Source organism: Petaurus breviceps, unplaced genomic scaffold (genome assembly GCF_028583685.1).
Source record: "Petaurus breviceps papuanus isolate PSGF00001 unplaced genomic scaffold, PetGlider_PUasm1.0 138, whole genome shotgun sequence".
Taxonomy (NCBI): Eukaryota; Metazoa; Chordata; class Mammalia; order Diprotodontia; family Petauridae; genus Petaurus; species Petaurus breviceps.
The window spans coordinates 23,781,157-23,846,963 of NW_027185694.1; the positions used below are offsets into that span (position 1 = coordinate 23,781,157).

At 45.4% G+C, this 65,807-nt stretch overlaps 2 protein-coding genes and 1 pseudogene across 2 annotated transcripts in view; 1 reads left to right on the forward strand and 2 right to left on the reverse strand.

The window, feature by feature from the left end:
* The window catches only part of LOC138144220 (mesothelin-like protein), a 36,380-nt gene extending 31,109 nt beyond the window's left edge, over window positions 1–5,271 (reverse strand). The window contains exons 1-3 of the mRNA XM_069065571.1: window positions 5,230–5,271; window positions 4,985–5,134; window positions 332–500 (exon numbers count right to left, since the gene is read on the reverse strand). Of these exons, the coding sequence (XP_068921672.1) occupies window positions 332–500; window positions 4,985–5,134; window positions 5,230–5,271 (361 nt within the window). The remainder of the gene's footprint in view (window positions 1–331; window positions 501–4,984; window positions 5,135–5,229) is intronic.
* Window positions 5,272–23,272: 18,001 nt separating this feature from the next.
* Window positions 23,273–43,534, reverse strand: LOC138144233 (glutactin-like). Its single transcript, XM_069065593.1, has 6 exons — window positions 43,473–43,534; window positions 30,321–31,444; window positions 29,196–29,217; window positions 29,060–29,087; window positions 24,417–24,468; window positions 23,273–23,323 (listed from the first exon to the last, which is right to left on the reverse strand). Coding segments are annotated over exons 1-4 (1,209 nt in total). The 3' UTR covers window positions 23,273–23,323; window positions 24,417–24,468; window positions 29,060–29,086.
* On the forward strand, window positions 43,533–44,003 carry LOC138144238 (serine/arginine-rich splicing factor 10 pseudogene; annotated as a pseudogene).
* The last annotated feature ends 21,804 nt before the right edge of the window (window positions 44,004–65,807 follow it).

A 65,807-nucleotide genomic window follows, 5' to 3' on the forward strand; every position in this document is an offset into this window, starting at 1 on the left:
TCCTTCGTCCATGAACAATCCTCAATGAGGGAGAGTGAGCTGGACCTTTTCTATGTGGATTGCTCCTTGATCCTTCTCCATAAGGGGGATTCACCAACCCTCCATGAAGGGTCTCCACGCCTCAGTGTCTACATGGAGGGCAAGGATCAAGGAATTCTCCCCCACGGAGAAGGGTCTCAAGCCATCACGCCTACTGATCCCATGGTGGCCTAGACTTGGAGAAATGATGGTTTGGGAGTCTCGTATGAATCCTGGCCCTTCACTTATTACCTGTGTGAAAATTGGGTAAGTCTGAGAGGCCTCATCTTACTCCAGCTCTAAATCCTCTGACGCTGCATCTCTGCTCCAGGAATCCTCCAGGAAGCCCCTTCCTCCCCTTTAGCTTCAGTAATGCTACTGCAACTCAGGTTGTGGAACAAGGCCAAGGCCAGGCCTCTTCTGTAGGCTTGTGCAAGCATTGGCTCAGGCAGCACTGTGGCCGGGCCCCAGGCCCACATGACCTGCCATAGAAACCCCGCTGCGTCAGCCGGGAGCCATCAGCCTTTAGGGAGCTCCCTTATCTCGTTGGGGCCCCTCAGGGACCATTTAGTAAATCACTTCTTCAGCACTCCTGGGGTCCCTGAGGACCCAGTGCCTCAACAAGACCCAGGGCCAGGAGGAGAGAAGGATAAGGATTAGAAAGAAAGCACACCTGTTACCTTCTCCCTTCACGGACTCCCCACTCCCCAGTCAGTCGAGGACAACACGCAGAGGGTAGTCCCATCATAGGTCCACAGAGAACATCACTCTTATCTTTACTGAGGCATTATTGGGAGTATGGGAGCATAAGGGATATTCTAGGGCAGTGGTGTCCAACTCATATGGAAATGGGAGCCATACCCATATACAAGGATCCCAGCGGGACACCTATTAGCTTAGAAAATCACCTATTAACATTATCTATGTTTTTTGTCTTTTTATTCATTTTGTTAAATATTTCACAATTTCATTTTAATGTGGTTCTCAGAGTGGTTGGGGCAGCAGTCCTCTGTCTTAGCGAATTCCTGGGGCAGAGATGACAGATCCTAGAACTTAGAGCTGGGTCTCAGAGGCCATTTAATCTAACCTCCTCATCTTACAAAGGAGGAGAAGGTCCCATATAGTTTCTTTTTTTTTTTTTAAAGCAATCGGGGTTAAGTAACTTGCTCAAGGTTACACTGCCAGTTATTATTTCTGGGTGTGGTGCTGAGTATCTGAGCCCGGATTTGCTCCAGGTCATCCCGACACTGGAGCCGGTGCTCTTACTCGCTGAGCCACCTGGCCGCCCCTAAGCAATTGGGGTTAAGTAGCTTGCTCAAGGTTACACGGCCAGGTGTTTCTGGGTGGGTGCTAAGTGTCTGAGCCCGGGATTCGATCTCCAGGTCTTCTCAACACTGGAGCCGGTGCTCTTACTCGCTGTGCTACCTGGCCGTCCCGGTCCCATATAGTTTCAATTCCAAGGTCACTGATAGATGGAACTCTGGGTCTTCATTCCCTCACTGGACTATCTACCTTCCCCTCAAAATTGGTTGGGTCATAACCAGTCTGTGGTTCATCATCCTGGTTCTACATCTGTGAGAAATGGACCCCACAGGAAGGGGATCCGGCCTAAGGGGTAGACCTAGGGTCACACACCCTGAGCTTGGGGTCAGAAGCATTGGATTTGGGTCTGAACTCTGGTGCCTTGTATCTATGTGACTCTGGGCAATTCACTGGCCCTCTCTCAGGCAGCTTTCTGCTCTGTAAAGTAGGAATAAATGCACTCCAACCAGGAAGGTGCTTTGTAAACTTTAAATCAACATAGAAGTGTGAGCTAGGGTTTTACTGTAGCTATCAATTTTATTTTATTAGATCTTTATTGAGAGTTGGCTTGGTTTAGTGGAGAGAGACCTGGAAAGGGAAATAAAAGACTTAGGTTCTAATCCCAGTTCTGCTACCAACTCATGGTGATGTTAAGCCAGACCCTTACTCTCCCTGTGACTCAGTTTCTTCCCATGTAAAAAGAGGGAGGAGTTGACGAGAATAATATAAGTAGAAAGCACACTGAGGCCTTGATTCAAATCCAGCCACTGATATTTACTACCAGCGTGACCTTAGGCAAATCACTTAGCCCCGGTAGGCTGAACTTCCTTACCTATAAACTACAGGAGTTCAACCAAATGGTCCCCGAGGCCCCCTTCCAGATCTAAACCTAAAGTCTCTTCCACCATTAATTCCAATGACTTTATATTGGCTGCTTCCTCATGCCCTCGGTCATATCTGTACAGGACACATAGGAAATCCTTAAAAGATATATACATATACACAGGCTTGCTTTATATATATATATTTGTTTGCATGTTGTCTCCCCCATTAGACTATAAGTTCCTTTGAGGTCAGGGACTATCTTTTGCCTCTTTTTATATCCCCAGTACTAAATACAGTGCCTGGCACATAGTAGGAATTTAATAAATGTTTATCAAATTGAATTTTGTAAAGAACTTTACCACTGAAAAAGAATTCTGGTCAGGAACCAAGAAGCAGTCCAAACTCTGCCACTGCCTTGCTGAGTGACTTTGGACAAATCATTTCCCCTCTCTAAAACGGAGGGCTTGGGAAGTCCTTTCTAGCTCTGACTGATTGTTTGAGTGGATGGTCTTGAAAGGTCCCTGGATCTTTAAAATTCTAGGAGACTTCTAAGAGAAATACACTAAGAGAGCCTAGAATCATTGAGTTCCAGAGCCTAAGAATCTTAACCTTGAGATTAGAGACCCATGTGGATTTTTGTATTCACTAGACCTGTTCCCTTCTAACTAGGTTCTGGACCTGACTCGTAATGCCACAGACACTCCCCATGACTGGATTTCTCTCTGGAAGGGAAGGGCCCATAGCATCTCACAGACCAATATGGCCCAGTCTATAGGTTCCCTGAGGGCAAGGTCTGTTTCTGGAGCCTAGCTTCATAGCCCATAACCTGAAGGCTTTGATTTCGATGAAGAGTCCCAACAAAAGAGTTTGGTGTTGGACGAATCCCATCAGACCTTTCCTTCTCCTATCCTCAGCATGGTTCTTCTACACCTCCTCCCCTCCTCCTGACCCTTAAGCCAGGCTTATTCCTGACTCTGCACCTTTGCTGAAGCAGGCCTCCCACCAGGAATGCCCTTCCATGCCTGACTTGCCGGTACAAACCCTACCTGTCCTTCAAGACCCAGCTCATTTCAACTCCTAGAGAAATCCTCCTTCAATGATCTCTCTCCTTCACAATGATCTATTCTCCTTCAACTCTTCATCTCACAATGATCTCTCTCTCCTATCTTATCACTCCTTTTTGCCCTTAGAATCTAGACCCCAGAGAATTCCTCTCTCACTTTCCTCTGGATGTGAGTCCTGCCTCCCAAGACTGTGAGCTCCCCAAGGATAGCAGCCCAGTCTGTTTTCCTTCTGTCTGCCCCCAACTGTGAACACCCTGAGGGCAGGGCCTAGGTCTGTTCCTCCTCTGTCTCCTCCAGACTTCAAGTTTCATGAGGGAAAGACCTGGATCTGCTCTTTTTCTGCTTTCCCCAGACCCGGAGCTCCCCCAGAAGAAGGTCTAGCCCTGCTTTTCTGCTACAGCCTCTTTTAGACTACAAACTCCCTTGCCTCTTCTGCTTTCTTTTCTTTTTCTTTGTCTGCTGTTTCTGTCTCCCCTGTGACCTCTCTGAAAACAGGGTCTGGGTCTGTTCTTCCTGTCTCTTCTCTCCCTCAGGCTACAGGCTCCTAACGGGCAAAGGTTACATTTTTACCTTCCCTATCTCTCCTACAGTGTCCAGCACTGAGCTGGACATGTTGGAGTGCTAAGTGAAGACTGGACAATTGACCTATGTATAGTGAAGATAGTGATCGGGATGAATTGGCCCCAATTATGATCTTTTCTGATGTACCTCGTCAACCCATCTGTAGGAGAGCCCAAACAACACCCAAGCCTTGGTGGGAGGGTGCGTGCTGCATCAGACCAGCAATCTAGCCTGACTTTAGTGTCCAAAGGAGAGAAGAATGACGTGTCTGCTTCTATTCCCATGCCCATCTCCATTCCTTTTTAAAGTAACCACTGAAGAGGGACAGAGTGTCTAGAAGGAGTGGCACTTTGGGAGAAGGGACATATTGGGGAGAGGGATTATCTAAAAGGAGGCATGCCCCAAGAGATGAGGTAGACTAGGAGAAGGGATAACCTGGGAGAAGCAATGGACTGGGAGACTGGCACCCTGGTAAGGGGGATTACCTAGGAGGAGGGATAGCTTGGGCACAGGACAATCTGGGAAGAGGAATAATCTAGAAGAAAGTGAAATGGACTCACAGAAAAGAGGGATATATTTAGAGGAAGGATAACCTGAGAGAAGGGCCACCTAGGGATATCCCGAGAAGAGGAAAAACCTGGAAGAAGGAGTAATCTGGGGAAAAGAACCAGGAAGGGGGAGCAACCTAGAAGAAGAGATGCCCTAACAGGAAACACTCTAGAAGAAATCAAATGGACCATCCTAACTCCATTTTGAATTATCCCTCTGGAGTAGTTGGTTTCCCTGGGATCTGGAATGAGCTTGGGTTTGTCCCTGGTCTATTTTTTCCATCATCATCATCATCACCACCATCCAAGGTTCTACTGTAGAGGTCAGTCCCTGCCCTCAGAGAGTTTAGGGCCCCATTGCACAAGGCCCGATGGATAGCACTACCACCCATCATCTGTTCTGGATGAGAAAAGTTGTGGGGCCAGAGGGCCCAATGCCGATAACCCAAAATTCATGTCCTACACCTCACTACTAATATGGGCAAGAGAAAAGAGATACTTCCTTTGCTTGAAAGCCCATTCTTTTGGAAGAATAGGAGACAAGGTATTCTAGAAAGATAGGCCAAGGAAGAAAGGCGGTAGGATAGTCTGAGGATCAAGCTATGGCTCACCGCAGTGTGATTTTCCCCACCCATATTCTCTTTAATATAAGCATCCAGACCTCACCTGTTCTGGTTCCCATGGTTGCTCACTGATGATTGAAAAGTTGGCTGTAGTGAGATTGTCCCACAGCAGGAAGAAGCTGGGGATTTGGGTCACCAGCTCAGGGGGCACAATCTCCACGATTCTGGTGACGGGCAGTGGGTGAAGGACAATCTAGGAGATGGGAGGAGACAAATTCAGTGGCTATGAATGTTTCCTGTCGCCCTGACACTGCTGTCATCTCGCTACTCCAATGACCTTGCATCTACCCAGTGTGGCTCCTCTGAGAGCTCACAGCCCATTCCCTCCATGGCCTCATCCTGCCCCAGTGGGGCGTGTGAGACACAGAGGATGAGGGACTTGTCTAAGGTCACAAAGCAAGTCAGATGTTAGAGCCAAGACTAGAAGCTGGGTCTCCTGACTCCCTGTCCCTCAGCTCCTACTCCTGCACTCACCAACCATCCTCAATGTCTCTGGGGAGGAAAAAAAGTCCCACAAACAAATGCCAACATTTCAGAAAAAAGGAATGAGGGAGGGAGAGACAAGTGGGGTGAGAACAGGCACCTTTCTCAATCACCAATTAAATTTTGGAGGCCTCAAAGATACAATTTGTTTCTAGTCATTTAATCAGTTGGCCAACAAATACCGATTGAGGTATTATGCAGTACTATGTCAGGTAATGAGGAAAATAGTAATTAATGAAGGTAGGCTTCCTAGAAGAAGCAGCCTTAAGATATCCACTCAAAGTAGAGTCTAGTGGAAGGAACATTGGAATAAGCATCAGAAAACGTGTGCTCTAGTCCTGAATCTGCTCCCAATTTACTACGTGACCTAGGACTAACCACCTCCCCTTTTTGAGGGGAAAACAAGGAGACTGGACAGGGCTCTCTTTAAAGTTCCTCCTATCTCTCTGATCCTCCATGTTCTATACTGAACTTAATCAACGAATCAATCAATGTGTGTTTAATATGCATTCACTGTGTGCTGAGCACAAGACAAAACGGAAACTTCAGTCACTGCTCATGGGCAGTTTATGCCCATCTCAGGAGATGGCATGCACCAATAAAGCGTATATGGAATAAAGATATCCAGAAGAACTACGAGGCAGGTAGGGAAAGAGAGTATTCAGGGGGAGGCACATAAATCAGGAAAGGTTTCATATAAAAAGTGGTGTTTGAGATGAGACTCAAAGGAAGTGAGAGATTCTATGAGCCCTCTCCTAAGGTCCCTTCAAACTAAAGAGTGTGCGGTTTGGAGTCGGAGGAGCTGGGTTTGAATCCTGGCTCCTTCTGTGACTCTGGGAATCACCACCCCTTTTGGCCTCAGTTTCCTTATCTGTAAAATGAAGAGGTTCAATTAGGTGGTCTCCAAAGTCCCTTCCGACTTCAAATCTATGACCCCAGGACCTACTGTCTTATGTTCTAAGGTTCTTTCTAAGGCTCTGGCATTTTCTGTCCTCAGCCAAAGGGCTCAAAAACTCCTTTATGATTCTGTCCACAAGACAAGAGAGAGAAGCTTGGGATATCACAGATTGGATTGCAGGACTCCAGAATTAAAACTGGAAGACATCTTGGTGGCCATTAGTCTGATTCCTTTATTTTACAAAGGAGGAAACTGAGGCCAAGAGAAGCTATTTGTCCAAGGACACACCTGGACCAAATCACTTAGTAATATTCACTCTCAGTCTTCTGATTTCCTAACCCAGTGCTTTTCCCATTACAACACAGATAACATCCTCCATGGGGGAGATCACTGGAACCATATTATAACCCAACTGGGGGCAGAGTGAAGGAAAAATTAAACAGTCTGGTCCTCTATTATATTAAGTATAATGCCATTTAATCTCTCATTGTTTCCAGGTAACTCTGACAATTCAACCCAGAGTGAATCCAGGTGAAATCAAAGGGAGATAGCTGAACAGACAGCGACGGAGATAGAAATAGAGATAGGGTGGAAACAGAGAGAGAGAGATGAAATAGTGAAGGGGATAGAGATAGATTAAGACAGAGACAGAGATGTGGAATTCCCTATCATTCTATCCACAAGGCAGGAAAAGAGGCTTCCTCTGTTACTGGATACTAGACACTGGAAGAGAGCTCAGGAGTCATTTAGCATACTCCTCTCTTTTGGCAGATGAAGAAACCCTACAGAAAGGTTAGATGATGAGCTTTTTAAAGCCGCACAGGAAGCAGAGCCTGGATCCAAGCATACATTTTACACATTGTTTCTCTCATATCTCTAAACTCAAACTTACTCAGCTCTTTCTTGTACCCTCCCCAGTACTCTTGGTCCTCTGGGTAAAGCCAGGCTAGACTAGACTGGGAAAATGCTCTGTGCCGGGTCTTCTGCCCTCGTCTGGGCAAGTGCTAATAAGGATGGGGGGCAGCTGATTCCAGCTAGTTCTAAGTCCCTCAGACACGCCCTGCTGGAGAAAAGTCAGCTGAGTGAATTCTCCCTCCCAAATTCATCCTGCCAAGAAGCATTCCACCAAGATAGTCACCCCCAGACTCACTCTTCTAGGGCACACTGAGCTGGAATGTCACCCCAGTATTAATCCCACACCTAGCCTCCCCATCCCAGACTTACCCTGTCAGTAAAGACCCTCTTCAGATAGGTGGAAGCATCTTGGAGGCCACGGAGGAAGGTGGGAACTCTGGCAAGGTGAGTGGCAGTCTCAGGGGAAAGAGCACGGAGGGCAGCAGTGGGTAAGCCAGGTACCAGGGATCCCAATGTCTCCAGTTTGTCGGCCTGTGGGGGCAGAGATATGGGGGCAAGAGGAGGGCACTGCCTTCAACAGGGGCACAGGCTGACCCTCTTTGGCTCGTGCCCCACCAAGTACCCCCTTCACTCATGCTGGGGCTGGCAACAAGGCATGGTATAGCTTCTGCCTATAGCCTCAGAAGCCAGCAGGGAGCCAGGGGCAAGCAGGATTCCTAGAGGGGGGCAGGAAAGGGAGTGGATGGGGTGGTTCTATGAGCCAGATGATACGGTAACACTAGACTCTCCCCAGGGCCCCCATGATACAATCCCACACCTGCTCCTCCCGCCTGGCTCCCGTGAGGGTACACCAGGGAAGCTGAGCTCACTGTTTTCCTTAGGTCACACTCCTCTGCTCAAAGATTCACCCATCTGCAATCTTCCCCTCCTTTCAGAAAAAGTGCAAAATCTGCTTCCTCCTCCAGGCAGTCCTCCATGATTTCTCCCCATCCCAAGGCTCCCTGCTAACATTTTCTCAAAGCTTATATCATCTATGATTTAGACCCACAGGTCCCAAGTTTCTGCACATATATACACACAACACTCATGTACACAATTAATAGTAACCTTAGCAGATGGGGGCCTTCTGCTGAAGGTGATGCTTGAGCCATTTTAACAATAATGATAAGTGATCAGAGGTTTGCAAAGTGTTGTGCAGCTGTTATCTCATTTGACCCTTAGAATAACCCTGTGAAGGAGGTGCTATATCCTTTCTTGGGGGATGAGGAAACTGAGTCTGAGAGAGATTGACTCGCCCAGGGCAAGTGAGGGCTAGTAAGTCTCTGAGGCAGGATCTGATATCAGCTTCTCCTGATTCCTGGAGCTAAAGAAATGGGGCTGTAATTCTTTCAGGGACACCTATGCTACCCACCTGCTCTGAAGGCAGAGACTCCACGTGGAAGGCCAGCCTCTGAGAAGAAGCCCTCCAATGTAAACCAGCCTCCAAAGAATGGAGCCTACAGTCACACTCGCACTCGTGGCTCAGTGTTTTCTCTCAAATAAAAACTCCCTTGAATTCTTAGTCTAGAGAAAGGCAGGGATCATGTTTCTTTCTTCCTCAGTTTCCCTGGGAGGAATACAGGCCTGGGAATAAGGCTAGAGCTGAAGGCTTAGTAATAATTGGTTTCATTTATAGTGATGATAGCATTTTTATAGCACTTACAGGTTTACAAAGTGCTTTGCGAATATTATCTCATCCTCACCACAGTCACAGGAGAAATATGTTCTTTTTTTTTGGAGGGGGGAAGGCAGGGCAATTGGGGCTAAGTGACTTGCCCAAGGTCACACAGCTAGTAAATGTCAAGTGTCTGAGGCCGGATTTGCACTCAGGTCCTCCAAACTCCAGGGCTGGTGCTCTATTCACTTCGCCACCCAGCTGCCCCCAAATGTCTTCGTTTTACAGATGAGGAAACTGCGGGAGATGGAGGTTAAGTGACTTGCCCAGGGTGATACAACTACATAAGTGTCTAAGGTTGGATTTGAACTCAGCTCTTCTTGATTCCAAGTCTAACACTCTATCCACGGTGCCACCTAGCCAAGCCATGGTGCCACCTAGCCAAGCCACGAATGCAAATGGTTGAAATAGAATAATGTGGAACAGAAATGGGACAGAGGGAAGATAATGGAACAGAATTAAATGGAATGTTTTAAGTTGAAGGGAATATGAAATGAGATGGGATAATGTGGGATGGTATAGTGTGGAATGGAATGAGATGGGATGAAGATGGTGTGGGATGGGATGGGGTAGGATAGAATTGTTCCTTCCTGGAGATGACTGACATCTGTAAGGTCTTGGTCTTTTCCCACGGTGTGGAGGGGCGGGGGAGAGAGGGGAGGGGAGAGAGAGAGAGAAAGAGGGAGAAATAGAGGGAGAGGGAAAGAGAGAGAGGGAGAGGAAGTATGTGTTTGTGTGTGTGAGAGAGACAGAGAGAGAACAGAAACAGAGAGAGAGACAGAGAGAGAGTGGAGACAAGGAGACAGGAGAAAGACACCTAGGAAGCAGTTAAACAGCCTCTTACCAGCAGCTGCTTAGCCGTAAGCTTGGACACCAGTTCATTGGCCTGGCCCTGGTCCCATCCAATGACTCTTCCAAGGGCCTGCACAGATGCAGCGACATCATCCTCTGAAAGCACAGCGATCTGTCCCTTAGTCAGGCCCACTGCCTGCTGGCCCAGGGCAGCAAGGATGCTCTGGTTAAATTCTGGGATCTGGCCCACAAGCAGAGTGGCCAGCTAGGAGAAAGGAGATTATAGTTACTGCCTGAACAAAGCATTCTGGCATGGGCTACAGAACAAAGAAAGAAGATGAGATTAAAGTAGAGATTTCTAGGCCAAGAGAGCTAGGAGACTGGGGAGAGCCTAATGAAAAATTATAATCTCTCACTTTGGTATATTCCAGAAGCATGTTCTGCAATGTGGCCAGTGAATTCAAGGCTTAGGATACAGCATTAACATGGACAAGGTCACGGTTTTGATCTTACTAAAGGACCCCAACAAAGAAACACAATTTCCCTGCCACAGACTATCCCTGTCCCTTACCCCTCATACCCCAAACCCTGGCCATAGACTAATTCTCTAATCCCAGTCTAGGAAAAAGGAGCCCTCTACCTGCCGGGCAGGGGGCAAAGGGGCCCTTAGGTCCCACGAATCCATGTCAGTCCAATTGGAAGGTCCACAGTTGTCATTCAGTTTTCTTATAACCTTCCACAGGTCCTCTTCTCTGAGGGAATGGAGGGCAGAGGCCTCAGGTGCGAAACACAGGAACTTGTCTGGGAGCCTGTGGCAGAGATGAGTGTCAGGTGAGGGCAGTGATGGGGAGAATTTGGTCTCTCTCAGGGCTAAGGAGTCTGGTCTCCCAGGGGGCCCAGAAGCCCTTTAACCCTTTTTTTGTGTCCTGGATCCCTCCTGGTAAATTCTGTGGATCCCCTTCTTAGAATAATACATTTAAATGAACAGACTAAAATACACAGAATTGCAAAGGAAACCAATGAGAATGAAATGAAGCTGCAATTTCTCTTTCTCACTCAAGTTTACAAACCTCTTGCAATCTGCTCACGGGGCACTGAAGTTAAGAATCCAAACTGCCCTTGGTTGAGGCTCATGATTTAGAGCAGGGGTGGGGAGCTGCGGCTTTGAGGCCACACACAGCCCTCTAGGTCCTCAAGTACAGCCCTTGGACTGAACCCAAACTTCACAGAACAAATCTCTTTAATAAAAGAATTTGCTCTATAAGCTTGGACTCAGTCAAAAGACCGCACCCAAGGACCTAGAAGGCCCCAGATGGCCTTGAGGCTGTAGGTTCCCCACCCCTAGTTTAGAGGAAAGAACCTTAGCCTAGAGCCTGACCAAAGTTCAAACACCAGCTGTGGCCCATGTGATTCTGGGTAAATCACCAGCCTTTCTATGCCTCAATAAAATGAGAGGGCTCATCAATGATCTCTAAGGCCTCTTCTAGCCCTTAATCCTATGATCCAAGCAATGAAGTGAGTTCTTGGTTAGCCATATCAATGGATACACCTGTTTCATAGGGCCAGGCTACCTGGTGCCATAGTGCAGTTGGGCCTGACGTCAGGAAGACCTGAGTTCAAATCCAGGTTCAGGTACTTCCTAATTGTGTGACCCTGGGTAAGTCACTCTCTGCCTCAGTTTCCTTATCCATAAAATGATAATAAAAGCACTTCCCTCCTAGGGTTGTTGTGAGACTCAAATGAGATTCTAATTGTAAAGCCTGGCACATAGTAATTGTGCCATTTAATAGATCCAGTGCCTGGCACATCGTAATTGCTATATAAATGTTAGCTGTTGTTATTACATACAAACAGGGGGCCAGATATACTTATTTACCTTCCATGTTATGTGTTATTGTGGTTGATACCAAAATGGATCTGCTTTCCCCAGCCTGGGGAAAAGAACCAAATTTGTTTTCACGGGGAGAAAGAACCTAACCCAGAACTCAGTATTTGCTATTTTTTTTTGTTTGTTCTTTTGCTTTTTGGAGGGGGGAAGGCAGGGCGATTGGGTTAAGTGACTTGCCCAAGGTCACACGGCTAGTGTGTAAAGTGTCTGAGGCTGGATTTGAATTCAGGTCCTTCTGACTTCAGGGCCGGTGCTCTATTCACTGTGCCACCTAGCTGCCCCCTTCTATGTTTGTTTTTCAAGTTACTCACTAAAAATAGCCTGATGCAAGATAAAGAGCTCAGGACTTAAAGTCAGAAGAGCTAGGTTCTAGTAATGGCTCCAGTCCTGACTTCTTATGTGGCCTTGAAGGTTGCTTCTCTCTTTTTTGTCTCAGTTTCCTTCTCTGTAAAGTAGGGGCAATCATAGCATAAAACACCCCCGACCCCCACTGTTTCCCCCTTACTCAGAGATGGTGAAGTTAGGGGTCTCGGCCAGAACAGCAGAGGTGAATAACCACCTCACACTCCTGGGGATATCCTGCCGACTGAAGAGTTGAAGACTATCCTGTTGAGAGGCCAGTGTCTGCAGCTGGAGAAGAATGAATGAGGCCCAGAGAACAAAATCAGAATAACTTTCTGGAAGCCAGGAAGCCTGTCTGGTAAAAGCCAGGCTCAGTTCTAATGTAAACCAGATGGCAAGTCCACCAGAAAGCTGGTAGTAGGGCCAGGAGACTCTGAAACTCCTCAGTCTCCCTTCTGATCTGGGAGGTAGAGAGCAGGCGAAGGAAGCAAGAGAAAGGCCCTTGGGAGAGGAAAGGGTGAAAGACAGTGGGAGGAGGAAGGAAAAGAAACACTACCAGTGTGACCTGGTTAGCCTGGGTCAGCTACAAGTGAGGAAAGGATCCCCAGAAAGAGGCCTTTGGTTTCTGCTCTGTGCCTAAGGTTAGTTCAGACCAACATCCCAGCTAAAGGGAGACTGTCTGTCTGTGTATCTGATCCCCCAAGGGGTTGGGCCCATACCTCTTGGCTCTGAGAAGACACTCACCAATTGCTGGTCATAGCCCAAGAAGTCACGAATATCATCAACACTGGTCAGGCGGATATAGTAACCCAAGTAGGCTGTGAACCAGCCAGGGGTGCGGGGATCACTGAGACTGTAACACCGGGGTCTGCACTGAGTACCTGGGGGATTGGCCATAGGAAATGATCAAAATGGGGACACAGGTTCAGACTTAAGTGGAGTACATGGGACTGGAGACTTTTAAACAGGGGAATTCTGGAGCCAGGAGAGCCAAGTGTTAAATTTTCAGTGAGAAATCGGCAAATGCCTGGTTTATTGTTTTCTTGATTGTCTAGACTGAAGAAAATGATCAACAAAATGTAAATAATGCAGATTAAATTTTAAAATGTGTCATGCTTACATCCCCCACGTCTACCCCATAACCAGCTGTTAAACATTTACCATTATACCACTGCCTTCAAATATGGCCTGAAACTCCAACCTTTGGGCTAAGACATTGAAGACCACTGTTAAAATGCAAATGGGAGGTATCTCATTAACCTACATCAAATTTATCAGTTCCAAATCTTATAGAGCTATGATGTGATACAGAGGGAAGGGGAGAGAGGAGTAAGCACCTATGTTCCAGGCATTGTGACAAACACTCACTTGATTATCTCATTTTGATACATCATTTAACCTCCGTAGGCCTCAGTTTCCTCATCTGTAAAATGAGTAGTCTAAGTGAATTGATCTTCAAGGTCCCTCTGAGCACTAAATCTTATGTTTCTATCACTTGGCAAAGACCAGATGTCATAACACACAAGCAATTTAGAGTAGATGGGAGGAAGCAGAAAGAGTGGAGGTCAGGCAGTGGTTGGGGAGCTTGGGGGCATGAGGAGAGGAGGTCACTTCTGCCTTTCTCACAGTTTTGTCTGGCATTAGCCCAGCTCCTCTCTTCTTCCTCCAGGAAGGCCTCACCTAGGCCTCCTAGGCCCACTGGCTCACATCCCACTCTAGGGCCTTACCAGTCAGGTAGGAGTAGATATGACCATATGCCTCTTCCTCCCGACCCTTCAGGATAGATGGACCATCGCTCACACTGAGAGAGGCAAAGAACAAAGAAAAGAGTGGGAAGGGGCCTCACAGGTGGTCTAGTCCAACCCATACCTGAAAAAGCAATCCTCTTTATGGCGTCTGACAACTGGTCCCCTAACCTTTGCTCGAACACTTCACATGATGTAGAACTCACCACCTTCCAAAGCAGTCTATTCTCCTGAGTGAGCCAGCCTCATCTCCTATTTGAGGTGGTGGTCAGAGCACTGGATTTGGAACCAGAGAACTTGAATTCAGATCTTGCCTCTGTTACTGCCTGTGTGAGATCAGTCTCTACAAAGGAGCTGGATAAGGTGACCTCTAAGGTCCTTTATGACTCTAGAGATATGATCCTCTAGTTGTTGAACAGTTTGCATTTTTAGGAAGCTTCTCTTCATATTTCAACCAACCAATCCACCACAAGTGTTTAGTAAACACCTGCTGTATGCTCAGTTCTAAAGGCACAAAGAAAATGGAAACCATCCCTGTCCTCAAGGAGCTTACATTCCTGAGTACTGTAACTCCCACCCATTAGTCTTAGTTATTCCCTCGGGGGCCAGATCAGATGATCCCAGGCCTTTTTCCACATACTAGGCCTTCAGATATTTGAAAATAGCGGTCATGTCCCCACTGGGGTCTTCTTTTCTCTAAACACTTCTACTTCCTTCAACTGCCATAAGCAGGGCTTCAAGCCCCCTAAATCTTAAAGCTTCAATGGTCATCCTGATGACTGACCTCTGGATCAGCACCAGTTTGTTCATTTCTGTCCAGCTAGAAGAAAGTGGACATTGCATTCCAGATGTGCTCTGTCCCCATCCCTGACACTCCCCTCCTCCCCTTCACTCCCACCCTGCCCGAGTGGCGGAGCTCACTCACACAGCTTGAAAGACTGTGCAACTGGTGTTCTCCATAGGGAGAAGTTCACTTTGAAGGAAATAGAAATAGAATGAAGTCCGCACATCTGTCCACGTGGCCACAGAGATACTGCCGTTGGTCAGCAAAGAGAGATGAGTCTCAATGAGCTCCTTGGTCCTGTTTGGTAAAGACTCCTGAGAAGAAGGAGGCAGATGGGCAGGATGGGCGTGGGTATCCCACCCCAGACCATGGAGGAGGATACTCTGACTCCTCCTCACACCCCATCCCCAGGACTGGTCTGTCTGCCGGGACAACAGCCAGGGTACCTGAAGGATTGGCTCTACACTTCCAGGCTCCCATCTCAGACTATAAGGATGAGATTTCAGATAGTACCTGAAGGCATCCCAGGGCCTCAAAGGCCTCAGACTTTGCCTTAGAGAAGTAACATGGTACAGTGAGAAGAGCACTGAATTTGAAGGCAGAGGGTATGGATTCAGGTACACCACTCACTATCTGTGTGACCTTTGGATTGTTGCTTTCCCTCTCTGAGCCTCAATTTCCTTACCTGTAGAATGAAGAGGTGGCACTAGGTTACCTCCAAGGTCCCTTCTGTTCAATTATTTTTCAGGTATATCTCACTCTTCGTGACCCCATTTGGGATTGTCTTGGCAGAGATACTGGAGTGGTTTGCCATTTCTGTCTTCAGCTTATTTTACAGATGAGGAAACTGAGGCAGACAGGGTTAAGTGACTTGCCCAGGGTCACACAGCTAGTAAGTGTCTGAGACCAGATTTGAACTCAGGAAAATTAGTTTTCTTGACTCCAGGTCTGGCACTCTATGCCACCTACCTGTCCCCAACATCCCTTATCTTCCCTAAATTTATAGTCCAATTACCTTCACTTGAGTAATTTGCCCAAGGGCTCATAGGTAGTAAGTATGTAAGAGCTGGATTTGAATGTAGATTAACTCCAAAGCCTATGTTCCTTCCTCTTCCATCTTCCTGAGTCAACTCAGCTCAGCTCAGCTCACTCCCAGGATCCTTCTGTAGACCCTCAGGTCCCTGCTTTGAGTCTATATCATTGTGAAGAATGGAGAGCAGAAGGAGACATAGCCCCTGCTCTCATTGATCAGGGTCTTGGCTGATATAGATTGGAGATTGCTTCTAGTCTCCAGTCAGGGAGACCTGGGTTCAAATCCAGCATCAGACACTTACTAGCCAAATGACCCTGGGCAAATCACTTAACCTCTCTGCCTCAATTTCATCAATTGTAAAATGGGGGTGATGATAACAAGGTTGTTTAAGTGCAAGTGAGACAGTATTTATTAAGTGCTTTCCCAAACCTAAAAGTACTATATAAATGTTAGTTATTGATATACTCACTTTATCTTTTCTTTTTTGGTTATTTGTGCATATCTTCAGCTTCTTTTGTTTCAGAAGTGTTAGTTTTAAGTAGTCATTGCAGCCACAAATGATTTCAAGTTCTGAGGCCCAGCCTCTTCCCAACTCACCTCCTCTAGGAAGCCCTCCCTAGCACGGGGCTAGGCACACATGATCAGGACCCAATCAACATGATTAGAGAGAGTGGTTGGGGGTAGGTGCTCCAGGCCTCCTTCCCCATGAAGTAAGTCACCTGCCGTCTCCCCTCACCTCTAGAGAAGCACACTGGACCAAAAAACCTGGGTTTTATTTCTTACTCTCATACTGGCCCCACTGTGTGACTGACCCTGGGCAAATATATTCCCTTCTCTAGGCCTCAGTTTCCCCAGGTCAGAAGGAAAGAGGACCTCTAGCTCTAGACAATGGTGGGAGGGGGCCTGCCAGGGATGGGAGGTGGAGGGTGTGGAAAATCATGGAGATAAGGAGACTCTAGTCCCCTCACCCTGGAGCTAAACTGCTTACAAGGCAGGGCAGGAGCTCAGGGAGCTTAATTCCCTGCCCAATGCTCCCCAGGGGGCCCATTTTCCCAATACCAGCTGCTAGGTGATAAATGGGCCCTTGGGGGTAGCCGAGGGTTGGTGATGAGCCTCTCTCCCTCCTGTGTGTTTCCCCTTCTACAAGGAAAGGAGCTGACTCTACATAGATGGGAGTGGGGGGAGTGCAGGAGGGATGGGGAGACCTTGCCTTAAGAAACCCAAGGTAGAAGAATGGGTTTTAGAGAAGAGTAGTGAGGTATGTGGACAGAAAAGTCCTTTCACTTATGATTGGTAGGAGTTGTGTGTACTTGTGTTGTGACCAAAATTGTCAGCTTTTGAGGTGATTCCTCTGACATGCCCTACATCCCAGGGTATAGGGTTTAAGGCCTGGATCAGGCCCTTGCAATGGAAGTTGGCAGGTGAAATCCATGGCCCTGAGCTAGCAAAAGGCCCCTAGAAGGAAAGAGGGTCCTTTTGAGCGTGACTTGTACTTTCCTGTGAGTTGGGCTTGTTTTGGAGACAATCAGGATTAAGTGACTTGCTCAGGGTCACACAGTTCAGTATGTATCTGAGGTCAGATTCAAGTTCATCCTCGTCTCTTTATAGATGAGGGAAAGGAGATCTGGAGATGTTAAGCAGCTTGAGCAAAATTACACAGGTAACAGAGGTAGGTTTTGAACCCACAGAGAGCATTCTCTTCTCACTATACCACATTGCCCCAATAACAAGGCTTGAGAAAGTCAAGAAATGCAAGTCTTGGAACCAGGAGAAAGTATATATATGTATGTGTGTGTGTGTGTGTGTGTGTGTGTGTGTGTATATAGTATCATATATATAATATAGTATCGTAGATCGAGGGCTGGAAGATAACTAAGAAACCATCTGACCCAGACTGCCCATTTCCCCCATTCACTGCTTGCCCAAAGTCAGTGCCAGGCTGATCACAGACAGGTGCTTGGATTTCACTTGTCGTGTCCCACAGTCAGCCTGAGCTGCCTACGATTCCCAGAAAGTGGGAAGAGGATGGAGAGTCCAGCCCAAGGCCTGTGAGAGGTGGAAGTCAGTCCTTACCTGATTAGTGAAGTTGTTTGGAAATTCTTCCAATGTGGTCTCATTTAAGGCACCTTTAGTGGCTGCAAGCTGAGCCAGCTGCCTCAAAGTGAGACGGTCCAGGGCTTGGAGCTGGGGACAAGCAAAGGGGGAAGGTGGATAAGGGGACTAAGGGCAGAGCTAAGCCACCTTGGGCCATCCACCAGTACTGGATAGCAGTGATTGATGAGGAGCTCTGATTCACAGGAAAGAGCCACTAGGTGGCACCAAGTCATAGGCATTAGCCAAAACTCTGGGAAAGAGTGTGTTTAATTGCCTTAGTCAAGGTCAAGGTGAATCCCCTTAACTGATCAGTTATTTTTTCCACTGGGGAAAAACTTGGTACCATAATGACTCCTAAACCCAGCCCTAGATTGACCCCTATCTCTAGTTATATACTAAGCCTTTTTGGGGGGGCAGGGGGGACACACAATTTAACTGAAGCAGGGAACTCCCTCCATCAACGCAGACTGCAACTCATCTGTAGCTTACGCGCTTAGCTAGTTGTCTGGGGGCAGCTGGAGGTTAAGCGGTCATTCATGACTCCAAAGCTAGTCTCCAAGGTCTTCCTGACCCCAAGGCCTGCCCTCCATCCACTATACACTTGCCCTCCATCCTCTCATTTTGAGACCTTATCCCAGGCAAAGACTGGTACAAACTCTGGTGTAAGTCAAAGCCCTAAGGTTGGGCACAGACTGCCCTCTAAACCTGATCAGAGTGCTAACCCTGGCCCTGGGCTTAGCCCTATTTCTGGCCACAGACTGACTTTAATCAACCAAGAGACTGAATCTCATCCCAGGCTGTAATCCAACCCCTGAAATTACATCTAGCCTGGCCATAGATAGAATGGTGAAAAGAACAGTCTCTGTAATCAGAGAACCTGGGTCCAGTTTCTGGTTCTGTCCCCTGTGACCTTGGGTGGATCATTTCACACCCCTGGGCCACAGTTTCATCTTCTGTAAAATGAGGGTGTTGGACCATATGGCCTTTGAGATTCTTATTCTAGATGTGATCTCATGATCCCAGTCCCCAGCTGATCTCCAGACCTGGCCTTAAACTGACTCCTATCTTTACATACAGATCCCAGTCCTGAAACACCTCAGGCCTTAGGCTCTAACAGGAAACTGGCCTCCAACTGTGGCTACAGGGTGACCAACTCCATCTCCAGGTCAACTCTAGCCTTGGCACCCAACTAAGCCTTAGCCCAAGAGAGACCCCTAATCCAAGCCACAGACTGATCTTAACTAACTTCTTATCCTGGTCCTAAACCAACCCCAGTTCCAAACTAACTCAGAATGGTCCCTAACCCCAGACACCAACTGATCCCTAATTCTGGAACTCATAAGGAGATCTAAATCTGACCCAAGAACCTCCACATTCATTCTACTCCCCCACTTCACCCCCAGCAATGTGATGGAACAAAAACATCTTGGGATTTGGAAACAGAGGATCCTCACGGGACTGTGGGGCCCTTCCTGAAACATTCACCCTTATTCCACGGACCAAAATTGTCTGTTAAGTCCCAGGATGAGGGTAAGTAAGCACTAAGAAATCTTAGGTCCTAGGAACACACTCAGCCTTAAACTCCAGAGTCCCTCAATTACCCTGTTCATTCCTCGTACTGGGACTTACCCCATCAAACTGAGTGTTGAAAGCAACCAGATCCCCATATGTGGCATACTGGCTAAATCGGCCAAGGTTGGCAATCAACCAGGCTGTGCTGCTGTTCGTCTCTGGAACACAGGTTAGCCCTGGTAGAGATACGGCACGTCAGCAGGGATCCCTCCCCTTCACTGCTTCAGAGAGGAGCCAGGCATCCACTCCAGCATGGGATACATCCATGGTAGAAGATGTGGGGTGGGATACTGGCAATCAGGGGGCAGAAGCAGAAGGGAGGCCAAGCAAGGAGGACTGATAAGTATCCATCTAGATCATCTCTGTCCATTTCTACTAGGCTATTCCATACACTTTGATTTCCTTCTCTCGTCTATTTTCCACTCCCAACTTTCGTTTTGTCTTTCTCCACTTTCTATATCTTCTCTTTTCTATCCTCTCTTCCCACAAACCCCCAACCTCTACTGTATTTCTCTTGCTATGTTTCTCCCTCTGCTTTGTATCCCTTTTTGCTGTCCCACCCCAACCCACTCATTTCTTTCTCTTTCCAATTGCCCACCACTGACATTTCCCCCCCCCTTCACCCTCTATTCCTTCCCAACTCAGTTTTTCCTCTCCCTTTTTCCTTCCTCTATACAGCAGAGAGAGCCAAGAGGAGGAGGAAAGCAGGGGAAGTGTCCTCACCACTGGTTTTCAGGTGTGTCAGGACAGGCCACTGGAAAGTTGTGTAGACAGCTTCTTGGGTTTCTTGGCTCATTCCCTCGAATTTCATATCCAGCCCTTGAACACTGGGACACAACCCCAGGGGCTTCTCAGAAAAGCAGATACTCAAATGGCCCTCCTCCAGGACCCCAGTGTCCCCTACCTGACCCTCTGATGACCCCTGCCCTACTGTTCCCTACAGGAAGGACAATGACAGCATGCCATAAGGGTTGGGCATGACCGCTGGGATTGGCAGTCTGTAAAAGTGTGCAGTGTCTGTACGTGTTGGGGGGGGGGGGGCACCCTCCCTTGCTGGAGGTTACAGGAGAATGGGACAGGTAGCCTGCAGAAGGAAAGCTATAGGCATGAGGCTAGTGACAGAGAAAGGGGGAAGCAGCATCAGAAACATGATCATTAGGTAGTCAGGCTCCCCTGATCTAGGCCGGGTAGAACCTCTCCCCACAGAAGACCTTTGACCATATGCCTGAGGATCTCTTTAAAGAAAAGGAAGCAATAAAGCCCCAAGCCCCAAGATATTCTACAGGTCTAAGCATGGGAAGTACAAGGTGAGGGGTGAGAGACAACAGAATTTTGGAGTTAGAAGGGCTCTGGACTCCCCAAGCTCAGTCTCAAGACAGAAAGGAATCCTCACTGTAACATCCCAATGATTGGTTATCTAGGCTTTGCCTGATGATCTCCCATGACGGAGAGTTTGATACCTTATGAGGCAGTCCATTTTATTGCCGGACGAGTCTGATTGTTACCAAGGTCTTCATTATGCTACATTCCTGCCCTTGCTGTTCCTACTTCTGTCCTTGGGAGCCAATTGGAGCAAGCTCTTCCACATGACTGACCCTCTACACAGACTCTGAAATCTTCCCCAACTCTTTTAAATGATCCATGTGTTGTACTTAGGAGTCCCCAGGTCACTCTCCTCCGGACACGCTTCAGAAGTTCATTAATATTCATCCTAAAATGTGGTGCCCAGAATTGGAAGCAATATTGCAGCTATGTTCTCATCAGGGCACAGGATGGGAGGTGATTACCTCTCTTGTTCTAGACAAGATGCTTCTATTAATGTAATCTAACAACACATTTGCTTTTTTTGGCTAAAAATCAATCACACTATTGATTTATATTCCACTGGTCCAGTAACACCTTCAGGTCTTTTCCCATGAACTCTCCCACATATGTCTATTAATCCTCTCATTCTCCTTCCTCCTACTCACATCTGTATGGAATCTTGCAGTTTGAGACTTTCATGAATATTGAAATAGCAGCCGAAGAAGGATGGGTGTTATTCCCATTTGTAGAAGAGTCCAAAGAGAAGGAACAACTTACCTAAGATCACCCGAGAGATTGAAGCAGAAGCAGGACCAAGAGCCAGGTGGCTGGCCTCAAAGCACAGTCCTCTACCCAACATGCTACACCACCTTTTCTGTGGCTGGAGGGGCTTGCAAAGGTCTTTCATTGGGAGACCTTGAGAGTCAGAGACAGGGCATGTGCAAGGGTGTAGCTAGATGGAGGGGACAGGTCTGGCAGGTTCTAGGTAAACCAATACTTCCTTACTTTTCCTTTTTTTTTTTTTTTAAAGCAATTGGGGTTAAGTAACTTGCTCAAGGTTACACGGCCAGTTATTTCTGGATGTGGTGCTGAGTATCTGAGCCCGGGATTTGATCTCCAGGTCTTCTCAACACTGGAGCCAGTGCTCTTACTCGCTGTGCTACCTGGCCGCCCCTTCCTTACTTTTCTAGATTTAGCTAAGAGACAGATTTGAACCTTTAATGGAAATGTGTGTGAGGATGAGACAGAGCACCTGTGGGAACCTGACTGGGAAAACAATTTCTGTGCCCAGGAATGGAGGCCTCCAGGTTCTGCCAATCCTTCTGGTGATGCAGCTCCTCACTATATGAGTTTATCAGAAAGAGAGAGCTGGTCTTTCCTCTTAGGAAGGGGGGTCCCTGCCTCTCCCTCTGACAGAGAGTTCCCTGAGAATGGAGGCCATTATCTCCTCTTCAGACACAAGGACAATGTCTCCTTCCTCCGACTGGGGGCTCCTGGGAAGTAAGGGCTATGTCTCCCCCTCAGAAAGGGGGATAAAGGGAACTGACTCCCTTCTCATGCTAAGGGCTCTCTCAGGATAAGAACACTGTCCATAGCAGGGGCTCCCTAAGGGTAAGGAGCAGAGTGTCTTCTTCAGCCTGGGAGCTCCCCAAGAGCAGCGACCACATCACCCCTTCTGGAAAGGCACTATCTCCACCTAAAATCAGAGGCTCCCTGATGGGGGATTACGTCTCCCTCTCAGATTGAGGGTTCCCTCACTCATGAAGACAGGGACCGTGGTTCCCCTTCAGACTTGTGGGGGCTATGTTGTTCTCAGAATGGAGACCGTATTTTCCCTCAGAATGAAGGATTCCTGGTAGAGGGAGGGGTTAGAGAATGCAGATCTTTCCTCAGGCTAAATATTTCCCAAGGATGGGAGAAGAGTCTTCTACTGAGACTGAACTCCCTGAGGGTGGGGGCTATATTTTAACCTACCCAAACCAAGGACTCCCCAAGGGTGAGAGTCACAGACTAAGCACTCCCTCAAGGACAGAGCCATCTCCCCTTCTCTATTTCTCCCCTCCACCTTCCAGCCACGACTCTGCATCTGATTCTCTGTTTTAAGAAAATAAAACCCAAACACCTTCCATCTTGGGGGAAATAAAGTTGTTGCTTTTGATTCGCCTCCCCTTTTAGGTTCTGGGAAGATGGAAAAGGGGTCCAGTGCGGTAAACCTACATGGCCTGGTACTGTTCACAGCCCAGGGTGCTGAGGGGGAGGCATCGTAGATCTTCTTTGGACAGTGATACCAGAAAGGGCTGGAGGAGAACCTGGAACCACCTGCGCAGGGATGCGGTATCCTTAAAATCCAGTTGTCCCTGTAGCATAACGGTCCACAAAGCCTTCATTATGGCCGAATGGCAGGCAGAGTCATTCAGCTGAAACAAACACAAGCATTTCCCCCAGATATGTGTTAACCATTTGCCTATGTGCAGCCTCACCCAGGGCCCAGACCCCTGGGCCAGGGCCTCCATAGGGAAAGAGAGGCAAGACAGTCTAAATGCCAGGCCAGTTACTGGGCATAGCTCTCTCCCCTCATTGAGCCATTCAGCTTGAGATCAAGAGAAGGCATGCTGAAAATCCTGGGCCACTAAGGATTTGTGAAATACCAGACATTGCCCTCTCCCCTGCCCTGAGCCCATCTGTCCTTCTTTCATCACCCACCCTGTTATCAGCGGGTCTCCCACCAGTTACCTGGCCAAGGGCACCCTGGAGTTCTGTGAGGTTGGCGTAGCTAAAGATTAGGGTCAGGGTCTGTGCCATCCCTGGATCCTTACACTGGGCCCTGCCCAGCCCCACATCTAGCTCTTCTCTGGTCAGCAGTGACCCTTGGGCTGTCTGGGAATCAGAATCCAGAAGGCGAAGTCAAGAATGGAAGAGAGCAGGGACTTAACAGGGTAACAGAGGTCACAGACGAGTCTCCCACCCATCCCCAACCACAACCCCGGACATACACCCTAAAGACACTAAGTTGTCAGACCTTCCCCATGCCCTTCAAGGCCTTTTTCCTCCTCCACCGGCCCCCACCCCCTGGTGTTCAGACCCCTGCCCCAGAGTACCCCATCTCTCAGAACTTCCCAATTTAAAAGATTTCTAGAAAAGAATCCTAGAGATCATAAGATTAAAGATTCAGACTTGCAAGTGTCTTTAGAGACCACCTAGTCTAACCCCTTTATTTTACAAATGAAGAAATAGGCCTAAAGAAGTTAAATAACTTGCCCAGGGTCACTTAGCTAGGAAGTAACTCAGAGCCTGTGACTATAAGCTCTATATTTTTCCTCTCCAAAACGTTGCTTCATAGAATAATAATAATGATGATGATGATGATAGTCAAGATTTATATAACACCTACTGTATGCCCAGCACTGGGCTAAATGCTTTACAAATATTATCTCATTAGATCTTCCCAACAACCCTGGGCAGCCAGTGCTACTATCATTCCAATTTTATAGTTGAGGGAACTGAGGCAAATAGAGGTTAAGTGACTTTTCAAGGTCACACAGGTTATTAAGTATCTGAGGCTGGATTGAATTCAGGTCTTCCTGACTCCAGCTCTATTCACTTCTCTACCTAACTGCTTAGTTCAACCCAAGAACCTTAGGGATAAGGAAACTGAGGTCCAGAAAGATTATGATTTGCTCAAGGCTACCTCATCCCAGGCTTTCATGGGGAAACTGAGGCAAAGAAATAGAAGAAAATTCCCAGAACCACCGGGGAAAATGGAAGAGGAAATGGACTCCATTCAAAAAATGTTCCCAAGAAGCTAGGCCATTGTGTGGCATTTCCAAGGTCAGAGGTGTCAGGAGCTGGGGCTTTTGGAGAGTCGGAGTGGGACTTTGAAGGTGGGATTTCTAGCATCCCAGGAGCTAAGAGGAAAGGCATGGCAGGAGAGAAAGTTTGGGAAATGGTGTCAATGGGGCCTCCTGCTCACCTTGTTGCAGATAAACTCCCTTAGGCTGGTGTCTTCTGTACTTCCTCCAGAGCTGAGAAACAGGCAAAAAACAGAGGCAGATTAACCCTCTAGTCATCACTTCTAGCCTCTGCTTGGCCACAAGATGGACACTGTCTATCATCAAATAGCTGGGATGAACACAGAAACTTCTCACTGGGATCCAAGGGCTCCTGGGACTCAATGGGAGAGTCAGAGCTTCATGGAATGAAGGACCCCGCTCCCCCTATTTTCCCTCAGCACTGGTCTGGGGCTCCCTGTTAGAGGGTAGATAAGTGTAGTATATAGCTTAAAACTAGCCATACTCTCCTGCCTGCCCCCTACTCCCCTTGAAAATCCACAGAGTGTGACTAGAACTCAGGGAACACTACATTCTCACTAGGAACCTAGCAATTTCTTCTCCCCTCTATGTCCTCTACCCTACATGGCTATCCCTGGACCTGAGATGGGTGACAGCAACAAGCTAGGGACAGCTAACAGCAACAGACCATGAAATTTGGTATTGCTTCTATTTACCATATTTAATGAATATAAATAGAAATATTTCTATTTACATGTCAAAGTTCTCCTACTGCATTCCAATGACCATAGGACTTTTCCATTTAACTCACAGCCAAACCCTCCTCACTGGAGAGCAGGATTCATCTTACTTTTCTATTTGTGTCCCCCCATGCTTAATTAACACAGAGCTTTGTACATAGTAAGGACTTAATAAATGTTTTTCATTCACTCACTCATTCATTCAAAGGCTTTGCTAAAAACTTTCTGGGGAGGTGGAGTCAAGATGGCAGAGTAGAAGCAGGAATTCCCCGCAGCTCCGGCTCCCACCACCTCCAATCCATGTAAAAAGGGGACTCCAAACAAACTTTGGCTGCAGAACCCACAAAATGACACAGAGAAGCTAACCTCCCGCTGAGGACAGCCCAGCAGGCCGGCAGGAATCGGCCAGCGCAGTGCTCGGGGAGCCAAGCCCAGGCCTGGGTGAGCCCGGAGGTTTTAGCCCCAGGGTGGGCCTGACCAGCTGCTAGATGGAGGGACTCCAGATCAGCAGCAGCTGTGGCCGTTTCCAGAATTATCAACACATAGATGTGAAGGACAAAGTGAGAGGTCAGTGCAGTCTGGACTTTGGGACCCAGTAAGTGGGAGTGCTTGGCTTTTGCCCCCGGGGTGAGAAGCTGCTGAGACACTGGCACAGCCAGCCAATGCCACATGGCAGCTTCAGCTCCTGGCCTGCAGAGTGTAGGGGGACCAAGCACCAGTCTGAGGGGTAATCGCTCTTGCTTTAACCTGCTTGGATCTGGATTGCAGTCTAGGGTGGAGGTCCTGCGGTGTGTGTCCAGCCTGCCAGAGAGTGTGGAGACCTCAGAGAGGGCACCCATCTAATACCTCTGGCGGCTGAGAAAACCCCATCGTTTGGGACAAAAGCTCCTCTGTCTGGTGGCAGAGTCCTACTGTGGCAAAAAGCCCAGGGGTCAAGTGACTGAGGGGCGACATGGCCAGGCAAAGGAAACAAAGCAAATAGAAGATTCCAACATTAGACTCCTATTTTAGGGACAAAAAGGAGCAAAGCATGGAACAGGAGGAAGACAGTGAAGTCAGAACTCCTGCACCAAAAGCTTCAAAGGAAAATACAAGCTGGTTACAGGCCATAGAGGACCTTAAGAAGCAGATAAGAGAAGTGGAGGAAAAATTCGGAAGAGAAATGAGAACAATGCAAGAAAATTATGAAATGAGAGTCAACAGCCTGACTGAGGAAAATCACACCTTAAAAAACAGATTAACTCAATTGGCAAAAGAGGCTCAAAAAGGCAATGAGGAGAGGAATGCCTTAAAAAGTTGAATTTGCCAGATGAAAAAAGAATCTCAAAAGCTCAATGTGGAGAATCATTCCCTCAGATTTAGAATGGGGCAAAGGGAAGCTAATGACTTTATGAGAAATCAAGATGATATTAAACAGATCCAAACAAATGAAAGAATAGAAGGCAATGTGAAATATCTCGTGGGAAAAACCACTGACCTGGGAAATAGATCCAGGAGACATAATTTAAAAATTATTGGACCACCTGAAAGCCATGATCAAAGAAAGAACCTAGAAATTATCCTCCAAGAAATTCTCAAGGAAAATTGCCCTGATATTTTAGAACCAGAAGGCAAAATAGAGGTTGAAAGAATCCACCAATCACCTCCTGAAAAAGATCCCAAAAAGAAAACTCGTAGGAATATTATAGCCAGGTTCTGGAATTCCCAGATCAAGGAGAGAATATTACAAGCAGCCAGGAAGAAACAATTTGAGTACCGTGGAAACACAATCAGGATAACCCAGGATCTGGCAGCTTCTACACTGAGGGATCAAAGGGGCTGGAATAGGATATTCCGGAGGGCAAAGGAGCTGGGATTAAAACCAAGAATCACCTACCCAGCAAAACTGAGTATCATGTTTCAGGGGAAAATATAGTCATTCAGTGGAATAGAGGACTTTCAAGCATTCTTGCTGAAAAAACCACAGTTGAATAGGAAATTTGACATTCAGATACAAGAAGCAAGAGAAGCTTGAGAAGGTAAACGGGGAAAAGAAATAATAAGGAACTTATCAAAGTTGAACTATTAACATTCCTACATGGAAAAACGATAATTGTAACTGATGAAACTTTTCTCAGTATGAAAATAGTTGAAGGGAATAGAAATATATATATGTCTATATCAGAGGGTATAGGGGCGTATGAATACATATGTGAGTGTGTGTATATATGTTTACAGGTATACATAGATAGAGGGCACAGGACCAAGTTAATAGGAAGGGATGATACTTAAAAGGTAAAATTAAGAGGTGAGAGAGGAATATAATGAGAGGAGATGGAGAGGACAGAATGGGGTAAACTGTCTCATATAGAAGAGGCAAGGGGAAATGGTTACAATGGAGGGGAAGAACAGGAAGGTAAAAGGGAATGGGTCAACCTTATTCTCATTGAATTGGCTCAGGGAGGGAATGAAATACACACTAAATAGGGTATCTCACCCTACAGGAGAGTAGGGGGGAAGGGGATGAGAGGGGGGAATGATGGAAGGGAGGGCAGGCTGGGGGGGAGGGAAGTTGGAAGCACCCACTTTTGAAAAGGGATGGGATCAAAGTAGAGAACAGAACAAGTGGGTGCTGGGATAGGAGGGAGGGAAATATAGTCAGTCTTTTGTAATATATCTTCTATGTTAATGTTTTGCATTAGCTACACATGTACAACCTATACTGAACTGCTTATCTTCCCAGTAAGGGTGGGTGACAAGGGAGGAAGGGAATGAATCTGGAATTCAAAGTTTTAATATCAAATGTTTAAATATATATTTATAATATATTTAAATATATATACACACTATTAATAATACTATTTTACATGTAATTGGGAAAGGAGATATACAGGCAGTGGGGCATAGAGATCACCATGCCCTACTGGAAAAGTCGAAGTGGGTATGGGAGAAGATATGGGAGAGAGCAGATTGGAGGAGGGGATAGCCTGTAGGAATGCTATTTTGGGGCAGTGGGTAGGGGAAAAACGGAGAGAAAATTTGTAACTCAAAATATGGCAGAAATGAATGATGTAAATCAGAAGTTAATAAAGCATTGGAAAAATGAAAAAAAAATAAGCTTTCTGGCTAGGTGAGAAGCCCTTTGCCCAGTGTAGCTACATCAGGAATAGTTATGCAGACCTCATACTGGTGTGGGTAGGTTGTCTGAGGATGTTGAGTAGATGGAGGAGTGCGGACCAGAAATAAGTTTGGGGTGGAGGTAAGAAGGAATAAAGGAGTTAAAGAGAACTGGGTTACCATAAACAGGCACAAGATCATCTCGAAGGGCTGGGGCACTAAGGAAAGACTTTCTCCTTCCAGGCCAACAGAGTATAGGGTGGGTTTGGACCAAAGGGGATTTATACTGGGAAAGGAGCAAAGAAGTAAGACTTTTCAGAAGCCAGGGAAGGGGGCAGGCGTCTTTGTGCCTGAGAGGTCTGTGGAAGAGACAGGTTCCAGACTAATTTTGCTTCTTTTCTGGGGGAAGAGGATGGCCTCAAGACACCTGGGCTGAGTAGGGTCTGCTATCTCTGCTCATACACTAAGCAAAAGAACAAATGGGAGCGATAAAGGAGTTAAATCCCAAGGTTAGAGCCCCAAAGCATGTTGGGGTGGGGGGGTGGGGAGAAGAAGCGACTAGGGTACTAGCTGAGGAGTCCAGAGGTGAATAATGAATAAATGCTTGCTGACTGAATGAATGATTGCTTTCTAGGGAAAACGTGATATGTAAACATATTTCTTCTATAGAGATGACCTCTGGGACCCCAATAATTCAGGTCCCTGGACTCCCCTTGACCCCAAGTTCTCCAACCTGATGGACCCCCAGCTCCACAGAACTCTTACCCCTTCCTCCCTAAATCTTTAGCCCCCTGGAGCTCTGGCTCCCCTGACTTCCAACTTTCAGAACTCCTACTCCTTGAATCCTCTCATTCCCACCTTCTGTTCCCCAGATCCTTGGCCTCCAACTCCTGGATCCCCAGAATTCTAGCTCCTTACTCCCTCCCTCCCACCCACCCAAGGGCCCAGTCTGGCCTGATCAGAAACTAATGAAATAATCTCCTTCTTACCTGGGTTCACCACTGCACAGTGCTGTTTCTGGGGGGACAGAAAGGGAAGCAGAGTGAGGATTCCTGATTCAGAATGTCCCCCAAACAAGGAAAAAAACAGAGGAGGATATATGCTTCTGAGAGATTAGACACTCACCATTTATCCCAGGGCCCCGGCACTAAGGGAGAAAAGAAACAAAAGATAACTGATCACTTGAATCATGGCCTTCCTTCCCACCATTCCCCCATCTTTCCTGAGCTACCTCCTTGACTATTCTGGGCCAACCAGTTTAGGGATCCAGGAGAAGGAAGAGACAAGGGCCATGCCTTTGGAAAAGAAAATCTCATTTGGGCTAATAATAACTCCTCATATATGTAGTATAGAGTCCATATTCCCAACTTTCATGCCATTTGATTCTTGTAGCAGACCGAGGAGGGAAACAGGGCAGGCATTATTACTTTCATTTGACAGAGAGATACTGACAGAAAGCCCAGAGAAAGGAGGTGAACTCCAGCACAAAACAGCAAATTAATGGTAAAGGTGGCACTGGAACCCAGGATTCTTGACTCCTACCCAAGTCAGGGCTCTCTCCTTTGAGTTGAATTCCTCAGCATGTTAAAAGCAAACTCTCAAGCCCCAACCAGTCTGGCTCAGTTCATGTTAATCCTTAGTATGTCTTCTCTTCCCCAGATCACAAGGTGCCCTGGACCCCAGCTCTGAATAGTGATGATGATGATGATGATGATGGTAAATAGTGTTAACAGCCTTTCTCAGAGGCAGCATTCTGCATTCACAGAGCAGGCTTTGGAGTCAGGAAGACCTAGGTTTAAGTTCCGGTTTTGACTCATACTAGCTGTGTGGCCAGGACAAGTCACTTAATTTCTCACTATGTCTAGACAACACTCAGACCAAAGGCTCTAGAGTACATGGGATCTGCTTTGGTAGAGGGAGTTTCCTCATTGCAAGATCCCTATACCAGTGAAATCATGGCACCAGACCCACCCCAATCCCATGGTGTGGGTGGGCAAAGCCATTGTTTCATTGGATCCTCACAACAAGCTAGAACCCTAGAACCGGGGTGTGGTCTGTGGCCTTGGGTTCTCCGTGACTCTAGGCCATGGGGAGACCTGCTAGGCAGTTAATTCTCCTGGAGAAACGTGGAACCCAGCATAGCTCATTGGAGGAATGTGACTGAGGAAGGGCCTTAGGTCTTAGCCTCCCCGTCCTCCAACCCCAGTCAACAGGTGCTGCTCCTTCCCAACCCCCATCGCTCTAACTCACCAGGGGATCGTCCTCCAAAGGGCCGATATTGTTCCCCAAGGCTTTGCTTCCTGTGTTGGCGTTCCCCATGGTAACACTGGTCCCTGAGACTTGAATCCCTGTGGTACCACTGGTCCCCGAGGTGTCTTCGTTGATCCCCAGGGAGACACTGTTCTCTGCAGGGATGGTCCCCAGGGTGACGTTCTCGGAAATTTTGTTCCCCGACGTGTCGTGGTTCTCTGGGGTAAGTCTGTTCCCCAGGCTGGCATTGCTGTTCCCTGTGGGGGAGCTGCTCCCCACGGTAGTACTGTTCTCTGTGATGATATTCTCCAGGGCTTTGCCCTCTGTGGGGGCGTGGGTCTCCGAGAGGGTGTTGCTCCCCGAGTGGGTGTTGATCCCCAGTGAACCGCGGTTCCCCATGGAGACGCTCTCCAAGGAGGCTTTCCCCACGGAAACGATCTCCGGGGTGATGGTGCTGCTCCCCCAGATACCGCTGCTCTCCGTGGCTTGGCGACCTGTGCTGGAACTGCTCCCCAGGACACCGCTGCTCTCCGTGGCTTGGTTCTCGGGGGCTGAACTGTCCCCCCAGATAGCGCTGCTTTCCTGGACTGGGCTGTCGGTAGTGGTACTCCCCGAGATACTGTTGTTCTGCAGGACCTGAGTCCTGGTGGTGACACTGCTCCCCACGGAAGCGCTGGTCTCTGAGGTGCTGCTCCCCGGGACGCTGATCCCTGCGGCGGTAGTGCTCGCCCCGATACTGCTGGTCTCCTGGGCTTGGCTCCCCAGGGCAGTACGGATCCCTGCAGCGATACTGTTCCCCACGATACTGTGGACCTCCGAGATTTGGGTCTCGGCGGCAGCACTGCTCCCTGGGACTGCGCTGTTCCCCAAGATACGTTTGGTCCCTGAGGTGATGTTGTGGCCCGAGGTGTTGCTGTTGCCTGAGGTGCCGTTGTTCTCCGTGGTAGCATTGTTCCCCAGAGTGGGGCTGTTGCCCGGGGTGCCACTGTTCTCTGTGGTGGCATTGCTCCCCACGGAGGTCTCTGTAGTGGCGTTGGTCCCTTTGGTGGTAGTCCCTGCTGTGCTGATCCCCAGGATAGTGCTGTTCCCCATGGTGGGGCTGCTCCCTGCAGCCCAGGACAGCCCTGTACAGCATGGGTGAAGACAAAGAAGGGGCTACACAGGCTGGTCTCGGGGCAAATGGAGGAAGGGTGCACACTGGGGCTAGCCTGTAAAGGTGTTTTCGGGGGGCCTCTTGGGATCAGCACTATTGGTGAGGCCTGCCCTACCCTAGTGCCCTCTCCTCTGGAGGTATGCCTTCACCCAGGGGAAACTAAGAGGAAATGAGTGGGTAGAAGGGAGGTGGCCCTGGATTCCATTCCCAGCTCTGCCACAAACTTTCTGTGTGACCTTGGGCAAGTCTTTTCTCCCTGGACTCAGTTTTTCCCAGCTATAAAAGGGGTAGGGATGGGAGTGGGGAGTATGACTAGATAATCTTTCAGGTCTCTTCCATCTAAGACATTCTATGCTTTGTGTAGAGAAAGAAAAGGCTCGGGGAAAGAGAAGACAGAAAGGACAGAGCAAGAGGAAGCAAGGGGGAGAGAGAAGGCTTATTGGCTAAGGCTGCCCAGCCACTCAGCTCACCAAGGCACAGTCCCGGCAGCAGAGCGAGGAACTGGGCAGAGAGACCCATGGGTCCCAGGTCTTCTTCCTCCCAAGTAGCAGCTCCTGAACCTCAGAGTTATATGGGCTGAGACCCTCACACACAGTCCCAGATGGCCCCTTCTTAGCCCTGGGCTGAGGCAGAATAAAGCAACTCTCCTAATTGGGGCAAAAGGGGGTGGGTGTGAGTTGGAGAAAGTCTCAGGAAATCACCCACCACCCTCTTTCCAGACTCCCCCAACTCCATCCTTTCTACTACCCCTTTCTATCCCATCTACAAGCCCTGGTCTACTTACCTCACTCCCTCAGCCCTATTTCAGTCCTTGGGTATGCTATGGGAGGAATGAAGGGACCTGAAGGAAGAGGGGAGCAGGGTGTGGATGGGGGCACTGATCCTTCATCTTCCCCGAGAAAATGAGACCCAGGCTTCTGCTGAAGTTGGAGCTAGAGCCAGTGAGTAAAATTCAGCCTCACTATGCAGGGGGCTGATTGGGGTGGGTGGGAAATCAGCTTTATTTCCCACCTTCTCCTCCTTCTCCCTGCAAGCCAGCCCTGGTGGTTACAGCCTTAAGCCAGGTCCAGGGCACCCCTGAGAAATAGTGGATACCGCCCCCCCCCGGGGGGAATAGGATGAATTCATTTACTGCATAATAATACTTATTAAGTATGACAATTTGTTTCATTCAGTTGAGAACTGGGCTCCTACTTCTGTTCGGCAGGGCCTCTGTGACACCCACCCTCTAACCCCCAAAGCAAGAGACAGAACCCTCATAATAACAGAATCTTAGGCTCAGAAGGTTCCACGCTCTCCTTCATTCACTCACCCACTTTGGGACGTAGATACCCCTAGGTGGTCTTACCTGGGAAGGGGAGCGTATGGTGACCTAAAGGATGGGAACCAGCTCTGTGCACCCCTAAGCAGGAATGTGTCTGCCCTGGGTGCCCTGGACAAGATTTTATGGGATGGGAGGTACTGAGGAGAGGGGTGTGGTAGGAACTAAACCCACAGGCTCTCAATGGGAAACAAATAGCAAATAGACACAAGCAATTTTATCAGAAACTTCCTTCTGAGGGGGTGTGTCTTGTTCATGCTCAGGGTGACCTACATGCAGCCCTACAGCCACCAAGGGGCCAAGACTCCCCCTCTCCATCTGTCCTTGTTCCCTCTTCTCTCCCTCTAGCCCACATTCGTTTCCCTTCTCTCTCCCGCTTTCTTTGCTCTGTCTTCCTATCCCTTTCTCTAGAACAAAGGCAAAAAATATAATACAAAGGGAAACATGACAGAGGAAGAAACAGAATAGTGGAGGAAAGAGTAGAGGAGAATCACAGAATCCCAGAAGATTTGGAAAAAACCTCGAAGATCATCCAGTGTCCAGCCCATGCCTGAGTAGGGCTTCCCTTCCGCCATCCATCCCCACTGCTGGACAGCCTCCAGGGAAGGGGAGCCCACCACCTTCCAAAACAACCCCTTCCACTCTGGGAGAGCTAAGTTGTTAAGAAGTTTTCCTATGCGTTGAATCTAAATCTGCTGCCCAAAAGCCCCCATCTCTGTCCTCTGGGTCCAAATCCCTCATTCCACCTGACAGCCTTCCCAGTAATTTAAGACAACAATTACGTTACCACTGGGTCTTCTCCAAGTTAAACAGCCTGGAATCTTTCACCCAAGCCTCTAATGGCTTGTGCCAGTGCCCTTAGCATCCTGGTGGCCCTACTCTGCAGGCTCCCAAGCTTGTCAAGGTCCTTCTTAACACATGGCCCCCAGAACTGAACACAGTACTTCAGATGTGGTCTGACAGGGCAGAGGGCAGAAATATTACCTCCTTCATTCTGAACACTCCCCCCATCAACTTTTTTTTTTGCTTTTTGGGGGGCAATTGGGGTTAAGTGACTTACCCAGGGTCACATGGCTAGTTTTTGTGTTAAGTGTCTGGGGCTGGATTTGAACTCAGGTCCTTCTGACTCCAAGTGCTGCTCTATTCACTGTGCCACCTAGCTGCCCCTGGATCATTTCTTTATAGCCTTTCAGTTATCTGAATAAATAGCACCCCAATGTCATCCTCTTTAGCTACCTGTCATCCTGCTAGCTCATACTGCGGCTGAAATACACTCAAATTCACAGGTCTTTTTGACACCAAGTGCTGTCTAGCCACACCTTTATATTGTTCTTACGAAACTGATTTTTTTTTAAGCCCAGGTATAAGGACTCTACATTTATCTCTACTAAATAATAAAATAACAACAATGTTAACAGCAGCTGTGCCAGGCACCATGCTAAGCTAATTTATAAATTCAATTTGCTAAATGTAATTAATTAATAAATTGAATAATTTTTTTTACAATTTAAATGGCTAACTTATAAAATAGTTTCATTTGATCCTCACAATAATCCTAAGAAATGGGTGCCATTATCATCCTCATCCTGAGAAAACTGAGTGGCCCAGTGGGTGAAGTGCCTGTCCTGGAGTTGGGAAGTTGCTGTTCAGTCGTCTCGATCGCATCTGGCTCTTTGTGACCCCATGTGGGGTTTTCTTGGCAAAGAGACTGGAGTGGTTTGGCATGTCCTTCTCCAGTTCATTTTACAGTGAGGTAATTGAGGCAAACACAATTAAGTGACTTGCCCAGGGTCACACAGCTAGTACGTGTCCGAGACAAGTTTTGAACTCAGGGAGAGGAATCTTCCTGACTCCAGGTCCAGCACTCTGCCTATTGCATCACCTAGCTTTCCTGGAGTCAGGAAGACCTGAGTTCAAATCCAGCCTCAGATACTTACTAGCTGTGTGACCTTGGGCAAGTCACTTACCCTCTGTTTGCCTCCATTTCCTCAACTGTAAAGTGGGGATAATAATAGCACCAGGGTTGTTGTGAGGATCAAATAAGTTAACATTTGTAAAGTGGCTGCCATATAGTAGGTGCTATATAAATGCTAGCTATTGTCATTATTATTGAACAGAGGTTAAATGACTTGCCCAAGCTCACACAGCTAGTATCTGAGGCAAGATTTGAACTTGGGTCTTTGCCTCAGTTTCCTCATCTATAAAATGATCTGGAGAAGGAAATGGCAAACCACTCCAGTATCTTTGCCAAGAAAACCCCAGATGTGCTATGACTGAACAACAACAAAACCTTCCTGACTCTAGGAAGAATGTCATCTTCTGAGACTCGGTCCATAATTCTAGCCCACTGTGGTCTTTTTGGATATGGACTCCATCCTCTCACATGTCAGTTATCTGCCAATTATCCCCGCTTTGTCATCTGCACATCTCACAAGCATGCTATCTAGTTATGTTCAAATCAAACAAAACAGAGCGACAGAATGAGAGGGGAACAGAGGTGATGGGAATGAAATGAAATGGGCATGGAATGGGCCATGGTCACTGTACCAGAACAGCACCTGTTCATGATGCTTCAGGGGTGAGCACTATCGCTCCCAGTCTCTCACCCTTAGGGCCTGCTCTATCCTTTCCCAAATGTGAAATGAAAGGTTTAGGTCATATCATCTCTAAGGATTCTGTTAGCTCTGAAATGCGGTATCCTGTCATTTCAGGAAAATGAGGCCCAGAGAAGGGATTTGCCTTACCCAAAGTCAAACAGTGGGTTAGAAGGGCAAAGTTGGCACTCAGATTTAGACCCCTGATTCCTAGTACAGTGTACTCCCCCACTAGGATGGACAGTGAAGTTTTTAAAATCTGGAAAGGAGGGCAATTGGTCCTGGTTCTGGCAGAGAAATCCAAGGCTCAAACAGCAAAACCTTTATATGTCAAATGGATAGGCCTTGTGTGTACCAAGATTTCAGTTCAAACAGAAAGTGATGGGAAAAAAAAGAGAGAGATTCAGGCTTATTCAGGGACCAAAGAGATCACCAAAGCTCTAAGTTACCAAGCATGGGTTAGAATGAAAGGCAGACCTCTACAGGGAAGAATCCGAGGGGCTTCTGGGAGCAGCATCTATGAAGGCAGCACAGTACAGCCTGGGCTGAGGGGGTGATGATTTAGGGCACACGGGCAAGGGTTGACCTCACCCAGGGGTCATTCTGAGAGCAGACACAGGGATGGCTGGGTTGATATCCCAGTGACAGTGACTATAAGAACAGGACTCTATAAACCATATCTTCTTCTTAGTTACTGTTCACATGAATTTTAATATTCCCATAGCTGCCCAGTAAAACTCCCCTAGTATAGAGTGAATAATCTCCCGCTTTGCCTCGGATGAAATAAGAGGAGAAAGCTTCTGCTTCTAGTTTCAGCAGGATGGAGTGGAGAGAGGGGCTGAAATCTCCCTGGAGGCCCCAGGCTGGTGGGTCCCAATAGTCCCAGGATGGCTATGGGGGCATGAGTCTATCAGACAGGGCAAGAGAAGGCTCAGATAGAATGACTGGAGCTTTAGCTGCCATTTCGGGTCCCTTGCCTCCTGGGAAGGAGGGTGTCCTCACACTTCCTCATTATCTAAAGGAGACAGCACATGAATCTGTTGAATAGATAGGACTTTCAGAATCCCATATTCCTGAAACATCAGAGCTAGAGACCATAGAATTAGAGATTCTGAGCTGGAAGGGACCTAAAAGGCCATTTCTTCCAATCTCTTAATTTTAAAGATGAGGAAACTGAAGCCCAGAAAAAAATTAAATAACTTGCCTATTATCTCATTTAGCTTTTTTTTCAGATTGGGAAGAAATCCCAGAGGCATATCAGATACAGCATTGGACCTGGAGTCAGGAAGACCTGAGTTCAAATCCAGTCTCAGATACTTACTAGTTGTGTGATCCTGGGCGAGTCAGTTAATGTCTGTCTGCCTCAGTTTCCCAAACTGTTAAACAGAAGACAGTAAAAGTGCCTACCTCTCAGGCTTGTTGTGAGGATCAAATGAGATAATGTTTGTAAAGCACTTATCATGGCGCTTGGTACATAGTAAGTGCTTGGCACATAGTAAGTGTTACATAAATGCTTATTTCCTTCCCCTTCCCTTCAACTCCTTGAAGTGATATATCCACACACTGCAAGTAAATGGCATAGCCAGGATTAGAACCCAGGCCTCTTGACTCCCAGACCAAGGTTTTTTTTTTTTTTACTGGACTTTCCCCCCAAAAACACCTGGGTTATGAAAGATGTAGAATTAAATCAAATAGAATTGAAGGTCAAAGATCATGGTACAGATAACAAATACAAGGAAGTGGGATCCCAGTGGTCTGAGATTCCAGGTCAGGGGAGACTTCCTGGAGGAGGCAGGGACTGGATCTAGGCTCTAAAGTCTAGTACAGGGACAGGGGGAGGAGGGGGAAATGGAGAGGTTTTCATTTGAGAAGATTAGCATAAACAAAAGCATGTAAGAGGAATGGGCTATGGAGAAAGTATTCAGTTTACTAGTCAAAGACGATGGTTCTATTAACAGATGTCTTGAGTTGTCATTTTGGAATTGTCTGGTCTTCTATTCAGCTTACACTCATCCCTAAATCTTTACCTTAGTCTGAAATCCCCATCCCTCTTTCCATACTCTACCAGCCATGAAGCTCTCTGTCAACACTAGAAACATTCACAATGACCTAGCCTGACCCCTCCCTTCCCTGGCTCCACATGACCTTCTCCCCTTTCCCCCCTCTTTGCTGACTTTCCTCCATCTCTACCCTATAAACACCTCCCCTATTTGTTTGACTTCAGCATCAATCTGTTGTTTGTTTGTACAGGTATCCTTTACAGACCTGTCCCTCCACTACATGACTCTGAAGAGTCATCTGTTTTAGATTAAAGTCTAGAGATATTGGCCAGTCCCAGCAAAATACCTAAATCCACCCTCTGGGGGAAGGGGGAAAAGTTCATAGGCTCACAGATTTAGAGCTGGAAGAGACTTTAGTAATACTCTGTCATTTTACAGATGAGGAAACTAGGACCTGGAAAAATAAAGTAACTTGCCAAAGGTTATACAGTCAAGTGACAATGGCAGAATTTGAACCTGGGTCCTTTGATTCCCAAGCCAGCATTCTTGCCACTTGACCAATGCCTTCCAGCTGAATAGAACAGAGAGCGTAGGGCCCCAAGGAAGTTACTGAACAAGTTTCATTGGAGAATATGGGCAACTGTGGATAGACTCAGCACTTCCCAGATAAAAACTACATATGTATATGTGTGTGTGTATATATGTTTATACACACACACATATATATTTAAAAGCATCATTTTAGACATTTCTACCCATAACCTCACCATCAAATTAAAAATGTTATGTCTAGGTGACACAGAGAATAGAGCACCGGCCCTGGAGTCAGGAGGACCTGAGTTCAAATGTGGCCTCATACGCTTAACACAAAACTAGCTGTGTGACCTTGGGCAAGTCACTTAACCCCAAATGCCCTATCTTACCCCCTCCAAAAAGCAAAAAAAATGTTATGTCTAGAAAAAAGGAGGTTATAGCCATAGAATCATAGAAGTTCAGAGTCAGAAGGGACCTCAAAGATTACTTATCTAGTCCAAAGCAGAGCAATTCCCTTAACATCACCAAGTAGTTATCCAGTCTTTGCTTAAATACATCTAGCAACAGGAAGCTCATTACCTACCCAGAAACCATATTCCACTGTGCATCAGCTGTAGCTCAAAGGTCATTCTTCCTATAATCCACTAAAATCTGCTATGCCCCCTCTATCTCCCTTTCACTAGCTCTGGGGTTGCCAAAAAAGAACAAATTGGATCCCTCTTTCTCTCAATGGTCCTTCAGGTTAAAGACCATGGTCATGCTTTCTCCCAAATCTCTTCTCCAAGTTAACTATCCCCAGCTCTTTCAACTCATCGTCAGTTTCAAGCCTCCTCACCATTCTGGTGACCCTGCTCAGAATGGGCATCTTCTGCCCTGGCCAGACCACAACTGGAGCATCCTCTTTGTGGATGCCAGTTTGGGGAGAGAATCCCTCTTTCCTATGCCTCCTGCTCAGAATGGGCATCCTCTGCCCTGGCCAGACCATAATTAGAGCATTATTTCTTGTTTGGGTGCCAGTTTTTTTGGGGGGGAAACTAGAGCAAGTCCTGAGGAGGGTGAGGGTGGTGAACCAGCACCTAAAGCATCATTATATAAAACTCCTGGTCAAAGGAACCAGGGACATTAATCCTAGAGAAGGAAAAGGTCTCAGGGATGTCAGGAGGTACATAATTGCTCTCTTCAAATATCTCAAGAGTTGTGATTGGGAAGAGGAAGCAGAGAGTGTGTATTTCTTCAGAGGGCATCTAGAAGCAACTAGGGGAAAAGTTACAAGGAAGGAGATTTTAACTCACTATCAATCAGAGCTTTCTGATAGGTAATAGAAGGAACCGCCAAGGAAGGGGCTATCTCTAGGATGGTACACTCCTCTCTGGAGGTATTCCATCAAAGGCTGCATGGACAAGTATTAGAGATAAAGCAGAAGGAGGTGGGTGATTCCTAGGGTCCCCTGTAGCTGTGATACCCTGTGAGTCTAGGATTTGAAACAAACCAACCTGGTTTGAATCTTTCATCCGCTATGTTTCCACCGAATCCCTCACTCCTAACCTAACTATTCACACTGCCCCTCCTCATCCTTGGTCCTTTTAACCTCCTTAAAACTTTTTTCCTTGTGATTCCTTTCCTACTCTCTCCATTCTTATTCCCCTATTCCCTTATTCCACCCACCCCTCCTATATGCTAGACACTGAAGGGGATGCAGAGATAAATGGCAGGCTTCCCTGCCCTTGTGGAATTTCCAGGCTGTTAGAAGTGATCAAGTATTTACCACATAAATAACTATGCTAGGTAGAATGTCATAGAACTTCCAAAGCCCTTTCTCACAACATCTCTATAAAGGAGGCAAGGATTATTTTCCCATTTTACAGAGAGGGAACCTGAAGTCCAGACTGGGGGAGCAATTTTCTCAAGGTCATTTATGCAGTGAGTCATTGGCAGAGGAGGGAACCAGAACCTAACTCTCCTGGATCTCTCTCTACATTCCCACCCCCACCCTAGGAACTCTAGGTTCTTACCAATGCATCTCTGCCTCTCTGTTTGTTTCTGTGTCTCTGTCTCTCTCCCTCTCTGTCTCTCTCTGTGTCTCTCCCTCTCTCTCTGTCTCTCTCTGCCTCTCTCTCTTTCTCTATCCCTTCCTCCCTTTCCTTTTCCCTCCCTATCTCTCTCACTGGGGGAAGAATCCTCTTACTCCCTTTCCTTCTTTCTCCCTAGAACCTTCTCCCACATCTCTCTTCACCTTGCCTCCCTATCAGAGTCAGCCCCAGATAACAAAATTGTCAGAAGCCTCCAGCTGTCTTTTCAAGGGATCACTATCTGCACCACTTTCTTCCCAGAGGAAAAAGATGGACTTATTCTTACTAAATAGTGAGAGGTCTTCCTTTCAAGCCTGAAGGGACTTCAGTCCAACCACCTCATTTTAGAAGTGAGAAAAATGAAGCCTAGAGGGGTTGAGTCAATTGCCCCAGAACACAAAGGTTCTAAACATCATTGGTGGGATTTAAACCTAGGTTCTCTAACTCCAGAGGCAGTGATTTTCCCCCACTGTACCACAGTACTTCTTGGTACTGGCTCCAGCCTCAGAGCTAGGAAGTATTAGGTGCAAGTCTGCCTTCTGACAGATACTTCTGCAAGACCCTGGGGCAAATCACTTAATTTCTCAGTGCTCTGGACAACACTCTGAGACTATACATTTCAGAGAAAGTGCCAACTTGCCTAGGTAGAGGGAGTCACCTCATTTGAGAGTTCCTATACCAAACAAATCACAAGTCTGGCTCCTATCCCTTACAGAGTATAATGCTCAGCCCAAATGCTTCTCTGACTGTACAGATTGTCAGGAAGGCAATGTGAGGTGGCATTTGGGGCTGGAGGGGTCCTTCCCAGTCTCTCTCACTTCACAGTTTCTTAGGTAGTCAGTGATTCTGCCAACATTTAGGGCCAATCAATCTACCAGACCAACCACAGGAAGAAGCTGGGGCCAGCACAAGTTCCAGCGACTCTCCATCCCTTGGACGAGATCCCACTTGGCAGCTCATCCCCATCCCAGACCAAACAGAGCCTGATCAGAGGGAAACAAAGCCGTTCCACTCCAAAGCTCACAGCACTTCCTCATCCCACTGTGATTTCCGTGAGAAAGATCAAGCCAGGCTCCCCCCCCACACACACACACACCTTTGTCTTACTCACCACCCCTTCCCACCCCACTCTCTTATCTGGTCCTTTAGAAAGGCTGAATTCCACACCCCTGATTGCCGAGGGCAAATACGCCAGGACCCCGGCCAGAGCCCATCAGGAGACCAACCCAGAACCTTCCTTAGAATCAGAATCATGGAACTATAGAGGCATAGAATGTCAAGGCTGGAAGGGACCTTAGTGACCATCTAGTCCAGCCCCTCCATTACAAAGAGGAAAAAACTGAAGACTGTGTCAGGGAAGAGATTTGCCTAGCATCACACCACGAGTTAATAACAGAGTCGGGACTCTGGGAGAGCTGGGTCTCCTGTCTCCCAGGCATCGCCCTGCCTCTCCACGTTCCACAGCTGAGCAGACTCATTCCCAGCTCACGGACTTACAGAAATGGAGGGAGTCTTGGAGACAGTCTAGATGCCAGGCTCCATGTCTTTTCACAAGATCTCTACAGTATCTGCTCCTGCACAGAAAGCTGTTGCTTCAGCCCACTGCCTCTTTCTACGCATGCACCTATTGGGAGATTGATTTCATGGCTCTCATCCAGAATGCCCTTCTTATCCCACCCATACCTACTGTAAATATTACTCATCCTTCACACAAGGGCATGGGCAAGTCTTCACTCCTTCAGGAAGCCTCCCTTCCCTTTTCCACTGAATTACTTTATTCCTTATATTCTAGTAGTAGGGATGGGCTATCCCAGGCTATCCCAACTCTCTCTGTCCATCTCTGTCTTGCCTTCTCCTCTGTCTCTGTCTCCTCTCCCTCTCTTCCCCTCTCTCCTCTCTCCCTCTCTATCCCTCCATCTCTGATTTGGGCTCTATTTGACTACCAAAGGGAACACATGTATATTAATCATTAATAATAATAATAGACATTTACATAGCGTTGTGTAGCCCTTTTCCAAATGAGAATGTCTGGATTATCTACCTTTGACAGTTGAAAAAACTGAGGCCCAGACCAGCTGAGTAACTGACCTGGGCTTCCATAGCTAGCTTGTGACAGAATTGGGACTGGAACACTGGGTCTCTTGACCCCCAGGCCAGTGGCTATTCCCACACCCCATGCTGTGTAGGAGCTGCTGCTGCCATCTTCCCACCCCCATCCCCACTACCTGAACCACAGCTGCTCTCAGGCAGGCCCAGGTTTTCCGCAGTCCCACACCTACCCTCCAAACTACTGACCCCTCAGAGAAATAGGCTGGATCCTCTGTCCTGAAGTCTTCATATTAGAGTGCCTCTATGTGGAGACCTGGATAGGGATCAGCTAATGCACTAAAAAAAAAAAAAAAAAAAAGGAATAGATTCATAACCTTGCAAAGCCTAAGGACAAATAGTCTCAGGTATATGGGAGAGTCAGCACAGACACTGCCAAGACAAAAAAGGGAGACCCGAGCGCCCAGGCTGGGGAGGGGGTGCTGCAGCTCTGACTAATAGCTTTGCTTGCTGCCAATCCTCAGCCCTTGATTCAGTGGGGAAAGACGCCTGGGTCAGCCATTGGAATAAGGTGAGGAGCTGGGTCCCTACCTAGGGGAGGGCCAAAAGGGGCAGATAACATGCTGGAGGCAACGCTGTGCCATTGAAAGAGCACAGGTGTATGGGGTGGCTAGGTGGCGCAGTGAGTAGAGCACTGGCTCTGGAGTCAGGAGGACCTGAGTTCGGATCCGGCCTCAGACACTTAACACTTACTAGATGTGTGACCTTGGGCAAGTCACTTAGCCCCAACTGCCCTCCAAAAACCAAAAAAAAAAAGAAAAGAAAAGAAAAGAAAGAAAGAAAAGAGCACGGGGTGGAGCTGGGGAGTCAGAGAACCTCAATTTGGCTCCCACCTCTTTGGGGCAGGCACGCCCTCTCTTCAGGATTCAGTTTTCCTCATTTGTACTAGAAAGGAACTGTACTAGAAAGATTATCAAGTCTATTCCAGTTGTAATCACTTAGATCTGACAGATTATTGTACAGTGTAGGATTTAGTGACTTCTTGTTACTACTGGGTTGTTTGTTTTTTGTTGGGGAAGGCAATCAGAGTTAAATGACTTGCTCAGGGTCACACAGCTAGTAAGTGTCAAGTGACTGGGGCTGGATTTGAACTCAGGTCCTCTTGACTCCTTCCAGTGATCTATCCACTGCCACCACTGCTGTTTTTTTTTTTTTTAAAGGGACTTGCTGAGGTTAGAACCAATTTATCATGGGAGAGAAGAATCCTGCCTGGCCTGATCGCCAAGAGACCCGAGTTCTAGCTCCCCCACAAACTTTGGGCAGGCTACTTAATCAAATCAGTGACTATTTGCCCCTATTAAGATCACTATGGAGTAGGGCGTCGCGAGCAGGGTGGGAGCGGGCACGTGCGTGCGTGGACGGTTTGCTCTCGCACGTTAGCGCCAGTCCCGCCGCCTCGCGCCTCTCCGCGCCTCGTGCCCCGCTGGCCATCGCCATGTCCCGCTATCTGCGCCCGCCCAACACGTCCCTGTTCGTGAGGAATGTGGCCGACAACACCAGGTGTGTGTCTGAAGACTTGCGCTGGGAATTTGGTCGTTATGGTCCCATAGTTGATGTGTATGTGCCACTTGGTTTCTACACTCGTTGTCCAAGAGGATTTGCTTACGTTCAATTTGAAGATGTACGTGATGCTGAAGATGCCCTGCATAATTTGGACCGAAAATGGATTTGTGGACGTCAGATTGAAATCCAGTTTGCACAAGGGGATCGCAAAACACCCAATCAAAGGAAAGCCAAGGAAGGGAGAAATGTATACAGCTCTTCTCGCTATGATGACTATGACAGATACAGGCGATCCAGAAGCCGAAGTTACGAAAGGAGGAGATCTAGGAGTCGTTCTTTTGATTACAACTACAGAAGATCTTATAGTCCTAGAAAGTGTGATGTGTGGTTTTTAACTGTGTAGCAGTTGATTGGAAGACAAAAGCACATATACCATTTGACTGTTAAGAGTTTTAAAAATATTCTGAATTTTTTGTATGCTCTACTTGTAACCACATGTAGGAACTATCATATATTGCATGATTCCTTGACATTAAAATAATGATTTGGCTCTAAAAAAAAAAAAAAGATCACTATGGGACCACCTCCGGAATCTGAGCACAAGGTCAGGAAAGTTAACTCTCTAAAACATTAATGCAGAATGGATGAGGTCTGCTACCTCAAGAGAGTCTTTAAAAATGGATAGAGTTTGCTTTTACATCACATTCATTTCTAAATATGCCCGTCCTGCTCACACTCATTGAGCCTTTCTGCTTGACAAAGATTTTAAAAGAAGGGGGAAGGGGAAAGAATGGTTCAGTCAAAAGGAATACATACAACATTCCCCACCCATAGTTCCCCATCCCGGCAATGAAGGGAGGGAAGTGTATTTTCTCAATTTTTCTCCATTGTCAAGATCAGGTTTTGAAATCACACAGCTTCTCATTTTGATTTTTTGTTCTTTCTGCTCACAATGTTGTCATGATGTGCATTCTTTTCCTGATTTTGCATACTTCCCTCAGTATTAGTTCAGAAGTCTCTTTTGCTCCTCATGTCCCCATCCCCCAGTCCCCTCCACCTTCCACAAGAGAAGCCTGTATGTATGTGGTTGAAAAGACCAGGGGGCTTCCTAAATATGAGCATTAGGTCCATGTTCTTCCATTTAAACTCAAGATGTATAGCTAGAAGGAAACCTTAGAGGCACCTAGTCCAATCCCCTCGTTTTACAGATGAGAAAATGAGGGCTCATGAGTTGCCCACAGGGTCACCAAGGGGGTCAGAGAAACTCCAAGCTTGGCACTTTTCCCACTCTGCCACAAAAGGAGACTCACATGCACAAGAGGAGAGCCGTATTTGAATTCCATTCTAAGATAAGACACTGTGACGTTTATCTCTCATGAGGAAGTGTCACAGGGACAGAAGTTTTGGGCAGCTGATGGGGACAAAGGTGGATGGACTAACAGGAATGTATCAGTGGTTAAACATCCAGCTCCATCTGGAACCGAGGGTACTCACTGTGGGAGGATCACACCTGGTCACCTGGGCAGGGAGTGGGGAATAGGGCAGTGTGGTACAGTGAGAAATACCTGGAAATCAGAAGACTGGGCTTCCAGGGCCAGTTCTACCCCTTAATCATTAGATAACCAATTTATTGGGCACAATGGGCATATATTTGTGTGTGTGTGTGTGTGTGTATATATATATATATACTCTCTAGATCTCTGATCCTATAAACGGAAGAATCTATGTAAAATGCTATAGAAATGTAAGGTACTATTATTAATTCAGAGAGGTGATTGTGAACTTGGTCCCAGAGTCATGCAATGTGGATTCCAGTCCCAGTTCCACCACTTACTAGTCCCATGGCCCTGGACAAACAAACAATTTTCTCTCTCTGTCTCAGTTTCCTCAACTGTAAAATAAAGATTACAATATATATACTCTCAACTTCAGAAGATATTGTAAGGAAAAGCATTTTAAAAACAGAAGAACAGACTTCAAGCAACACCATGTTCCTCTCCAAGCTAAAATGGGCAGCTGTGCTTCATACTTAAGGAACCCCAAAGTGGGTCCTTTTTTAAATAAAAAGGATTATCTTCCAGTTTATTTACAGGCAGCTAAGTGGCATGTTGAATAGAAGGGGCCTTAAGTCAGGAAAACCTAAGTTCAAATCCAGCCTCAGATATTTACCAGCTGTGTGACCTTGGGAAAGTCACTTAATCCTGTTTGCCTTAGTTTCCTCATCTGTAAAATGAGATGGAGAAGGAAATGGCAAACCATTCCAGTATCTTCACCAGGAAAACTCCAAATGGGATCACGAAGAGTTGGACATGACAGAAATGACTCAGCAACAACCTGTTTATCTATTTGTAGGTTCATGTTACAAGGAGGAAATGGCAGCCCTCCAAGCAGCAGTCCCCTCCTGCCTTGTCCCCTCTCAACTGTTCAACACTTAAGAAATAGCATGTTGAGAGAATGGTGCTCTGAGACTTCCATCAATCATAAACCTACACGTCTACTCCCAAGGTTCCTATCCTTTCCCCCAAGGGAAACCCTGGAGATCAGATGATGGCAGCTACACCCTTGAAAAGAATTAGTGACATTTAGGTCTTTCACACCACAGAAGTGGGGGCAACTAGATGCCACTCATTGAGCCCTCTACAGGGATATGATGCTGGAAAGGTCCAGGAATAACATCTTCCTAGATCAGAGGAGACTGACTGAAGCCATATGTCATCTACTTCAAATCTGGAAACTTCCAGAGATGCTAAATTAGAAAAGTTATCATCTGAATTCCCAAAAGTTCTTTGCCAAGAACCTAATTTTGGAGCAGCCTTTGACAGTGAACTCCACAATGAGTAAATGGTGCTTTCAAGTGGGGCTCCCACCTTCCTTATTCATTATGAATCAGTTCGCATGGATGAGTGACCCTATGAGTGTAATGAATGCAAGAAGGCTTTCATGAAGAACCAAGACCCTATGGTAAATCTGGCAAAGCTTTTAGACAGCCCAGGAGAATTCATAGTGGAAAAAAAAATTACACATATCAAGGGTTGGCAGCCTAAACTGCGACCTGCTTTTGTAGGGCCCACCAGCTAAGAATATTTTTAAATAAAGTTTTACTGTATTTTAATATGTATAAACCATTCTCAGCTTGTTTGCCAATTCCTGAATATATGAATGCAATGTATGTAGGAAGACCTTCCGGTAGAGTGGTCAAGATTAGAGGTGTGGCTCTGACAACACTATTCTATTAATTCAAGGTCTATGTTGGGATGCAATGAGGCACTCAAAAGTCATTGAATATTTAACAAAGGAAATTTACTTTGCCCTAACAAGGCAAGAAATTACCACAGGATTCAGTAACACTTGATGTGGTCCTCCCACCTCTCCATCCGGAAATAAATATGCTCAGCAGGTCATTAGGGTATGTCAGTCAGAGAGGCCTAGATTCCATGTGGCTAAGACTTTTTGATGCCCCTAAATAACCAGGAAGCTTTTTCAGGAAAGCTGGAACAATCAGGTCCTAGAAGCAGCTTTGTCCAGGCCTACCCCATGTTGGCCAAGGGGGTGGGGAAGGAAGCTGCCTCGGGGAAGCTGAGGTCAGTCATGGCCCCAGGGGTCAGTTTTGTGCTGTCACAGTCAACACCAGAGAATTCATGTGAGGTAAAAATCCTATGAATGTAGGATAAGTAGAGAGATATCTAGGTATAACTCAAACCTAATTAAACATCAGGAAATTCATAGATTGAATTCCTGTGAATGTAAAGAATGTTCAAAAACCTTTAGGAATAACTTAGACCTCATTAAACATCAGAGAATTCATAGCAGAGAGAAACCTTACGAATATAATGAATATGGGTAAGCCTTCATTAGAAAGTGGAGCCTTTTAGTGTCATAAAATTTATGCTGGAGTAAAACCCTAGGAATGTAGCAAATGTGGGAAAACCTTCATTTTGACTGTAGTCCTAATTGATCATCCAGGAATTCATTATGGGGAGAAACCCAAAGAACATAAAGAATATGAGTAAGTCTTCACTAGGAAATCAGACCTCATTGTTCACCAGGTAATTTTATACTGGAGAAAAACCCTATAAATGTTAGGAATGTAGGAAAGCCTTCAGTTCATAAACCTCAGGCCTTATTGAACATCAGAGAATTTATACATGACAGAAGCCCTTTGAATGTGATGAATGTAGGATCTTCCAAGAGGAGAGCAGACCATCAGAGGATTCATAGGAGAGATCAGTTTGGAAAAGCTTTGTACCCAGAGCTCAGACCTTAGGTATCATCTGAGACTTCATGGTGGTAAGAATGTATACTGATGCAATGAATATGGGAAAGTTTTAGAATGAGTTTACTTAATCCTTACTGAAGACCAAAGCAAAACCCTAAGAATATAATGAAGATAGGAAAGCTTTTCAGCAGATGTGAAATTTTGTTATACCTCAATGTATCACAGTGGAACCAGGCCTTAGAGAAAATAATGAGCTTCTGGAAGGAAGTATCATGTCTTTATAATTGACTTTATATAGCATTGAATCTAGTGCTATTTGCTGATCAGTTCTTTATTAAAAAAAAAAACCCAACCCTTTTGTATTTAAAAATACACAGTTGGAGGATTATGAAAATGTAAGCTATTACAGTGATGAAATGCCTCCAGTCTCTGAGATACGTTATTTACATATGAATGTCCTCCCACATTAGTGGCCTCAGAAAAGGCTGGTGCCTTTCCTTCTTCATAGGATGCTTTTGATTCCATTGTATGCTCACCAGGCAGTCTTATGTTGTTAAATCAATTTCTCAAGTAGATTTTTCTTCCCCAGAAGAAAATACTCCAAAGTGCCAACGTGAGGAGTCCCATTCATTTAACTGTTATAGTTTGACGAGGGAGACAAAACTCATACCTTTCTCCTTTCTGGTACTTCCCTCAACTTCTTAAACAAGTATGAAAATCATGGCAGCCCTGTTTGCTTCCCAGGCTCAAAGGAGAAAATGAATTTGAATTTTATTGATAAAGATACTGGGTTATTTGCCATTTCTTTCTCCAGCTCATTTTATAGATAAGGAAACTGAGGCTAACAGAGTTAAGTGACTTGCCCAGGATCGCACAGCTAGTAAGTTTCTAAAGCCAGATTTGAACTCAGGTCTTCCTGACTCTGGGCTCAGTGCTCTATCCACTGTTACCTAGCTGCCCTAGAAAGTGAATGGGAAAAAAAAAAAAGAAAGTGAATGGGAAGAACTTTATATGGATTTATATGAAGAATACAATTAGATGGAGGGGTCAGAGCTAATATGGCAGAGTAGCATAAAGAAATAAAGCCTGTTACTCTTCACCTCACCGAAACTACTCTAGCCAGATCTAGAAAATGCAGAAGACTAATAGTCGAGGGGGCAGAGCCAAGATGCCAGAGTAGAAGCACAAACTTGGCATGAGCTCCCACTCCAATCACTTCCAATATGTGTACAAAAATGACTCTAAACAAACTTTAGAGCTACAGAACTCACAAAGAGACAGAGAGAAACAAATCTCCCACTGAAGGCAGCCTGGAAGGCAGATAGGAAGGGTCTATCACACTGAGTTGGGAGCTGAGTGCACTCCCCAGTGAGCTGTGCGGTTCTGGCCCCAGGGTGGCCCCAACCATCTGTGGCCAGAACAGACTTCAGCAGAATGAACCATCAGCAGCTGTGACGGTTTCCAGACTTCTCAACCCATAAATGCCAAAGACAAAGTAAAAGGTCAGTGTGGAGCTCTGTTGGAACAGGGCAGGATGGAAGAGTGCAGTCCAGTCCCTGCCCCCAGGGAGAGAAGTGGCCAAAGCATGGAAGCTGTGCAGACCTGCCGTGTGGCTGCCTCAGGAGCTCCTGGTCAGAAGATTGTAGGGGGACCAAATGACCATTGGGTAACTACACATGTACAACCTATATTGAATTGCTTATCTCCCCAGTGTGGGTGGGTGAGGAGGGCCGAAGGGAAAAAATCTGGAACTCAAAAGTTTTAAAAGAAAATGTTTAAAATAAAATTTGCTTTTGACATACAACTTGGAAATAAGAAATACAGGTACTGGGGTATAGAAATCCATCTTGCCCTACTACAAAGTTAGGGGACTGATGGGGGAGGATATAAGAGAGAATAGATTGGGAGAAGGGGTATTCAGTAGGCTTGCTATTTTGGGGTGGGGGTAGGATAAAGATGGGGAGAAAAATTATAACTCAGAATCTTGAAAACTAAAAATTAATTAATTTAAGAAATAAAAAAGAAAATGCAGATGACTGAATCCTAATTGGGAGATTCAAGGAGGGGCAAACAACATTGTAAGTCATTTTTCCAGTGCAAGTTGGCATAGTGAGACAAAGAAATCTGCAGATACTGTGGAAGGACTCTAGGAACCAAGTTTGTCCAGAAGCATGCTCTGAAGGAAAAGCTGTGTACCAGGATAAGAAAAGGTCACAGATCCAGATCCTAAACTTGTGCAGGTACAAGTGTCAACTAGAGCTCTGTCACTCACTACCAAGTTCCAAGTCATAGATCCAAGGCAGACTAAGGAAGGGACCCATGCCTAAAGGCAGCATCCTAGAGTAAGTAGTGGTAGTGGGACCTAGGCTTGAAGACTGAAGTTCAGAAGTGGGAAGGAAGAGTAAAGCAAACAAACAAAAAGAATCCCACCATAAAGATCATTATGGGAACAGGGATGCTTAAGACACAAATCCAAAAGAAGAAAATGATGTCAAAACACATCTACAAGCAAAGCCTCCAAGGGAAACAAAATTTAGGCACAAATTCCTGGAAGAGATGAAGCAAGAGTTAAAAAACTTTTTTTTTTTAATAAATGAAATAAGAAACCTAGAGGAAAAACTTGGAAAAGAGATAATACTATAGAAGAAAGAATTGGAAAGGGAATTAACAGCTTGGCCCAAGAGTTACAAAACCTTGTCCAAGCAACAAACTGCTTGAAAATCTGAATGGTTCAAATAGAAGATAATGACTCCATGAAAAAATAAAAAATATTAAAACAAAGTCCAAAGACTGAAAAAAAAATAGGAGAAAACATAAGATTTCTCATAGCAAAAACAGATATGAAAATAGATTAAGGAAAGAAAACTTTAAAAAAAAGATCTGAGATATCATCTTTCAAGAAATCACAAAAGTGGGGTGGCTAGATGGCGCAGTGAATAGAGCACTGGCCCTGGAGTCAGGAGGACCTGAGTTCAAATTTGACCTCCGACACTTAACACTTACTAGCTGTGTGACCTTGGGCAAGTCACTTAACCCCAACTGCCTGTAATAAGAATGTAAATTTTGAAGATCTTCCCTGCCCCTAGGCTAATGTGCACCTGAAGCCTGGGGTGGGAGGCTTGTTTTTCAGTAGATACTTCTTGATTGGCCAGTGAGTCAATAAGGTTGTTACATTCTCTGAGCCAGGAGAAGGCTATATAAGCCCTGATGTGTAGCTTTGTTTTGGGACTCACTTTGAGAAGTATTCTGTGATTTGATCTGAATTCTGGGAAGCCGTTGTTGAGAGTCCCCCGGCTTTGAAAAACCCAGAATGTGGAAACCCAGATGTTGACTGGGTATGGATGTAATTGTTGGACAGTTTGGAAATCTGTCTACTTGATGTTTCTGTCTTGATAATTATGCCTGTATACTTTGAGGTTCAGGGTGCTGACCTTTTCTCCTGAACAAGGTAAACGATATATGTCTGACTGATTAAAGTAAGCTTGTTAACCCATTTTGAGTTGCTTTCCTTTAACAAAGCAGATCCAAGAACCTGTGTGAGCAGGCACCCTGGGGACACTGGGGTGCTTGCTGCAACACTGCCCTGCCTTCCCCCCTCCAAAAAGCAAAAAAACAAAACAAAACACAAAATTGTCTAGATCTCTTAGAACCAGAAAAAATATGAAAAATAGAAAGTGTAAATAGAAAGAATTCACCAGTCACCCTCTTGAAAGAAAGTCCAAGACAAAAATTTCCAGAACATCATAGATAGAATCTAGTGCTTCCAGGTGAAAGAAATAATACCGCCAGAAAGAATTTAAGTATCAAGGAATCACACTCAAGATTTAGCAGCTACCACTTTAAAGGAACAGATGGCCTGGAACATATTTCAAAAGACAAAGGATATAGACTTACAACCAAAAAATAACTTACTCAGAAAAACTGAGTCTAATACTATAGGGGGGGAAATGGGCTTCTAATGGGGATTTCCAAGCATTCCTGATGAAAATAACCAGAGATACACAGAAATTTTGAAGTATAAATAAAGAAGCCAAGAGGAGGAACAAGAGGCAAACTTACCGACCCAATTGATAAATGGTCAAAGGATATGAACAGGCAGTTCTCAGAAGATGTAATTAAAGATATCTATAAGCATATGAAAAAATGTTCTAAATCATTAGCGATTAGAGAAATGCAAATCAAAACAACTCTTAGGTACCACATCTCACTGGTCAGATTGGCTAAGATTACAAAACAGGGAAATGATAAATGCTGGAGAGGAAGTGGAAAAATTACATTGTTGGTGGAGTTGTGAACTGATCCAGCCATTCTGGAGAGCAATCTGGAACTATGCCCAAAGGACTATAAATAAGTACATACCCTTTGACCCAGCAATACCACTTCTAGAGTTATATCCCAAAGAGATCAGAGAAGTGGGAGGAAAACCAGTATGTACAAAAATATTTATAATGGGTCTTTTTGTGGTGGCAAAGAATTGGAAATCAAGGGGATGCCCACCAACTGGGGATTGGCTAAACAAGTTGTGGTATATGAATGTAATGGAATACTACTGTGCTATAAGAAATGAGGAGCAGATGGACTTCATAATAACCTGGAGAAACTTACATAAACTGATGCTGAGTGAGGAGAGCAGAACCAGGAGAAATCCTTACACAATCACAGACACATCGTATCTGTGATAACTAACTTCAATAGACTGGGCTCCTCTCAGCAATGTACCGTGTTTCCCCGATAATAAAACACTGTCTTATTATTTTTTTGGACAGAAAAACACCAGAGGGCTTATTTTCAGGGGAGGGCTTATTTTAATGAACATTGACAGCAATTTTAATAAACAGGTAAATGTGAACAAAAAAATGTACCTTTATTCAATAATGATCATGTCATCTTCTTCAACAACATCGTCATAAGTGTCCATACCCTGAATTCCGTCATGCCCATCATGCCCCCTGAGTTCTTCTTTTTTCCTCCATCATGCCCCCTCACTCCCGCTTACATACCGGGTTTTTATGTTGTCCTGCCTCAGCTCTCCTCCGCGGCACTGCTCTCAATGGCGCCAGCAAGCAAATCACTGGGGAAGAACAGGATGACGTGCTCACTGCTGCAGCTCTGATTGGATGCAGCTCAGAGCGCGGCGTGCGTTTCACCCGGGGGGGGGGGTCGGTGCATACAGAGGGTACTGTAATGTAGCGTGTAGCGCAGGGGATCACCTTCACTACAGTAGCAATCTCAATAGGGCTTATTTTCAGAGGAGGGCTTATTTTAGAGGAATCTTACACAGTAAGGGGAGGGCTTATTTTCGGGATAGGTCTTATTATCGGGGAAACACGGTAAGACAACTCCAAAAGACCCATGACTGAAAGAAATATCCACATCCAGAAAAAGAGATGCAGAGTGTGAATGCAGAGTGAAACAAACTACTTGCTCTCTTTCTTTTTCTTGTTTTGCTGTGTTTCCTCTTTGCCACGGATCATTCCATCAATTATAACCTTCTGTACAACCTGACTAATGATTAATTTGAAGATATTTATAGATCCTATATTCGAGTGCATGCTGCCATGATGGGGGTGGGAAGGAAAGGGAGAGGGAGAAAAAATTGAAACTCAAGGGACTGTGGAACTGAACATTGTAAAATAAAAGTAAATAAATTTTTTTAAAAAGGAAAAAAATAAAATAAATGTAGACTGTAAAAAAAAAAGAGGCAAACATAAAAAAAAAAAAACAGATACTGGGTTGAATTGACCTGCTGTTTGGCATTATGGAAACACAACAAATACGTGCTGATTCTACTACAGTTGTAGAAATTAACCCTGAAAATAGCAGTAAAGAAAATTCATGACCAAGTCAGAAACCATGCTCAGTCAGAATGGCAGATTAATTTTTCTGCTTCCTAATTAAAACAAGATGAGACAGGTAGGTGGTTCCATGGATAGAGTGCTAGGTCTGGAGTCAGGAAGATCTGAGTTCAAATCTGATTTCAGATACTTACTAGCTGTGTGACCTTGGGCAAGTCACTTAACTTCTGTTTTCCTTAATCCACTGGAGGAAGAAATACCAAACACCATAATGGGGTCATGAAAAGTCAGACAAAAATGAACAAGTGAACAAAAACAGCCACAAAATTAAAACAAACATCAAACACCACAGAAGCACAAAATCTGGGGCATTCCTTGGTGATGAATGTGACTATCTAGTAAATTTCTTCTTGTTGGGAAATGATTTCTTATACAAGATCAGGTAAACAGAAACCCTGCTGACAATTTACGTTCAGGAATGTGTACAGATCCACACCCTTACTCCTTAGACACAGAAATACTGTTTGAACTGAATTCATAAAAAAAAAAAATTTCTTTATCAAGCAGTAAAACTTGTTATTGTAGAAGAGAGTACTTGATTTTAAGTCAAACAACCCAAGTTCAAATTTTGGCTCTACTTGCTTGCTATCTGTGTGACCAAGGGTAAATCACCTAATTTCTCTGGGCCTCAATTTCTTTATCTGTGAAATTAAGGAGTTGGAGTAGATGACCTCTAAGATCCCTACAAGCTCAAAATCTATTATTTTGTGAGGTTCGATCATTTTAACAAGAGACAACTGCCCTATGCAGAAAGACAGTGTGTTGGGGCAGCCAGGTGGCACAGTGAGTAAGAGCATCAGCCCCGGCATTGGGAGACCCAGGATCGGTTCCGGCCTCAGATTCTCGGCACCCACACAAAAATAACTGGCCGTGTAACCTTGAGCAAGTTACTTACCCCCAATTGCTTTAAAAAAAAAAAAAGAAAAGAAAAAGAAAGATGATGTGCTATGGTGAAAAGAACATTCATTCATTCAGTCAGTCAACAAACATTTACTAAATACCTATAAGGTACAGTGCAGTGAAGCCACTAAGATAAAATAGGAATGAATGAAAAAAGCATTTATTTATTCTTAATCTTTTATTTTTCCAATTACATGTAAAAACAATTTATTAAATTGTTTTTTTTTAATTTGGAATTCCAAATACTCTCCCCCCCTCCCTTCCCTCATTTATTTATTTTTTTGCACTTTTTGGAGAGCAGTTGGGGTTAAGTGACTTGCCCAAGGTCACACAGCTAGTTTTTGTGTTAAGTGTCTCAGGCTGGATTTGAACTCAGGTCCTCCTGACTCCAGGGCCGGTGCTCTATTCACTGCGCCACCTAGCTGCCCCTCCCTTCCCTCATTTAGAAGGCAAGCAATTTGAAATAGGTTATAGATGTACAGTCACACAAAACATATTTCCATATTAGTCATATTGTGAAAGAAAATACAGATAACCCCCCTAAAACACCAATAAAAATAAAGTTTAAAAATGTATGTTTTGATCTGCACTCAGACTCCATCAGTTCTTTCTCTGAAGGTGGATAGCATTTTTCATCACAAGTCTACAAAACTGTCTTACATCATTGTACTGCTGAAAATAGGTAAGTCAGTCACAGTTGATTACTGTGTACAGTGTTCTCCTGGTTCTGTTCCCTTCACTTTGCATCAGTTCATAGAAGTTCTTCCAGGTTTTTCTGAAAGAATCCTGCTCATCATTTCTTATAGCACAGTAGTATTCCATCATAGTCATATACCACAACTTGCTCAGGCATTCCCCAATAGACAGGCATCTCCTCAATTTCCAATCCTTTGCCACCCCAAAAAGAGATTCTATAAATATTTTTTAATATATATATAGGTCCTTTTCCTTTTGTTTTTTTTTTTAAGTCTTTTTGGGATACACTTAGTAGTGATATTGCTAGATTAAATGGTATGCACAATTTTATAGACCTTTAGGCATAGTTCCAAATTGTTCTCCAGAATGGTTGGATCAGTCTACAATTCTACCAACAGTGCATTAGTATACCAATTTCCTCACATCCCCTCCAACATATGTCATTTTCCTTTTAAAAGTATTTATTAAGGGGCGGCTAGGTGGCACAGTGAGTAGAGCACCAGCCCTGGAGTTAGGAGGACCCGAGTTCAAATTCAGCCTCAGACACCTGACATATTTACTAGCCATGTGACCTTGGGCAAATCACTTTACCCCAGTTGCCCTGACCTCCCCCCTCCAAAAAAGCAAAAAAACAAAGTTTTTATTAAGAGATTACTATGTCACATACCATGCCAAGCACTAGTGAAAGAAAAATCTAGACAGTCTCTGTTCACACTCTACTTATGGGAAAATATATAGGAGAGAGCTCAGCTGAAAGGCAAATAGATGTTAAGATCCAGAAATCTTCAGGGTTCAACAAATGGCCATATAGCAAGGCCCAGGGGTCTTTAGAGCACATCAGCAAATTATTTTTTAAAAAGTGCTCAAGTGGGACTATAGAAGTAGAAAAAAAAAAAGACATGAATGCAGAACTCTATTCCCTTCTATACAAATTTGTTTTTAAAAAGTGGCTTGCCTTTAGTAATAATAATAGTTAACATTTACATAGCATTTGCTATGTGCCAGGGATTGTGCTGAACTCTTTACAATTATTACCTCATTAACTTAATCCTTTTTTCCCTCTGCCAAGAAACTGCTGTGGATCTGTGGGCTGATGTTCCTTAAAGCTTCATGAGAAGCTTTTCCTGGCAGTCATAGACCTTGCGAGGTTCCTCAAAGACTAGAAGAGCTACCATGTCAACAGTTAAGCCTGTAAAGGAGCCAGCTTTAAGGAATAACTTCCATGACCTAGCCCAGCAGACTAACCTGGCAGCAGGATGCCATGTGCTACAGGGAAGAGAGAGATATCATCAGTCATTCCACATTGGGAAGTGAGCTTGGGAGAGCTCACGTCTTGTGGCTGCCATTTTACCTTTGCGCCCACTCTCCCCAGGGACTAAGGTGCTAGAGGGGAGAGTGTGCAACTAGTTTGAGGGGCTGTGTTTGCACTTCTGTTCTTGCTGTATCATTTCACTGAATACTCCCTTTGCAGAAGTTAATGGTTATTAATTGATTATCAGTGATATCAAGAAGAGAGCAAATGGTCAAATTAATATTAAGGCTCTAACCAGTTGGTTAATCAGTTATATAAGGGAGATAAAAATTGTATCTAGTGATTGATAATGGAGAGAACACACTGGAATGGGGAAGCATTGGGAGTACCCCAGTGACCCACGGGCAGTACTTCTTGAATCCTAAGGCAGAGATATAGCTGCCCTGTGGGGACCTGACTTTCCGGTGTGAATGTGAGCTGGAATAAGGAATTCCAAGGTCTTGTTAAGAACCTAAAGTCCAGGAAAGTTAAATGACTTGCCCTGTGTTGCACAGTATCAGAGGCAGCCCTTAAACCCAGCTCATTTGATCCTAGAGCAACTACTTTTTACATTGTATCATGCAGGAAGGTAGAAGAAGGGTGACAGAAGACAGACAAGAATGGAATGCAAGCAATTGCGGCCACTAGGTGGCGCCACAGTCACAGAGCACTGCGCCTGAACATCAGGATGACTCATTTTCATGAGTTCAAATGTAGCCTGAAACATTTACTAGCTGTGAGACCCTGGGCAAATCACTTAACCCTGTTTGCCTCAGCTTCCTTATCTGTAAAACGAGCTGGAGAAGAAAACAGCACATCACTCCATTATCTTTGCCAAGAAAACCCCACATGGGGTCACAGAGTCAGACATAACTAAAATGACTGAACGACAGTAAGAATCAAAACATTGCTGTTTCTTCTCCCTGATCCCATCATCGGAGGAGTCTTTTATTTTGCATATTAGCAGAAGAGCACGTTTTGGTCTATTGAATCTTTTTCCTTTAGTAGTCAATAAACAATAAGGAAAACAGGATCTTATGTGCTCTGTAGCTTTTAGTTGTTGAAAAAATGTAGTCTACTGTGGAATATCGCTTACGAAAGACTTCCATGTAATGATGTCCTCGATGCTGCATAATGACATTTGACAATTGATAATCGGCAGTTGAGCTCGACCCATACTGTCGTAAAAATTTCAGATGGAAAAGAAGGCATCTTGATACAAAGTTGTTGATTTTTTTTCTCAGTTTTTTTATGGTTAATGATGTCTGACTTTTCTTTTTTTATGTGTATATTAATCATTTTTATTTTTGTGATTCTGACCTTGACAAACACCAACATGAATATTTTCATAATACAAAGAACAGAAAAAGAGGATCATTTATGAAATCAGGGATTTTTATTATATCCAGACTGGTGGGTTTTTTTTTAAGTATTATATTCAACACATTCGTTTCAAAAATAAAAAAAAACAATGCTTAGGGAATCTATAGACTAGAGGCAGGGCAAACTAGAACCCAGTGGCAAAGTAAGTGATAAGGTGGTTTTCCATTTCATCAGAAAGATCAGTTTGCAACTCCCACCTCATCTAAGCAGCAGGAACAATCCCAGAACTGTTCCTGCACATTGGGTCTGGGTGGCCCAGGGCAAAGGGAAAGGTTGATGGTAAGGAAAAGGCCTTCAACAAGCTTAGATCCAACTGGGGAAAGAATAATGGCATCTTCACAGGTAAGCATAACGTACAGTAGAAAATAATGGCACTAAGTAAAGACAAATGGATTTTTAGTTAAGAGATCTGGGTTCATTTTCCAGTTTTGCCATTTTACTGATTGCTTTATTGGGGGGAAAAGATTAGAGACAGGAATTTAGAGGTCATCTAATCCAACCCCCATAATTGTACAAGAGAAGAGACTGAGGTCCAGAGAAGTTCAGTGAAGTGACTTACCCATAGTCACACAAATGGCAAAGTCAAGATTTGAACCCTGATCTTCTGACTTTAAATCTTATGCTCTTTCCACTATTCCAGACTGCCTCCCTTATAGCTTTAGAAAGTTAAAAAAAAAATGGGGCGGCTGGGTGGCGCAGTGAATAGAACACCAGCCCTGGAGTCAGGAGGACCTGAGTTCAAATTTGGCCTTAGACACTTAACACAAAAACTAGTCGTGTGACCTTGGGCAAGTCACTCAACCCCAATTGCCCTACCTTCCCCCCTCCAAAAAAAAAGAGCTAAAAAAAATTCTATGCTTTTTAAATTCAGAAAAGGGATGTGAGAGAATGTTTCTCTTGGGAGCTATAGAAGTAGCCAGTCATTATCCCATAAGAAAATGAACTTTTAGGCACTGTCGACAGGTATCCAGTCCCTTCATCAACCACAAGTTAGAGAGAAATGGCACGTGAGGAGATATCCCTATTCCCAATAACAGCAAGGCAAAAAGTTTAGGAGCCATAAAGTAATTTTTCATTCTTTTAAAAATCTTCTTTTTTATTATCATGGACCTGACAAACAGCAGGAAGCATAACTGAACATGAAACCACAGATCTCTATTACAAAAAGCTTGGTTCTTTTTTAAAGTACATAACAAATCCATCACAATACTTCCAAAACTGTCCTGTTTACTTGTATTTCTCTTTGAATTTCCTCCTGTTCTTTTGACAACAATACAGTGATAAAAAAAAAAAATAAAGAGAGCAAGGTACGGTGACCCCAGAGTCTGGCATCTTGTTTCTAGTCCCTGTAATAGCCACTGACCCACAGGGTGACCCTGAGTTCTCTTCTCTGGGCCTTTGGTTATTTCTTCACCTGTGAAATGAGGAGGTCTGACAGTACACCGCCTCTCCCTGCCATCCCCAACTTCCCCTTTCTGGAAAGTATGCCTGTTATTTTTCAGGTATGTACTATTAAAGAATTTGGTTTTTCCCTGCCTCAGCCCCGCCCTCTTCCCCATGCCTGAGGCCCTAGACAGGTGCCTATGTTGGTTTGAACTTGATCTCCCACATAGATAGCAAGTGGCTGGTCCCTGATGCTGGAGAAACCTGTTTGTGGAGATGACTACAGAAGTATTTCACTCTCTCCATCACCCTCATTCATAATCTTGCTATCCATTAGTCATAAAAATCATAGATCCAGAGCTGGAAGGGACCTTAAATGCCATACAGTCCAACTCCCTTCATTTAAAAAAAATTGGTAAAGAAAATGAGACTTGGATTAAGTAATTTACCCTAAATTCACAGAAAAAGCATCAGAGATAAGATTTGAACTCAGGTCCTTTCTTTTCACTATACCACACCGCTTCCCCAGGCATCCTTAAGTAATGATCTCCTTCCTATGCCAGCCTTCACTCCACCATCACCTCAGTTTCGACATATCTAAAATTGGGCTTATTATCTTGTCTCCTGCTTCCAGTTTAACTATTTCTGTCAATGGCACCCTCATTTGCTGAATCTTCCAAATGTGAACTCTTATCTTTGACTCTTCCTCTTCCTCACTCTCACCTCTACCACTCTCAGAAAGGTCCTCATTAATCCCCTGGCCTACCACAGTAAACCTTAGGGTTCTTAACCTGGTGTCCATGAACCTGTCCACTGATGGATTTCCAGTCCACAAACTAGCACGGGAGAAAATTACAACTCTTTCCATATAGCTGTTTTCCCTTGTATTTCATTTTATGAAAAGGGGTCTATAGGTCTCACCAGAGTGCCAAAGAGAGCCAGAACACAGAAAAAGTTAAGGACCTTAGCTCTAAGGGGGCTTACTACCTTCACTCTCTTTCCCTTCCAATTCATCCTCTTCCAATACCACTGACAAACTAACTTTTCTTAGGCATAGTCATAATTAGTCATAATCACTACTGTGCCCAAAAGTTTTAAGTCACTCCTCATTTTCTACTGGGTGAAGTTCGAATCCCTTTGCTAAGCATTCAAGGCCCTCTGCAATCTGTCACCGGCCTTATTTCTCTACCTCCCATATCTCTGTCCTTCATATGCTCTATTACTTACAACCTGCTCTTGGAATCTCAGCGTAATCTTGGTTCTCTTCCCTGGTGACAATGTACTTCTCTGATGCAGTTGTGGATATTGCCTCCAGCAATGCAGACTGACATCCCTGGAGGCCTTTTCATCATGAGTAATCCTGGTCCATATACTTCCAGAATTCTTAAGTGAGATTCTTGACCCCAAGGAAGTCAACAGATAGATTTCAGAGTTTAGGAGTTCTAAGCTAGGGTATGGCCAAAGCTGATGGGGGATCCACACAAAGTCGGGCACCAGACTGCATAAGAAGTGAACCAGTCCAGGTCAGAAAAATGAAGCAGGCTAAAGCTTCCACACTAATTAGTATTAGGATCGGGCCCATGAGTAGCCACTGCACTTCTGGTCTGAGCAAGATAGGAAAACCCAATCTCAAAAAAAAAAAAAAAAAGATTTTAACTTGGGTCATAGAATCATGGACCTCGGAAACCAATCAGCCCAAACCCCTCATTTTATTTTAATTAATTTTGAACTTAAAGACAAAAAGACAAAAAAAAAATTCCATGTACACAGCACATAAAACCCCCTCATTTTAAGAGATGAGGAATCTGAGGCCCAAGGTCAAACAGGAAGTAAACCTCAAACCAGGCCCTCCCCCGCCACCCCAGCCAATACGCTTTCTACTGTGGTACCCTACCTCTGGGCAGCTAGGTGGAGTAGCAGATACAGTGCCAGGCTTGGAGTCTGAAATACCCGAGTTCAAATTCAGCCTCAGAATACTTATTAGCTGTGTGACCCTGGGCAAGTCATTTAACCCTGTTTGCCTCAGTTTCCTCATCTGTAAAATGAGCTGGAGAAGGAAATGGTAAACCACTTCAGTATCTTTGCCAAGAAAACCCCAAACAGGGTCATGAAGTCGGACAAAACTGAAACAACAGAACAACATTCTACCTCTGTCCTTAAACCATGATAGGGGAAATTAATTTAAATAAACAAAGATGTGTCACTACATCTGAACAATTTCATAACAACCCAGATGATACTGGTAGCCTCTATTCATGCATGAAGCCAGTGAATCAGTCTAAGACATAAGTTCACTAATGTACATTTATAATCATCAAGGGACTGAAGATGGTCCGGGCTTCTACTGTGATGTTTCTAAGACTGAGCCCAAGTGTCCATGAACAAGAAAAAAAAAGGTGGGAGAGGTCACAGCAGAAATGCCACATGCTCGATGTTCAGATCGGATTTCAATATTATTCTTGGCCCTTCTTCTGGAATATTTTGACTGTTTTTATAGCTCAGACTTCACTGGTTTTCCACTGCTTGATCAGCTACTCAGGGGTGGGGAACCTGTGGCCTCAAGGTCACCTCTAGATCCTCTGTGGAGTCTGAATTCAGTCAAAGGGCTGCACTTGAGGACCTAGAGGGCCACACCACACATGGTCTCAAGACTGCAGGTTCCCACCCCTGAGCTACACCATTTACTAACAGACTGGGAATTAGGAACACTTGAGGCCTGGTTTGATAAATGCCCAGGTTTCAAGGACACACCTGGGATTTCAGTTCTCTTTTTGTGAGGCTGTACGGGAAAGGATTTTGTTGTTGTTAACTTCTGATTGACTTCTGCATTGGATTGATGATCTGATTTTTGAGGTGACAAGAATGACGTCTTTAGGAGCATAGGTTTGGAGCTTTTAGAAAGGACCTCGGACGTCATTTTAGCCCAACCTCCTATTATAGATGAAGAAGCTAAGGCCCAGAGAGATTATCTGACTTGCCCTAACTAATTGAGAGGTGGATGCTGAATCCAGGTCCTCAGACACTAAATCTCATCATCTTTTCATTACCCCATGCAATTACAGTTACCCCTTCAACATAGTGAGGCTTAGGATCACAGTACCAACCACCCTTTGATCTGGAAAATCCATGTAAAATTTTTTAACCCTTCATACCAGAGAAGTCTGAATTTTTTTCTTTTTTTTTTTTAATGGAGCATTTACTTTATTGTAAAACTTGGGTTAAGTATTTGATCATAAGCTATATCATACAATACTATGCATTTCTTAGTTTCTAAATTTTTTCTGTGTCATGCTGGCCTTCACTTCCACAAAAATCCCAAAAGATTCCCATTTGATTTCTTATGCTGAACCATGATATATTGAAACCACGATGGAAAAAAATTGCCATGTGGAAGTGATAATTGTATAACATTTTTATTTCCTAGTTTTCCCCTAGGTTGAGGAAGGGGAAATTGGATAGTGATTATGTAGGAATGTAGGTGAGACATTGCCATGTAATGCATTAAGTTCCCTGAATGGCTGATAACAAGGATTGCAGAATGAATCAATGACGAGTCAGGACACACAGGTGAGTGGGAAAGATGAAGAGGGGGCCATCAGGAACTAGGCAGAGCAGATCTCTGACCCAAGGAAACACACAGACTTAAAGGCTAGAAGTGCTTAGGAGGCTGGGTATCTCAGGCTGGGGCTCACAGTGATTGAGATGTTAAAGATAATGAAAGGTTTGAGCCTTAGGATCAAGGGCAAAGTGCCAGCCAAGGACGGTTCCTAGAAGAAGGAGACATGCCAGGGGAAACTGATGCAGTTTGACACATCTTTCAGGTCTGGAACCTTCAAAGAAGCCTGACACCCTGGAACCTCTATTCATTTGCTTGGGGGATAAGCATGTTCTGGTGAGACTCACCTGGTCACAAGTATATCTTTCCCAAGATAAGTCACTGCTTTACACCCATAAAAGAAGTGTTTCCAACACAAACCGAAAAAGGAATTTGAAACCATACTCTCAAGCTATCGATCCATGATCACTGCTTGAGGATTCTTGTTCCAAATCAGAAAACCCCCAATCTCATCCATCTGGGCTGCAACCCACCAAGGAAAGTTCACTTTGTTACTTACACCTGGTTCCCTTATTATACACTCTCTCCCACCATTTCCAGCAATGGATTTAATTAGGTAGCACCAGGTCGTGTAAAGAATTTTCGATCTACAGGTCAGAAGACCTGTGTCTGAGCCCTGGCTTTGACAATGACCTTGAAGTAAGCCCCAGTTTCCTTAGCTGTAAAGTGGGGACAATAATGTTTGTGCCTACCTGCCTCACAAATTGTCGTATTTTGCAAACCTTAAAAGTGCTATGCAGATGGGAGTTACTTTAGGGAACCCACTGTCTCATCAATGTGGTTATTCCCTCCAAAGGAGCAGAACACAACCCAACATGATCCTGACATTCCAAATGCCTCCCAATTTGGATGCAGACACCCTGGTGTAGATCTGTGGCCGTGAGCTACGTAGAGAAGTCACCAACTGCAAAGTCCACTCACTGGTCTCCTCTCTAAGTCATATGGGGAAAGGAAGGTGCCAGCCCTGGGGGCTAGGCTGAGGGGCTTACTTCAGCATATCCTGAAGTCTGTAGCTGGCTTTGTCACACATCACTGAAGGATCGGCTCCAAAATTTTCAAGTCATTTACTGAACACCCACCATATTCTCAGTCCCAATGTGAGCTTATTTGATGCAGGTTAGAGAAGAAGCCATCTCTGCCCTCAGAAGCCAGTTGAGAAGAGGGACCTGAAATTACCCCCACACAGAATGCAAGTCGGGGAGACACATCCTGCTTTCAGAGAAAATTTCATTATGAGCTGTAGAGGTCAGGAATAGCTTCCTGAAAAAAGCCACTGCTGAATATGGAGTTGGAGAACCTGGATTTAAATCCCAACTGTGCTACATACTACCTGAGTGACCCTCGGCAATCAATCAGCAACTAGCTATGAAATGCCTACCGTGCACCAGGCACTGTACTAGACACAGAAACGAAACTCCCTGCCCTCAAGGAGCTTACACTCTCTATCAGGAAGAGAAAAAAGGTACATCAGTTAAATCAAGGACATACAGAAGATATACACACCAATTATGAAATAATTTGGAGAAGAAGGGCTAGTGCTGGAGGGTGGAGTAGGAATCTGGAAAGGCTTCACTGAGAAGATACTCAAGCTGAGTTTGAAGGGAACAAGGATTTCGTGCAAGGAGGCAGAGGTGGAGAGTGAGTCAGTCCCAGGTGTGAGGAACAACCAGGGAAAAGTGTCATGTTTGTGAAACAGTAGAAGAGCCAGTGTACAGGCTGGGGCCACTTTTAAATGCTACAGTTTATGTTTGACCCAAGAGACAGAGGGAACCCTGCAGTTTTTGAATGAGGAAATGACACCGTCACACCTGTAGTTTGGGAAAATCACTTCAGCAGGGGTAAGGAGGATGGATTCGAGAATGGAAGAAACCTTAGTGAAGAAGACCAGCCAGGAGGCTTTCATAGTCCTGCCAGGAGGTGACGAGGGTGTGAACTGGAATGCTGGCTGGGTGAGTAGTGAGGCGGGGCAGCAAGTCACTTAAACCTGTCTGGGACTCAGTTTCCTCATCTGTAAAATAATGCGATTGGACTAGATGAGCTCTAAGTTAGCCTCCTGTTCTAAATATCTGATCCACAGCATTTCGTTAAGACTTGAAGGATGGAAGGATTTCATAAGGGAGAGAGGGCAAGGGCATTTCCAAGCAAAGTACAAAGGCCAAGCAAGAGACTATAGGCAGGAATGATCCTGGCATGGCTAAAAGACATTACTGGCTGAAGCAGAGGATGTGTGAAAGGGGAGAGGGAGAGATAAGGCTCAAAAGCTTACAGCCAGATCATGAAAGGCTGTGAATACCAGGATCAGCAGTCTGGACTCCATCTCAGAGGCAAGAGGAACCCCAGAAAGAGACACGATTAGAGGTGTGCATAAAGACTGTGACTGGAAGCACTGAAAGGGAAAGAACGGAGGCAGGGAGACCAGTTAGGAGGCTGTTTAATAGTCTAGATGAGATAGTGAGCGGCGGCACCACCAATGGACCAGAAAGGATGGATTGGTTACAAGGCAAGAACTGAAAGGACTTGGTAAGTGACTAGATGTTTGCAGATGAGAAGAGCTCACCAGAACACACTGTTCTATGTACAAGGGCCTGGAAACTGAGCCTTCTCCAGTCAGACAGAAGTTGGGGGCAGGGACCAGACGTGGATAAACAGCTGCAAGACCACTTCCAAAACCTAAGCTGGGAGCACCAACTACCTGTGGACAGCTGGCACCCTCTCCTGGTGAAAGAGAAGTCTGCAGTCTATCACATGGCGTAACTCACAGGGTTCCCTCCTAGACCACCCCCAGCCCTGCAGCATCTGTCCTGTATGGCTGGGCAAGGGTGGGTGGGCAAGCGTTCGGTGCCGGCAAATACCTGAGACTGAGTGAA

Coding starts and splice junctions, on each gene's coding strand:
- LOC138144233 (XM_069065593.1), bottom strand. CDS start 43,534: ATGGCGATGGCCAGCGGGGCACGAGGCGCGGAGAGGCGCGAGGCGGCG. Junction 31,445..43,472: donor GCGGCGGGACTGGCGCTAAC/GTGCGAGAGCAA, acceptor CATGCTGTACAG/GGCTGTCCTGGGCTGCAGGG. Junction 29,218..30,320: donor CTTTGGAGGACGATCCCCTG/GTGAGTTAGAGC, acceptor TTTCTCCCTTAG/TGCCGGGGCCCTGGGATAAA.